This window comes from Sciurus vulgaris, assembly GCF_902686455.1.
Source record: "Sciurus vulgaris genome assembly, chromosome: 4".
Lineage (NCBI taxonomy): Eukaryota > Metazoa > Chordata > Mammalia > Rodentia > Sciuridae > Sciurus > Sciurus vulgaris.
Window position 1 is genome coordinate 106,385,167 of NC_136464.1, and position 72,089 is coordinate 106,457,255.

Sequence of the window (72,089 nt, forward strand, 5' to 3'; positions counted from 1 at the left end):
GAGGTATCTTATACCAGATCTTAAACTCTACTAAAGAGCAATAGTAACAAAAATGGCATGGTATTGGTACCAAAACAGATAGGTAGACCAATGGTACAGGATAGAAGACACAGAGACATACCCACATAAGTACAGTAACCTCATACTAGACAAGGGTGCCAAAAACTTACAGTGGAGAAAAGATAGCCTCTTCAACAAATGGTGCTGGCAAACCTGGAAATTCATATGCAGTAAAATGAAACTAAACCCCTATCTCTCACCCTGCACAAAACTCAACTTAAAATGGATCAAGGATCTAGGAATTAGACCTGAGACCCTTCACCAAATAGAAGAAAAAGTAGGCCTGAATCTCCATCATGTTGGCTTAGGACCAGACTTCCTTAAAAAGACCCTCATAGCGCAAGAAGCAAAAGCAAGAATCAATAAATGGGATAGATTCAAACTAAAAAGTTTTTTCTCAGCACAGGAAACAGTCAACAATGTGAAAAGAGAGCCTACAGAGTGGGAGAAAATCTTTTCCACACACACTTCAGACAGAGCACACATCTCCAAAGTTTATAAAGAACTTTAAAAACTTTACACCCAAAAGACAAAGAACCCAATCAATAAAGGGGCTAAGGGAATGGGAAGACACTTCACATACAGGTGATCAACAAATATATGAAAAAGTGCTCATTATCCCTGGTAATTAGAGAAAGGCAAATTATAACCACCCTAAGGTTTCATCTAACTCCAAATAGAATGACTGTTATCAAGAACACAAGCAATAATAAGTGTTGGCATGGATGTGGGGAAAAAGGCACAGTCACACATTGCTGGTGGAGTTGCAAATTGGTGCAGCCACTCTGGAAAGCAGTATGGAGTTTCCTCAGAAAGCTGGGAATGGAACCACCATTTGACCCAGCTATCCCACTCCTTGGTTTATACCTAAAGGACTTAAAACCAGCATACTACAGAGATACAGCCACATCAATGTTCATAGCTGCTCAATTCACAATAGCTAGATTGTGGAACCAACCTAGATGCCCTTCAATTGATGAATGGATAAAGAAACTGTGGTATATATATACAATGGAATATTACTCAGCCATAAAAAACAATAAAATTATGGCATTTGCTGATAAGTGGATGAAGTTGGAAAACATCATGCTTAGTGAAATAAGCCAAGCCCAAAAAACCAAAGGCTGAATGTTCTCTCTGATAAGTGCATGATAATATATAACGATGTGGGGTAGTGCGGGGAAGAGAAGAATGAAGGAACTTTGGAGGGTGTAGAGGAAAAGGGGGTGGGAAGGGGTGGAGATGGAAAAACAGTAGAATGAAACAGTATTACCCTATATATATGTATGATTACATGAATGGTGTGACTATACATTGTGTACAACCATAGAAATGAAAAGGTGTACCCCATTTGTGTAAAATGAATAAAAAAGTGTCTGTAAAAGTAAAAAATATTAAATAATAATAAAAAAAGACAATATTACCCTGTGAAAAGAAAAGTAAGTAGAAGTAAAGACAGTAGACTTAGACAGACAGTATTACCCTATGGGGGGAAAAAAGAAATAGTAGAATAGTAGTTACTAAGGACTTGGGAGAATGGGGAAAGAGATGCATAAGGAGAAGTTGGTCAATAAATACAAAGTTATGAATAGGAAAAATAAGTTCTGATGTTCTGTCATAGTAGGATGACCAGAGTCAAGAATAACCTATTGTAAATATCAAGACGGTTAGAAACAAGGATCTTGAAAGTTTTTTTCCACAAAGAAATAATAAACATCTTACAGGAAATGATGGATTGGCCAATTACTTTCTCTTCCTTATAGGTATACACATTTTGAAACCTCACACTGTACCAATAAACATATAAAATAATTATGTGTCTTTTATAAATAAAATTTTAAATTTTAATATAGATGTGTATGTGGTAGAAGCTTCTAGAAAATATGTTCCTTATGATAAACCAGAAAAATAAAAAGAACTTTTTTCCCCTTATACTCTGTGTACCTTGTATGAGTTTCATGATGGATGTTTTCCAAGCCATGATGTGAACAATAAAGATATTATTGGTATAGTGTGAATAGAAAATTGAAAATAACCTTAAACTGCCTACCTTTACAATACTATAAGCTGAAATAATTGTACATCTTACTGATTAACCCACTTCTAATGAGACATTTTACTATTTGTAGTCCAGAATAGTCACCAAGGAAAACTTAAAAGAAAACAAACTGCACTGGTAGTGCATATTAATTACATTAAAATAGTATCATACTAAGTTTTACCAATTATTTTTACTAATTTGTACTAATTTTACATAATGCAGATTTACATAATGCAAACTATAAATGTACCCTCTAAAAGTATAGCTTATCATGATCTACTCTTGTATTAGTATTTCTTATATTAAAGAGTTAATTTAGCTTTTAAAGCAATTACACTACAATGTTTCTAATATGAAGCTTCTTTCCCATAAGAAGACAAAAGAAGCTCTGTAATAAGACTAAAAAAAGATGGTGACACTGAAGAGTGGTAATAATTACACATAGAAGAGATGGGCACATTTGCAATCAAAGAGTAAGAGTGTTGATCAGTGCAAAGTTAGGTCAAACTAGCTACCTCTAAAATAGTACAAAATGTTTTTATCTTAAATTTTAAAAAAGAATGTAGCACTAACATCTAAAGCATAGCAATATGTTTACATAAGCTAGTAATTTTAAAAATAATGTGAGAAAAAATACAATATTCATCAGACATGTTTAATATATGGTTGCAAATTGCATTATTTTTTTTATCAAAGATTAAATCCTATGCTTTCTTTTTTAGTCTCTCATCCTGCATTTTAAATATAAACTTAAGAAGCGATAAGCAGTGAAACCTTTTGCTTTGCAGCTTTGAAGTGAAAATTTAGAATATGGCTAGAGACTCTGTGCTACATTACAGTATTTTAATGCTCCATTCTTAGGCAAACAGAATGAATGTGCTATTTGGGGAACTCCAGTCCACTTCTAGGAAGATGATAAAATAATCATTTCAGGGAAAATGTCAGAGCATTTTTCCTTCAGACACTGGTAACAATAAAACACAGTCGTAAATATAAAATGCTTCCATTCTTTCAGCTACAACTTCAGCCCTGAGAGTCATTTTTATATACTTTCTTAAAAGCTCTCTTCAATCTGAGGGTTGATTCACTGAGATTAGTTCATGAAACGGGTAGATATGACACCTTCCAGTCAATTAAAGGTAAAGATGATACTTCTTGTTGTTATTGAAAGACTGTAATATTCAACTCTTGATATTGATAAGTAAAATGACTCCTTCTAAGACAACTCACACATTTTTCAGCTCAGAGTCTTGTAAAAACAAATTAAATCATACATAAATAAAAATGCTCATAAGAGATTCTTATGAATAATTACATGCCAATACATTGGATAACCAGAAGAAATGGATGAATTCCTACAAACATGACACCTTCTATGACTGGATCAAAAAGATATAGAAAACCTGAATAGAACAATAACAGACAAAGAGACTGGGTCAGTAATCAACAACACTCCAATGATGACAAATGCAGAACCAGACAGGTTCACTGGTGAATTCCAAACATCCAAATAAGAAACAAGACTAACAATGAAATTGTTCCAAAAGTGGAAGAGGGGGCACTCCTAAACTCATTATATGAGACCAGCATCATTCTGAGTACAAAGTCAGACAAAGAAAAGGAAAAAAGAAAGCTATAGACCAATAACTTTGATGGAAACAGATGCAGAAACTCTCAATAAAATGCTAGTACACTGAATTTCACAGCATATGGAAAGGTTAATACACTACATTCAAGAGGAATTTGTACCAGTGGATACAAGAATAATTGAACCTATGCGGCACAGCACATTAATAGAATAAAAGACAAAAAACACATCATCATCTTACTAGATGCAGACAAAGTTTGTGACAATATTTAATGCATTTTATGATTAAGGCTTTCAACAGACTAGGTGTAGAAGGAAGTTACCTCAATATAACCAATGCCATACAAGAAAATCCCACAGTTAATATAATCAAAGGGGAAATGGAAAACTTTTTCTTTGATTTTGGAACAGTAAAATGAACATTCACTCTCAGCCCTGTTATTCAACATCATACTGAAAGTACAAGCCAGAAAAATCAAGAAAGAAAAATATATAAAAGTCTTCTAAATCAGGGAAGAGTAAAATTATCTTCTGATGACATGACTTTATAGAAAATCCACGACTATATAGAAAACCCCATAGATTCCACCAAAAATACTCTAAGAAATAATACAAATTCAGTAAAGTTGAAGTATATAAAATTAGCATACAAAAACCAGTGAAAGCTATCTGCAATAGGAATGAAGAAAATGGTGCCACTTACATTAGCCAAGCATTCATAAGATACTCAGGAATTAACTTAAGCAGAAAGGTAAAATTATCTATGTACTGAAAATTGTAAAACATCAGTAAAAGAATTCTTCTCACATAAGTGACTCAAAGAAGTGAAATGATATCATGTGTTCATAAATTTAAGAATTAATATTACTAAAATGTTCATAGTTTCCAAAGTAATTGATATAATTCCTATCAAAATCCCAATAACATTTTATTTTGAAATAGAAAAAAAAATCTTGAAATTCCTAAGGAACTATAAGAGATCCCAGATAACTAAGGTAATCGTGACAAAAGAAAAAGAAAAAAAAGAACAAAGCTGGAAGTATCACATTTCTTGCTTTCAAAATATGAAATGATAGTAACCAAAACAGTATGGTACCAACACAAAGACATATAGGCAAATGGAACAGAATAGAGAGCCCCCACATAAATCCTTTCATGTACCACCAGCTGATCTTTCACAAGGAAAACAAAAACAGTCAATTGGGAGAGAATATTCTCTTCAACAAAAGGTGCTGGTAAAACTGAGGAGCCATGTGCAAAACAATGAAAGTGGACTCCTGTCACACACTGTGCACATAAACCAACTCAAAATTAATTAAAGACAAACATGAAGCAAGAAGCTGCAAAACTCCTAAAATAAAACAGGAAAAACTTTCACATTAGTCATAAAAATATTTTTGTATATGGCCAGAAAAGCACAGGCAACAAAAACACAGATAAGTGAGAAATTGCATCAAACTAAAATGTTTTTAGAGAAACAATTAAGAAATAATAAGCTTTTAGAGAATCGAAAGAAACAGTAAAATGCAAAGACAACCTATGGAATAGGAGAGATGATATTTGCAAATCGTCTAACTGATATGGTTTTAATATTCAAAATATATAAGGAAATGTTGCATTCAATACTAAAATTACAGACAACTTGATAAAAAATTCAAAAGAAGCTAAATAAATACTCGTCAGAAAAGAAATTCAGTTGGTCAATAGGCATATGAAAAATGGCTCAATATCTCTAATTCTTATTAAAATACAAATCAAAACCACAGTGAGATGTAATTTGACACCTGTTAAAATGACTATTATCAAAAAGACAAAAACTCATAAATGTTGACAAAGATGTAGAGAAAAGGGAGTCCTTGTGCGTTTTTGGTAAGAATGTACACTCGTACTCCTGTTACAAAAAGCAGCATAGTGTTTCATTAAAAAAATAAAATAAAACTGGAACTACCATATAATAACTGAAGGAATTGAAAAACAAGTTGCAAAGATATATCTATACTTTTAAATTCATTGTAAGATTATTCACATTAGTCTAGATAAGAACACAAACCAAACATGCTTTAACAGATGAATGGGTGAGGAAAATATATATGTCTTGAAAATATGTATGTAATACACTATTCAGTCTTATAAAAAAGTAATTCTGTCATTTATGAAACATGGATGGAGCTGGAGGACATCAAGCATAGTGACATAAATGATACACAAAGAGAAATTCTCTATGATCTTACTTACATGTGGGATAAAATAGTCAAAATAATGGAAGCAGAGAATAGGATGGTAGTGTCCAGGAGCTGAGAGGAGGTTGCATTAGGACTCTCAAAATCCAATCTTCTCTGAACCTTCTTATATTGTCTCACATGTAAACGTTTGGGGGACCTCTTGTATCTAAACCATAAGCCAGGGTGTCCTTCAATAGATGAATGGATGAAGAAAATATGGTATATATACAAAGTGGAGTATTATTTAACCATAAAAGACAATGAAATTATGGCATTTGCTGGAAAGTAGATGGAACTGGAGACTATCATGCTAAACCAGACTCAGAAAGCCAAAGATCAAATGTTTCTCTGATTAGCAAAAGCTAGTCCAAAATAAGAGAGAAAAAAAAGAAGAGAAAGGAGGGGATTACACAGAGGAAAAAAAAAGTTTCAGTGGACTAGATGAAGAGGACTGATGTGGAGGGAGAAGGGATGGGATAAGGGAAGAGTAGCAAAATGAGTCTGACCTAACGCTCCTTTGTACATATATGAGTATATCACAGTGAATCTTACCAACATGTATACCCAAAAGAAACTAATTATAAAAAAAAGGAAAACAAAAATAAACAGAAGAAAAATCTACAGAGGAAAGGGAACAGGGGTGGTAGGAGAGGAGGGAAAAGGGATATTCTGGGGACAAAATTAGAGCAAATTATATTTCATGCTTTTATGATTAAGTGAAAATGAATCCTAATGCCCTTCAACTAAAAATACCAATAAAAATTTACCCTACTCAAAAAATGATATAAAATATGCAAATAAAAAATTCTATCCAATAAGCAATAAGAAAGAGAAATTTTCAGGACTTTAACTTATCTTGAATTTTGATAATTACAATTGATTTATGGACTGTGTCCTCAGAATATTTTGTCTTCATTTTCCAGGTCACTAAATTTCCTTTCAACATATCCGTTTTTGGTATTTGGAGTGATTAGTTTCACAATTACCTTTTAAGGTGTTTGTCTTTGAGACCTCCTATTAGTTCTTTATCTAAATTTCCTACTTATGATTCATATTTATGATGTTATTACCAACATGAGCATGTTAATACAGAAAAAGTAGAATCAGCAAAATGTCAAACAATATCAAAATGCAATATAGCTTTTTGTACATAAATGTGAACTGTGTCAAAAATATAAAAACATTGAAAAAAAACCAAAAATCTGTACTCCTTACTTCTTATTCTTAACCTTTATGGGAGTAATTGGAGTCATCAGAGAATGAAAGAAGTCATTAATATTTTATTTATTTAGGAAATAAATGATAAGTATTACAAAAAAAGAGAAAGAAAGGAAGGAAGGAAGGAAGAAAAAAAGAAATTTAAAAGTAACAGTTTCATGTAAAAATGAGTAAAATGAGTTGGTTTTTTAATACAGAGTTACTCTAAGAGTAACTCTTCTTGTTTCAAGAAGGCAGATGTTATGGTTTGGATATGAGGTGCCCCCCAAAGGCTCATGTGATAAAATGGAAGAACCAAGGAATGAGTTGGCCTTCTATGGAATAAGACCTCTTAAACCATGAACCCTCAAATAAACTTTTCCTCCTCTACCATTGTTCTTGTCAGACCTTTCTGTGGTAGTAGTGCAATAGCTGACTAAAACAGCAGAATAGAGGAGGTTCCTTTCCTGGCTGCTCTGTGGTATAACACCAAGAAAGCAGATAGGCAGCTTCTCAGCAAGGGGGATAAAAAAAGGAAGGGGGTCCTTTATTGGGAATTAGTGCTGGACATTCAAGAAGATTGGAGACTCAGGAGGTTAAATATAATGAGAAAGAAATCCCAGCACCACCACCACCAAAAAAGTGGTCCTTCTGTGAGGAAGGTGGAGGGATAAGGGAATTTTTAAAAAAAATCCATTTATAAGAGACCTGTGGCATTTCTGGGTATGTAGAGATTAGAGATCAAATACATCCCTGAACTAACCTAAAAATCATGTTGCACAATATCCTTGTGAGCAAAGTATTGCATCTCTGCCTGCAGTGTATGGAAGATGCAGGAAGGATTGATTTTGCCGTTTTGCCAGGAGGCTGGCAGCAGGGGGAGCCAATTCCTGGTACAAACAAGTTGGGCCCAAAATGCAAGACTGGCAAACCAGCACTGCATGACATAGAGAGTGCCTAAGTCACCAGGAGAAAATCAAATGCTGATAGGTCTTTACACATAGGAATACAGGTTGTGAAAATCCACCTGGCTTCCCCCTGATGCTTGAGTCCTGTGTGTGACTCACAGGACCATCTGGGAGAGACACACCTGGCCAAAAACTCCAAAGGGTGGAAGGAATTGTTTTTGGAGATTGAACCCCAAAGACCAAGAAATGCAGTGTTTATTAGTGATGGAGGGGCAAATGGGAGCCTCTGCCACACAAGTGAAATCCAGGGGAGATTCCTAGAGTGCAGTCTTCCAGAATGGACTAGCAACTACAGGCCCTGGAGATGCACAGATTTAAAAATCTTGAGACCAACTGCCATTCAACAAAGACCCTGAAGTGTATCTAGGCCTAACTGCTGCCCTTAGGAGCTGCACCCACTGGATCTCCTCTCACACTCTAGCCCCCATCCTGAGGATGGAGGAGACATCACACTCCATCCCACTACACATAACACTGCTGAGAAGAGAAGCTGAGAATGGTTTAAGTACAATAAGAATAATTCTTTAACTTTGCATTGAGAACTTCTATTTTCTTTTTCTTTCTTTTTCTATTTAATTGTGACATGAATGGTTCATGAATACTTATACAAATACATATTTGTCTCTTTTTTCTCATTTCTAGCATTTTTTGAAGTCAGTTATTTTTCATGGCTCAGTATTTTGAGGGCAAAGATATTTGATTAGTCTATTTAGAATTGTTTTGTATTCTTTTAATAGTTTATTTACTTATTTTTTAATTATATGTATTATTTTTTCTCACTTATTTTTCCCTTGATTTTTTCTCATTTGTTTTGCAAATAGCCAAATATTTTTTCTTTCATTCTTACTTTAATTTTTACTTCTAATTTTTCCCTCATAATTATCGCATCTTATATATTACATGTTCTCTCCCTGCTCACCATTTAAAATTGGACCTCATAAACAAGCAGAGGTTTCTATTCTCATATCAGAAAAATTAGTTTTTAAGTCAAAGTTAATCAAAAGGGATAAAGAAGATCATTTCATATGGCTTAAGGGAATTTCACATCAACAGGACAAAACAATCATAAATGTTGAAGCCCCAAATGATGGATTATTCTTGTTGTTTCCATACAATTGATGTAGTTTTATTTTACAAATAAAAAATGTGGAAAAAAAAAAAAAAAAAAAAAAACACCACAAGCAAAGTTAAAAGAAAACCTGGGAAAAAATATTTACATCTCACATTATGAACAAAAGACTACATACCACTATCCCCCACCCCTGGCAAAAACAAAACAAAACAAAACAAAACAAAACAAAACAAAACAAAACAAACAAACAAAAAAACACAAAAAAGACAACAGAAAGAAGTCCTAGATAATGCTAAAAAGATAATGCACCTGGTAGAAAAGTGAAACACAGACTTACCAGAATAGGAAATACAATGGGCCCTTCAACAAATGAAGAAAGTCTTTGCCTCACTCCTGGTAAGATAAAGGTAGGTTTTGGAAACATAGTCTCTTCCTAAAGATCCCTTGAAAATCTAGGCGGAACTTTTTTCACTTCCTGGTTGAGACCCTGCTAAGGGCTAGCCATCTACTCATGTGTTTATTTTGTCTTTGAGACAGAATCTCACTATGTTGCCAGGCTGGTCTCAAACTCAAGGCTTCAAATGATCCTCCTGCCTCAACCTCCCAAGTAGTTAGGACAACAGGTGGGCATACATCACACCCAAGTAGGTGTTTGTATTTTTATTAACCCAAATCATATTGTCCTGGTCTGTTGCTCATCTTTTCTTCTATCCAAGTCAGTTTTAAGGATCTGGTGACCCTGAAGCACTACCTCCTATCCTTCCCTGCCACTGTTTGTGCAGTGTTTCATCATCCAGGAACGACACTACAGTTGACCAATCTATGAGGTTGTTCAACTGTTCACTAACTTGAAAAGCCATGCACCAGCTCTTGGAGCAGGGGCAGGGGCAGGGTGCGGTGGTGGGAAAGGTTGTCCTATGAGAACATGGGCCTAAAAGTGGTTCCAAAGAAGGTGACTTTCAATATTACTCAGTTTAGGAAGAAACATTTATATCTCATATTGTGAACATAGTATTAAAAACTTTGAACTTCACACCTAATGAAGTAAGAAACATGAAGATTAGTGACATTTGCGGCGCCGCAGTGGGCCAGCCACCGGTGGCTCTCCGGATTATTCCCATACATCATACAAACCCTGCTCAATTTCAAGAAAAAAATAGAACACAACACAATGATATTGAGTGACTTTAATATACTTCTCTCATCATTCAACAGATCCTGCAAACAAAAACTAAATAGTGAAGCTATAGAAATAAAAAATAAAATTAAAAATTTAGACCCAACAGACATATAAAGAATATTCTATCCATCGATGACTGAATTCACTTTCTTTTCATCAGCACATGGATCATTTTCAAAAATAGACCATATCTCAGGACAGAAAGCAACTCTTAGCAATTACAAAAAATAAAGGTAATAATTTGCATTCTATCAGATGACAGTGGGATAAAATTAGAAATCAACAATAATATAAAAAATATAAGCTACTGTAATACCTGGATACTAAAGAATACTGTGTTGAGTGAACAATCAATAGCAGAAGAAAGCTAGGTTTAAAAAAAAAAAAAAAAACTACTAAGAGGTAAATGAGAATACCAATAAAATATATCAAAATCTTTGGGCACTATGACAGCATATTTAAGGGGAAAGTTCATAGTATTGAACTCATTTATTAAAAGTTCAAATGTTTTCCCTGTTAAGTGGATGATGATATATAATGGGGGTGAGGGGTGAAAGAAGAATGGAGGAACTTTAGACTATGTAGAGGGAAAAGAGAGGGAGGGGGATATGAAAAATGGTGGAATGAGACAGACGTCATTATCCTATGTACATGTATGATTCCATGAATTGTATGAATTTACATCATGCACAACCTTAGAAATGAAATGATTTACCCCATATGTGTACAATGAATCAAAATGCAGTCAGTATATTTTAAAAAATGAAAAAAATTAAAAATAAATACATTTTAATGAGCCAAAAATAATAGAAAGTCAACAAATAACCATATATCTCAAAGACTCAGAGAAAGAAGAACAAATCAACACAACAAGCAATACAAGACAGCAAATATTTAAATCAAAGATAAAAATATAACTGAAACAAAGCCAATATAATTGAAACAATTTTTTTTAAATCAACAAAACAAAATGTGGTTCTTTAAAAAATAAAATTGATAAAGCCTTAGCCAAGCTAACCAAGAGGAAGAGGGGAAAAACCAAAGTTTTTATCATGGGTAAAAAAGGAAATATTACAATGGAGTCTACTGAAATACAGATGATAATCAGAAACTATTTTGAAAATTTATACTCGAATAAAATAGAAAACCTTGAAGACATTGACAAATTTCTATAGATATATGACTTACCCAAATTGAATCAGGAGGACATAGAATATTTAAAAAGATCAATTTCAAGCAATAACATGAAGATACCATTAAAAGCCTACCAAGAAAGAAAAGCCCAGGACCAGATGTATTCTCAGTCAAATTTTACCAGAAATACAAAGAAGAATTAAACACCAACCCTCCTCAAATTATTCCATAAAACAGAAAAGGAGGGAACCTTTCCAAACTCATTCTATGAAGCTAATGTCACCCTGATATCAAACCCACACAAAGACACATCAAGGAAATATATTCCTTGATGAACATAGATACAAAAATTATTTGGTGGTGTGCACCTATAATCCCAGCAGCTCAGAAAGCTGAGGCAAGAGGATCACAGATGCAAGACCAGCCTCATCAACATAGTGAGGCTGTAAGCAAACTAGTGAAACCCTGTCTCCAAATAAAAAATAAAAAGGGCCGTTGGTATGTCTCAGAGGTTAAGCACACTAGGCTAATCATCAGTACAAAAAAGAAAAAAAGTCTTCATAAAACACTGGAAAATTGCATACAAAAACATATTAAAAACATACTGCACCATGAGCATTTGGAATTCATCTCATGGATGCAAAGTTGGTTGAACATATGGAAATCAATAAATGCACTTCATCATATAAATAGATTTGATACAAGAATTACATGATTATCTCAATAGATGCAGAAAAATCATTTGACAAAATGTAGCATCCATTCATATTCAAAACATGAGAAAAACTGGGGAGAGTAGGAACATACTTTAACATTGTAAAAGATATATATATATATATTAAATCCAAGGCCAACATAATTCTAAATGGAGAAAAATTAAAGCATTTCCTCTGAGAAATGGAAGAAAGGGATAACTTCTTTCTTCTCTTCTTTTCAACATAATGCTTGAAATTCAGGGCAGAGCAGTTAGACAAAAAGAAATTAAAGGGATACAAATAGGAAAAGAAGAACTCAAAATATCTCTATTTGCAGATGACATGATCCTATATTTGGAATACTTCCTACCCCTCCCTCCAAAAAAATTAAAAATAAAAACCCAGAAATCTAGAACTCATAAATTAATTCAGGAAAGTAGAAAGATATGAAATTAATACCCACAAGGGTGTATTTCTATACACCCTTGATGAATCAGCCGAAACAGAAACTAGAAAAACTATTCCATTCACAATAGCCTCAAAAAAGTACTTTGGAATCAATCCAACAAAAGAGGTAAAAGACCTCTACAATGAAAATCACAGAGCTCTAAAGAAAGTAATTGAAGAAGACCTTAGAAGATGGAAATGTCTCCCATGTTCGTGAATAGACAGAATTAATATTGTCAAAATGGCCATACTATTAAAAGTACTATAGAAGATGTCAGGAAAAGTGTACCCTTTTACATTACTGGTACATCTGAAAATTGGGCACCCACTATGGAAAGCAGTATGGAGATTCCTCAGAAAACTTGGAATGGAGCCACCATTTGACCCCGCTATCCCACTCTTCATTTTATACCCAAAGGACTTAAAATCAGCATACTACAGTGATTCGGCCACATCAATGTTCATAGCTGCTCAATTCACAATAGCCAGATTGTAGAACCAACCTGAGTGCCCTTCAACAGATGAAAGGATAAAGAAAATGTGGTATATATACACATAAAGAGGAATGAAATTATAGCATTTACCAGTCACTGGACAGAACTAGAAGCTTTTATGGTAAGGGAAGCAAGTCAGTCCCCAAAAACCAAAGGTCAAATATTGTCTCTAATATGTGGATGCTAACACACAACAGGGGTGTGGTGGGAAGAATAGAAGTTCAGTGGATTATCCATGGAGGAATGATGTGTAGATAGAGGGAGAGGGATAGGAAAGACAGTAGAATGTATCAGAAATAACATTCCTTTTTTCATATATGAATTCACCACATTGAATCTCAACACACAAGAATGAGATCCTAACCAGAATAAGTTATACTCCATGTATGTATAATATGTCAAAATTCACTCTACTGTCATGTATATCTAAAAAGAACAAATAAAAATTTAAAAAAAGAGCATTTCTCTTAGATATTGAAAATAAATAATGGACAGAATGTATCCATCTTTTACAAAGGAAAGAAAAGTGGGGCTTGTATGTCAATATAGGCAATGTTTGGGTAAATTAATCAGAAAAAGAGTAACATTCCATAATACAAATGATAACACCACCAACATATATCTTTCATGGATTCTTTTTTAATAAGATGAATACTGAAAACAACAGAAGAAATGCAGAAAATAACCAAAATAGTTGAGTCTTCAACTGACTACCTCTTGATCTCCCATTGTGAGAAATGGTGAGTTTCCTATAAAATATTTTCATCTTCAAACATTTTTAACCACAATATAAATACATAAATCTCATGGTTTCTTCTGGAGAACAGCCACATGAGGCTGGCCCTCCCTATCCTGCCCCCATGACTCTATATTTATTATATCATTCATTATTCCACTTTCACTTCATCTAGTGCTCTCTAGGGTGCACTGCAGAGTAGTCATCTCTTTTGGGAATGACTAATGGTAAGCAGTCCTCTCTGCTGTATCCCATGGAATGAAATCTCCCTTGACTCCCTTGATCTTACAATCTTCACAAAGCCTTTTGGTCTTCTATTTGTTCTCCGCTGTTTTCAGAATCTATATGACTCTTCTCTTTAGGTAACTGTGTATTTGAGCTCCTTTAGTTTTTATTTTCTTGATCTTCTCCTAACTTTCAGCCTAGAGAGCTCTCAGGTGTAGTAATGAGTGGGTCAAATCTGGGTCCATACAAAACATCCTTTTGGTCAAAACAAATTCTAAGTCAGCACTCTGAAGAAATAACTCTATTCAGAAATTACAGTGGTGTTAGCTCAACATCTAACTGCTGTTGTCCTTAGATACACTTGAGTTATGGGCAAGTTCACTGGGTTTTTTCCCTAGAAACCTAATACCACACATTATTGGCACCTGCTCTTCCATAATGGATTTCAAAAATCTTTCTCACCTGTGATGATTGTTGCCTCAAAACTCATTAAAAATGCCCTTCCAAATCTTTTTAAGTCTTTTGCAGTTATTCCATTAATTCAAGGATATTTCTTTCTGCCTTTTTATTGTTGCCTCTATATCTGTAAATGCTTAAGAAGTTCCTAGATCAGACTTTCTCTGTAGATATTACTCCAGTGAATTTTTTTTTTTTTTTAAGTCTGGTTCTCATTCGCTCTTATGGATCTTGTAATGGTTTGTAAAGCATAAGACATCTGGCTTTTCACAAATCCCTAAAATATGTTTAAGGTAGGTTTTTTTCTTGACTGTATTTCTGTGATTCTTTTCATCCATGTTTAATTTGGACTGCAATATTTAAAGATTCCTCTTAAGTAAATTCCTCTCTTTTTTCACACACATTCCAGATTTGTTCTTAGCTCTTTCCAAAGCTCACCATCTCTTGAACCATATTTCTTTTGAAACATACTTGAGTTTTTTTTCTGTTGTTGCTTAACATTTTTACTTGGTTCCCATACAAACCTGAATCCTAATACCAAAGAGCTCAGATACAGGCTTTCTTTACTAAATGCATGTTTGCTTCCACAATATATAGCTAATTTCAGTGTTAAAATTTCATTCATATTTTTCTTTACTTTCCTTCTGAATTTTGTGTATAATAAGTGCTTGGTGACCACCTTACTCAGTTATTCATAAAATTTGTCACAAACTGGATTATCAACATATTAGATCACAAATACATTCTGATCATAGAAGATAAAGTTTAGTTAGATACACAAATATTGAAGTCTAGGCATAACTACAGAAATCATCTTAATTTGTCCCTGGTTAATCTTTATTTAAGGAGAATGTATTTTGTTATTATGCTTTTAATTATAAAGTAATATTCATCTTAGTATAGAAAGCTGAAGATGAAAGATTTCCACATTTATTCAACCTTTGTGGAACGTAAACCTAGCTAAAAAAAAGTGTTTTAAAATTTCTCAGTCTTCTAATTCCCAGAAGGTTTATTAGAATCCTAAAAGAAAGTGAAATCCTTTGTTTTTGTTTGTTTGTTTGTTTTCATCATTATCCAAAGATAGTTTTTATTTGTACCTGGTTCAAGTCCAGAAGAATTTCAAAACAACTGAGAAAGGAAGAAGGACCCACCTAATAGTACAGAGGTCTACATCATACCAGATTCCAAAACACAGTAGCCACATGAAACAGGAAATGACCAGGAACTGGGATTCCTCAAGTGTTTATAAATCTTGACCACACTCAGATGTCTGCAGTTATCCTTTGCTTGACTAACACAGGGAAACTACTTTGCACCTTTGCTCTTAAAGTATGGTTCACCCACTAGCAGTAGCTACATGACTTCACCTGTGAGGTTTTTAGGTGCAAAATATGAAGTTCCACACCAGAACTACAAGATCAGTTATAAAATATACTTCAAAAATTGCCAGGTAGGTCATGTACATATTGAATTTGAGAGACATCTCTCTTTCCTAGTCTTATTGTGGTCCACCTTGATATTAGAAGATAATAAATGGGATGGTATCAGACTAAATATTTTCTTCACAGCAAAGGAAACAATCAAGAACATGAAGAGAGAGCCTAGAGAATGGGAGAAAATCTTTGCCACGTGTACCACAGGTACAGATTAATGTCCAAGATATACAAAGAACTCAAGAAACTTAATGCCAAAACAAAGCAAATAACTCAATCAATAAGTGGTCAAAGGAACTGAAAAGATATTTCACAGAAGAAGAAATATGAGTGTTCAACAAATATATGAAAAAAATGTTCAACAGCTCTAGCAATTACAGAAACTCAAATTAAAACTACACTGAGATTCCATCTCACTCCAGTCAGAATGGCAACAATCAAGAATATAAGTAACAATAATTGTTGGTGAGGATGTTGGGAAAGGGGGTACACTCTAACATTGCTGTTGGGGCTGCAAATTGGTGCAACTACTCTGGCATGCAGTATGGAGATTCTTCAGAAAATTTTGAATTGGAACCACCATTTGATCCAGTTATCCCATTTCTTGGCATAGACCCAGGGAACTTAAAATCAGCATCTATAGTGATGGAGCCACATTAATGTTTATAGCAGCTTAATTCACAATAGCTAGCTTTAGAACCAACGTAGGTACCCTTCAACAGATGGAATGCATAAAGAAAATGTGGTATACACACACAAGGGAATTTTACAAAGCTAAAAAGAAGAATAAAATTATGGCATTTGTCAGCAAATGGGTCAAGCTGGAGGCTATTGTGATAAATGAAATAAGCCAATCCCAAAAAACCAAAGGCTGAATATTCTGATTTGCAGATGCTGACTCACAATAGGTGTGGGGTAGGGAGAAGTGAAGGTTCACTGGATTGGGTAGGGGGGTTGGGGGAAAGAGAGGAAGGCTGGAAATGTCAAGGATAATAGAATGAATCAAATGTAACTTTCCTGTATTCATATATGAATACATGACCAATGTAACTCCATACCATGTACCAAAAAAATGGAAAATTATATTTCATGAATGTATAATATGTCAAAATACATTCTGTCATGCATAACTAAAAAAAAAAAAACAAATTAAAAAAGACACTGTGGTACATATACACAATGGAATATTACTTAGCCATAATGAAGAATGAAATTATGGCTTTTGCTGGTAAATGAACGGAACTGGAGACGCTCATGGTAAGTGAAATAAGCCAATTCCAAAACACCAAAGACTCAGTATTCTCTCTGATACACAGATGATAACTCACAATACATGGGGGACGGGGGGGGGGGGGGGGGGGGGGGGGGGCGGTGTACTGGAGCTTTACCTGATTGGACAGGGGGGAGTGGTGGGAAGAGAGGGTGGATGGGAATGGGAAATACAGTAAAATGAATCAGACATAACTTTCCTATGTTCACATGTGAATGCATGACCAGTATAAATCCATATCTTGTACAACTGCAAAAATGGGAAGTTATACTCCATGTTTATATGATATGTCAAAATATATTCTACTGTCACATATAACTAAAAAGAGCAAATAAAATAAAAAATAAAAATAAAAATTGAAAATAATTGTGTAAAAAATAAAGATAACTATGTTAGATATAAAACATACTTTTAAAAATGAATTCATATATATAATTTCATGTATCTCTAGGCACATGGATGTACCTAGGTGATATCCTATTTGCCTGTATGATTCTTATTAATTAAATTATAATGAACAAAACTTTAGGATTTATCAAGCATCAAGAAGCTGTCACAGGGCACACATTTCCAATTGGATTTTTCATTCTCTCATTGTGGTTTAATTTTTGAATTCCTGAATTACTAATGGGGTTGAGCACTTTTTCATATCATGATTTTTTGTAAAATAACATTTATTGCCAATTTGAATGTCTCTCTTATCAAGTACTTTTCCTGATTTTCTATTCAGTTGACTATTTTTAAATTTAATTTCTAAGGATCATTTAGTCTAGACATGACTCTTTCAATTTATGCCTAATATGAATCTCTTGTACCACTTTCCATGTGGGATAGGTAAATTTATGCCAATTTTTACTGAGTCACAGGGTATCTGAGCATTTTATTAAACATTATTCTGAGTATATGTGTGTGAGGTTGTTTCTCAGTGAGATTAACCTTTGAATTGGTAAACTGAGTAAAGCTGATTGCCCTCCCCAATATGGGAAGGGCTCACCCAATCCACTGAAGCCTTAAGTGGAACTAAATGGTTGAGTAAGTGGGAATCCACACTCTTCCTGGCTGATTCCAAGCCAGCCAGGTCATTGGACTTGTTTTCCTGACTTGAACATACCATTAGCTCTTCTGGTTCTCAGGTAGTTTGTGTGCATAATAACTTTGCGAGACATTTCTCAAAATATCTTTGGAATTGAACTCCAAGTAGAGCATCAGCTCTCATAAATCTCCAGCTCACTGTCTGAAGACCTGGGACTTCAGAGACTCCCTCTACCAGGAACCAATTTGTTATTTTATACATATATAAAATTTGGTTCTGTTTCTCTAAAGAACACAAACTAATACTGTATGAAATGTAATCCTCTTTATTTTCTCATGGTATATTTTTAAATTCTTGTGTCTAACAGAAGATATTTTATCTCATACTACACAAAGGTACCATAAACATACTTTGGAGAAAAGATAGCCTCTTCAACAAGTGGTGCTAGGAAAACTGGAAATCCATATGTAACAGAATGAGAATTAACCCCTATCTCTCACCCTGCACAAAACTCAACTCAAAGTGGATCAAAGATCTAGTTAGGCATTAGACCAGAAACCCTACACCTACTAAGAGAAAATGTAGGCCCAATACTCCATCAGTCAGCTTATAAACTCACTTTCTCAAAAAGACTCCTAAGCACAAAAATCAATAAATGGGATGGTATCAAATGAAAAACTTCTTCACAGGAAATGATACACTCAAGAGCATGAAGAGACAGCCTACGGAATGGGAGAAATCTTTGCCACCTGCATCTCAGACCGAGCATTACTCTCCAGGATATATAAAGAACTAAAAAAACTGGCAAAAAAAAAAAAAACCAAAAAAACAAAAAAAAAAAAAACAACAAATAATTCAATCAATATATGGGCTAAGGAACTGAACAGAGATTTTACAGAGGAAGAAACATAATCTATCTATGAATATATGAAAAATATTCAGCACCTCTAGCAATTAGAGAAATGCAAATTAAAACTACACTGCAATTCCATCTCATTCCAGTCAGAATGGCAATGATCAGGAATACAAGTAACAAAAAATGTTGGCGAGGATGTGGGGAAAAAGGCACACTTATACATTGCTGGTGGGATTGCAAATTATGAATCCACTCTGGAAAGCAGTATGGAGATTCCTCAGAAAACTTAGAATGAAGCAACAATTTGACTCAGCTATCCCACTCCTTGGTTATACCCAAAGGACTTAAAATCAGGAAACTTCAGTGGCACAGTCACATCAACCTTTACTGCAGCTCAATTCGTAAGTACTAAGCTATGAAAACAACCTAGGCACCCTTCAACAGATGAATGAATAAAGAAAATGAGGTATATATACACAATGGAATATTAGCCATAATACAGAATGACTTTATGACATTTGACACTTGCTGGTAAATGAATGGATCTGGAGACTATCATACATACTAAGGGAAAGAAGCCAATCCCCAAAACCAAAGGCCAAATGTTCTCTCTGATATGTGGATGTTAACACAAAACATGGGCTGTCGGGTGAAAGAGAAGAATAGGAGTTCAGTAGATTAGACAAAGGGAAATGATGGGAAGGGAGGAAGGACAGGAATAAGAAAGACAGTAGAATGAAACTGATACAACTTTCTTACATACATATGTAAATATATCACAGTGAATCTCTACATCATCCACATCCACAGGACTGGTATCCTAATTGGAATAAGATGTATGCCATGTTTGTATAAATATATCAGAATATACTCTAGTGTCATATATAACTAAAAGAATTTTAAAAAAAGAGAAATCCTTCATTTGGAAAAAAAAAAAAAAATCAGTCCAGTTAAAAATGCTTCAAGCGTTATAGACCAAAGAGGCCAAACTGACCATGTGATCATTCAACCTCAATAGCAGGCCCCATTTTTAATCTATAACAGATTTTGTTGGGGGTTTAGTAAAGAAACTAATGCATTTTTTTTGTATGAATTTCTACTTAACTAAAGACTTAAAGATTTTCTTATTACCTAGCTAGAGTATTAATTTCAATATTTTCCTTCTACTGGAGAACATGATTTATGATTTACATTGAAAATGGAACATTATACTGCTTTTTCTCCGTCATTCTTCCCCATATTATTAGAATTTGTGGCATAACTGGGCAGCAAGACCCAGTTTGCTACATCAAGTATCATACCCTTCTTCAAAACTTGACTACTATCAAAGATAGTATCAGAGCTGGTGCCCTTGGAAACGGTCGACTTTAGGTGGCACGACTCTTGTCTCAAAACCATACACGCCTGCCTATGTGCAGGGTGGACACCGTGGCACCCCCGCCAGCCAGGAGCCAGATCTACCTGCACCTGCTTGAGGTGAACAGGAACCTCTGCTAGGAATGAAGGCCCCCATCTAGGAAAAGCCCTCCGCACACAGCAGGGGACTATGGTGCCCCTGCCACACCGAGAAGCTGAAGTTCAAAAACAGCGCCATCCACCCACGGTCATTGTGCTGCATATGGAGGAGCCAGGCCCCGGTCTGGGGCTCCGGCCACCCACTGGATGCACCTGCTGTCAAGATTAAAGGAGAAAACACCACAGTGCAGGGCCTGGCATACAGTAGGTGCTCAGTAAACATTGCTCCCACCCTCTTCTGCCCCGGGTGTCGAGGAGACAGGCCTGGCTGGTGGGACCCAGTGGGGTTCAGCCCAGTGCTGTGCCCCTCCCCATGCCACCACAGGCCAAGACTTCTTTGTTCACAGAGCTACAAGTCCAGAGGCGACAGTGGGGCCAATCAGAAAGCGGCTTCTCTCACTGAGCTGCACCTGGACCTCAGCGCGGGCAGCGGGTTACCCGACCCAGAAGCCCACTTGCCCGGGGCATCCGGACCTCGCTCCAACTCCGGGAGCGAATGGAGGTGTGCCGACCTCCGCAGAACCCCGGCTGCCCCGCATGCAGCGCTTGGCGACTTGCCTCCTGTAGCATTCCCGCCTGCTCCTGGGAGGCGGGCCGAGCGCGCACAGCGGCTGCTGGGAGCAAAACAGCTGTGGAGCGAAAGACGCGTGGACGCCAGAGGAAGAGGCCAGAGAGCGAAAGCAGCCAGACGTGGCCAGGGCCCAGCGCCGGGAGACCGCAAGCTCTCTGCGGCCACGGCCGGGCCTGGGCTTCCTAGCTCCTCCACCGCGCTCTCCTGGCTCAGAGGAGAGACTTCCGATTCGCAAGTCGCCGGAGCCCTGAGACAGCAGATGATGACCGCAGGCTGCGCGAGCACCACTCATGTCTGCGCTGACAGACATCACCAGCCAATCACAGACAGACAGGACCCATCCACCGCAGGTTCCCCAGCGCTGAGCCTCCACGCGGCCGCGAGACTGGGGTGGAGGGCCCAAAGCAGCTACCGTCACGTGCCACATCGTGACATCTCCAAGCACAGCGGGCCACAGAGAAGACCACGGTCCCCTAAGATTAAAATGGTGCTGAAAATTCCTACCGCACAGTGACACCTGGAGTCAGCTACGCTGGAGGCCGAGGCAGGAGGACCACTCTGCCCTGGATCTTGAAGCCAGCCTGTGCCACCTGGTGAGACCCCATTTAAAAAAAAAAAAATCTAGCACACACAGCTAAACACAGTCCCCGGTAATCATGACACTCGGCCCTGCGGGCTCGTCTCCGCCACGTCCCCTGCTGTTTCAGAGTGCGCTCCTCCCGCTTATAAAACAGCGTTTGCCAGGTGGGGACGTGGCGGGGCGAGGACCCGGTTCCACCCCAGCCTGCAAAACGAAGCCCTCGGTAGAGGGTTTGTCATGTGACTCCGGCCGCTGACCTGCACCAGCGGGTCTGGGCGAGGCCAGACGGTCAGGCCACGGCAGTGCCAGGTCGCGCCTCTGAGGACCCTTCCGTCCTGTAAGCCAGGTGTGACGAAGAATCACCTGTCCCCTTGGTCTAGACCAGGAGAGGATAAGGGGCCATGGGCACAGGGGTCACCAGCACGGGCACAAAGTTCCCACTGTGAGAGGGGACACGGGACAGAGACTTACACTGGTGCCTCCCCTTGAGGACCTGACTAGTGACGCTGAGGGACAGAGGGACACCTCCATGCACCCAGCACCCCCACTGCATGACAGGCCCTGTCACCTCGGAGACCAGCTTGTTCTCCCCGCTCGGCGGCCAGCAAGGCCACAGCAGCTCGGAGTCTCGCCCACGGGAGCGGAGCCAGGCTGGGCATGCCACTCCAAGCCAGGGCTCCTTCGCCAACACCAGCACCGCCTGGGACCACACAGGGACGTGCACCTGCCTGGATGGGTGTGGTCTGGAGAGCAGGCTGATGGGATGGAAGAGCGAGAGGACGCTGCTCCAGCCCCCCAGACCCCGGGCTGCCTCTCCCGGGGCGAGAGGTCCAGCACCTGGAGCCCCCACTGGCTCAACAGTCCGTCCTCACAATCAAGCAGCAGTTATTCTTGAGCATCAACACGTGCCATCTCAAAGCTTCCCAATGGGGGGAAAAAAGAAAGAAAGAGAGAGAGAGAGAGAGAGAGAGAGAGAGAGAGAGAGAGAGAGAGAGAGAGAAAGAAAAATAGGCTTCAACCTATGAAATGTGGGGGATACAAGCATTCAGACCTCAGCAGTAGTGAGATATTATTAGTCAAGTAATACTATGACTGTGTAATAGTATATGATTGATGAAAATGGCTGGACATGGGTCCCGAGGCACAATGCTTTAGGAAAAACTGCACCCTGGTCTCATGAAATAACTTGTACATGTCCTTCGTCCAAGCATATGGATGAACAGAGATAATTTACATAGTATTACATGTATAAGTTCATCATACAGAGTTAATGCTCAACAATACATGTGCTGAATGGTTTGGTAGAAAGAAAGCATTTGCCCATTTAGTTTATATAATTACAACTTTTGCTCATAATATTGACAGAATTGGCCTACTTTTCATTAAGCATAACTACAGTTTTCTTACACTAATCATATTAATGTCATACTTGTTTAGATACCAAAGAAAGTAATTAGGATTTTTTCAATGATAATGTAATATATACATATACATATTTCATTATATGTTATATATATGCATATATATATATATATAAACAGGTATATGTTTCATTTCATTTTATACTTCAATATAAATGAAATAATTGGATAGTGATCCTATCTAACATTCTTTCTCCAAACTTCTGAGTTTATTTTAAAATGGTATTTTGATAAATTTTAGGTGATAATTAGCAATTTTCAAGAAAAATTAGGTTGATATTTTAAATCTCAGAATGTATTGAAGTTCATTTTAAAATGTAACCATTGCATCATTAGTAGAAATTGCATTTTGCTAATTATTTTTTTACCTTCATGTTGGATGAATGATATATGTTAAACTCTTCTTAAAATAATTATTTTTGAAATATTCATATATTTGAAACTGAAGTATAAGGTCCTTAGAAATATATCTTCCAACTTCTGATTGTATAAGTACTATTCTACTTGAACATAATGTTAATTATATTTTTATAATAGTAAAATATTTATAGCATATAGCATAAAATTAGTTATTTTAACCATTTCCATTTTGTAATTTTCAGCAGCATTAATTACATTTGCAATTTTATAGGAGCATAAGAAGAATCTATTTCAAAATCTTTTGTCACCCCAAGCAAAAACTGTACATTAAGAAAAAGTTAAGCGTAGAATTGCTATATAGTTCAGCAATTCCACTTCTAGGAGTACACTCCAAAGATTTGAAAGCAGGGATTCAAATAGATACATGTTAAACTTTTTAAGAAACCCTAAATATTTTTCATGATGTTTATATTACTCTATATTCCTACCAGCAATGTATGAGAATTCCAGTTTCTCAACATCCATTCCAACACATGCTATTTTCTTGTTTTTTTTTTTTTAAACAGTCATTCTAGTAGGTGTGAAGAAGGATCTCATTTTGTTTGTTAATTGTTTTTTCCTGATGACTGACAATAAAAATTTTTCTGTATGCTTGATGCCATTTGCATATCTTCTTTGGAGAAATGTCTGTTTGTATCTGTATTAATAAGAGAAACAAAACTAAAATGAGATATATGAAAATATATAAAGAGAGTTTTTAATGGGGGATTGGCTCACACAACTATGGAGGCTGAGAAGCCCATGATCTGCTTTCTTCAAGTTTCATGCACAGAAAAGATGGTGAAATAAAACTCCATTCTAAAGTCAGGGTCCTGAAAACCAACAGCTCTAATATCTGAAAGCAGGAAAAGAAGGCTGTTCAACCTCAGGTAAAGAGCAAATTTGCCCTTTTTTCTTTTTGCTTTATTTAGACCCTTAGCAAGTTTGATGATGCCCACTTGATTTAACAAAACAAGTCTATGAACTCAAATTCCAGTCTTCCAGAAACACCCTCATAGAAAGACCCAGAAATAATGATTTATCAGATGTTTGGACACACTATAGTAGTCAAGATAACACAAAAAATAAATCATCACAAAGTCTTTTTTTCCATTTTAAATGTAGATTGTCTTTATGTTATTGAGTTGTTAAAGTGCCCTGTATTTTCTGGATATAACTGTATAATTCTTTATGAGATATATGGCTCACAAATATTTTCTTCTAGTCTGTGGATTATCTTTTCACTCTCTTGCTGACGTCCATCTTGTTTCATTTATTTCCTTTACCTTGTATCCAACTAGCGTTTTGACAGACAATACTTTGAATTTTGTTCAGGAACTTAAGAAAACAAAAATAAAATAAAAACACAGGGGAACAATACAGCCAAAGAAACAAAAAACAACACTCTTAGTATTTGAAGACTGACTGCTGATCACTCCTTTAAGGTTTAACCAACTCATTTAAAACTGTCTCAGCCTTTGCTTCTGACTATGCAGAGCCTACAGACTAGACAGTGATGAAAGCTTATGGTTTTCTTGGGAATTAGTTAGGCATGTGTCCCACAATGGATACCAAAGGATGACTCCTATTTTCTGTTTATTCAGATATATTAATTAATTATATTACATAGGTCTATGCTGATTAACAACAGACTTTACTTAAGGCATGCCTTCTAATTATTTATCATGTTTTACATACACTAGGTATTTAATTAATGCTATTTTCTGATATCAAATATTAAGCAACTTTGTTACTAAAAAATTCCATGTAGTTGTAGTAAAAATAATTTACTCTGATTTAATCCTTAAATTTCTATTAATTGTAGTATCCTATAAATGACCTCTGTTCCAAGACTTTATTGTACTAGGTAGTAGAATAGGACTATAACAACAAAAATGTTCAATATCATTTTAGATAATTAGAGAGGGTTGCCTATATTCTGTGGCCATCTCATCTCCAGGAGTTTGTGCCAATAGCAAATGAAGATTCAAATGGATTAATATCTCCCTGACCATATTGAAAAAAAATTTTCAAGTAGTGTACTGTAGAGTCAACAAGGCTCTTCACACATTCAAAACTGGTAGAATGTGTGTTTGCTGTTTTGCATCTTCAGTAGTTAACATTACTGAAGTGCCCTCTAGAGAATGACACTTGGAACCTAACTAGAGATAACAAATGAGTGCATAAATCAATATATCTGGTAGTATCTCGGGAGTCACATATGAGTTACTTCCAGTCCAAGATACTGATCTAGCCTACAAACATTACTCTCTCTTCTTAAAATTTATTATTATGGCAAGAAAGGTAAGGTTCACTACTCCAAATTAGAAAAATGCATCTTCAGTTATAAATTCTGAGGCAATTTTGAAAAAAAAGTTCATTTAAAATCAGACTGAAAGAGGAGCAACCAGTTGAGATTATACAACATAAAACTAAATAAATAAAAGAAGGCCATGAAAATTCAATTGTTGGGGACTCAGGTATTATATATCAATTTCTTGAGAGCTAAAATTTACACTTATTTCTCTCAAATGTATTTAAAATTATTCCAAATAAAATATTTCCAAATATTTTAAAATAATAATTAATTTACTAATTAGTAATTAGTTGAAATTAAGAATTAAAAAACATGAATGAAACAACATGGTTTATGGAAATGAGAATATAAGTTCATATTAATTTTAAATATAAATATTATCTTTGAAAAATATTTGAAATACTCTAAGAGAATAAAAAGATTTAAATAATAATGTGAATCAAGTGTCCAAGATTTCTGAAAAAAATTGGAGGAACTTATGGAATTAGTAGAAAAAAGATGTAAAACAGAATATATATCTTATTTCATAAAGAGAAACCAATAGATAATATTTTGTTCTTGACTGCAAGTTAAACAAAAGTATCATTTATATTTTATAAATTATGGTAAAAGAAGGAAAACAAAACTAGAGTCATATAGCAAGTGTAGAAAAGATTTTAAAAATTTATAAATATGAAAGTATGAAATAAAATGACAAGTGATAGCATTAAGTATTATAATGAAAGTCATTATATTAAACCTTCTTAAAATTCATTTGCTTTATGTCAGTAAAAACTAGATTTGCTCATTTAAAAGTCCATCTAACTATCATGACATCTAAAGTTTCAAAATACAAGGCAAATTCAATTAAAGAAAAATTTTGTAAAAATATCATTATCAAAGTATATTTCAAAGAAATATAAATAGAAAGATAATTATATAAATACCATTAGTCAAGGCTTATCATGTGATTCCTATATGCCATGAAATATATGGTAAGTTATTCTTGGTGCTTTAGATGTGACTGCTTATGGTAGCCTATTAGGTACCATTTTTATCATCATAGCCTTTTTCTGAATGAAGAGTCTGAGACCGAAATAAATTAAGGAACTTGTCTTTCCACATAACCAGAAAGTGGTGGATCTGGAATTTGAATGCATTCATTCAGACTCTACAGTCTTTAACACTGTTACATGTCACTGTCTCCCCTATAACACTCATCAAATGTCATAATTTCATTATGACAATATCAAAATCTGCAGAGACGTTAAGTAAACTACCATCACAGAGAGAAATAGCTATAGTTTATTTTCTAAATCCTCAATAGATTTAAGAGAGAAAACAAAATTCTTTGACTATAAATATGATAAATACTAATGATATATTCATACACAAACACACACATAACCCAACTTGTCCCCTAAAAATCAAACACTCATTTAAATACTCATAGAATATTGTAAAATTGATAAACTTATAATATACTAGGGTCAAAAGTTAATGTAAAAATATATTTGAAATCGGTGTGCCACATTCTGAGTTCTTATTGACACTAAATTAGAAATGACTGGTAAAGTGTTAAACTATTTAATGATTTAATTATTTAATTGTCAAATTAATGATAATTTCCTAAAATAAATTCAAGAGAATTTAACATGGCTAGTTAAGGGAAATGTGACATTACATTTTCAACTGCAACTGATGATAAGGAAAGAATTCTTAAAGAAATACCTTAAAGGATTTTATACTTAAATAAACTATAATAGAAATAGTGGAAGAGCAGTATATTCATTAATGCATAAGAGAAAACAAGGAAATTAACATATTAATATATTAGAAAATTTTAAAATTAATGAATTTAAGAATGACTCTTCGGTAAGGTGAAGAAAAATTCTATCACAATAGGATAAAAAAAAAATAACCTCTGAAGTATCTACTAAAGTAAGGGAAAACAGAGTGAGCAAACCAGTACCCACGCAAGCATGTGCAAACATGCACACCCAATGAGGAAACACTGTACCTTGTTCTTTGGAATCCATGTGATTTGTTCCATGCAGTACCTGTAAGTGGAGTATTTGCGTATAACCTATGCAAGAGCTATCCTCCTATAACTTTACCTCATCTCCAGATTACTTGTAATACCCAATGCAGTCTAAATGCCACATCTATAGTTGTTAAACACTGTTTGGTTTATAGAATGATGATGAGTTAAAAAAACAAAACAAAACAGTACATGTTCAGTATTGACAATTTTTTTTCAAGTATTTTTGTTTTGTGGCTGGTTGAATCCAAGGATGAGGAGGCAGCAAATATAAAAGTCCTATTGTATCAATTATCTATTGACTTAAAATTTTATTCTAATATTTTGCTGCTTGAAGCAGCTATTTTTATTTCAAATTGTTTCTGAGCATTAGGAATCTGGAAGCACTGCATCCAGGTGGTTCTGGATAAGGATCTCTTATGAGGGAGTAGCCAGTGTTGTTTGTGCTGCACATCTGAAAGCTTGGTTGGAGACTGAAGATCTACTTCCAAGCTTCCATGGCTGTTTGCAAACATCTTCAGTGTCTCACCACACTGGTGTCTTTATATAACTGCTCAAGATATGATGTGTGGCTTTTCATTGAGCGGTCTGAAAGAGGGAGAGAGGGGATGAGAGGGATGCAAGGAGATGGAGAGAGGGAGGGACACAGGGTGGAAGACAAACAGAGGAAGAGGAAAGTTAAACTATTTGGTAACAGTCAAAACCAGAATGGCTCCCTGAAGATGTCCATACCAAAATTCCTAGATCCTCTAGATGCATTTATTACATTTCATTGCAGAAAGTATTTATAGATGTTGTTAAGGTTATCAATTAGTGGTTATGAAATAGGGAAATTATTCTGGATTATCATGGAAGGATATACAATCTGACACATAAGCACAGAAACATTCTCTTCCATTGGAGCAAGAGAGGTACAGAAGTCAGAGAAGTTCCAATGTGAGAAAAATTTGGGGTGCTATTTCTGGCTCCCAGATATAAGTGTCCATATCGAAGGCTGAAGAGAATCCACTAGGAGCTAAGGGTGGCCCCCAAATGACAGGAAGGAAATAGAAATTTTCCTCTTTCAGTCACAAGAAATAGTATTTGTTCACAAAATGAATGAGTTTGGAAGAGGTTTCTTCACAAAACCTCCCTCTGAAAACCTGCTAACTGACATCTTGATTTTAGCCTTGAGAAACCCAGAGCAGAGAAACAACTGACTGATCTCATGCAGATTTCTGATCTGTACAAATGTGGTAAAATAAGCATATGTTGTTTTAAACTGCTAAAGTTGTGGGAATTTGTTAGAGTAGCAAAAGAAATCTAACACAATAACATACACAAGTTCTCAACATGATATGCCTTCTTTTTGGCTGTCTTATGTTGGTCATAGAGACCAACCCTGGAATTTGGGAGGCTGTTTGTCTCATGCACAGTCCAGTGTGTCAGGGCAGTCAGGTAGGTTGCAGATGGGCTGAGAAAAGTGCCCAGAAATGCATGAGAGTCATGTGATTTGTTGTGGAAAGTTTACAAGAAATCAGAGAGTACTCCAAGAAGAGTTCAGTGCTGACAGGTTAGGCAGGTACCACCATAGTCCCTCATGGAAATCTGTTAAGCAGTGCCTCCTCTGTCTCATGGTGTTTTGTCCAGTGACAGCTAGCTGGACAAGTGACATATATCCTTTCCACAGTGTCCTAAGTTCCATGATGTCCCCACTAAGAGAAGGGTTTTATATGTTAGGCTATAGAAACAGTGACATTAGCTTTCTTAGTCTACTCCTACAACCAGCATCCCAAGGAGCAGCTATCCCTGTGTACATGCAAGAAAGTAGCTTTCCATAGAAAACACTAGCTTGCTCTAGTGCCCAGTGCACTTTTGAGATAACCAGTGTCCTTTAAAATAATATGTATCTGGATTTTCCAGCTCAGGATCATTCTCATTATTCCCTTGATGTGGCTAGATTTTTGGGAACAGAAAAGGAACATTCAAGAAAATATGTTTTACTGTCCCCACTTGCTTTTGAGATGATACAATCTTATGGTACACATCTTTTACAGTGTCCCTCATAGAACACATCAGGGTATGTTTTAATTAGATTTTCCTTCACTGTGACCAAAAGATCTGACAAAAATAATTAAAGGAAGAAAAGTTTACTTGACTCATGGTTTCCAAGTTCTCAGTTCATAGATGATGAACTCCATAGCTCTAGACCTGGGGTGATAAAGAACATCATAGCAGAAGGGCATGGCTACCAGGAAGCAGAGAGAGAGAGAGAGAGAGAGAGAGAGAGAGAGAGAGAGAGAGAGAGAGAGAGAGAGAGAGAGAGAGCTCTTCCCTTGCCAAGGACAAAGTGTAAACCCAAAGACATAACCCCAGTGACCCATCTCCTTCACTCACATCCTACCTGCCCACAGTTGCCATCCAGTTAATTCATATCAGTGGATTAACCTACGAATTAGGCCATACTTCATAATCTAATCATTTCACCTCTAATCAATACACATTCTTGCACTGTGTCACATGAGCTTCTAGGGACACCTCATATCTGAACCACACATGGTATATATTGTAACTAGATTTCACAACAGTCATATAAAGAGCAACAGAATGTGAGAAGCCCTGCTGTGAGGGCAAGCTGGCAATGCAACATATCTCCAGGTAGCAGGAAGAGATAGTACCAAAGGAGAAACAGAAACAATACCAAGTTTTTCTAAAGCTATAATATAGATTTGCAACTTATGTAGAGCCAAAGACAGATTGTGATAATTATCAGGGACATATACACAACATTTTGTTTTAATCAGAGCACAGATACCACCCTTTACTGCATCTGGCATGTCTAGCATCATCTTTCTCCGAAGTGCCACTTTCTGTGTTTGGCTAGTTTCTTCATTAAGTAAAATTCTGACCCTGAGAGTATTACTGGAGATAGCAGCAGTGTGTTTAGCTAAAGCCTCACCCTGGAACTCAATGTCAATGTTTGCTCCTTAAGAAAAAAGTGAGTAAAGTAACCGGTCAGTTTACATTACATTGTTTAACTTTTTTACTAGGCACCATTTAGTGGTGGGTCATAGACAAAGTGGAAAGTATAAAGGCTGCTATATAAAGTCATTTCCAAGTGCATCAGCCAATCCAGTTATGAGTCAGGTATGGCCACCCATGGGTGCCAAGTGTCTATTACTACCCCCAAAGGGAGGGATATGCTCCAGCACATGTAGTTTGACTTTGCCATCCCAAGAAGTCAGTGTCTATGAGTACAAAGGTTAAAATATATTGGTTGATAGCAGTCTAACTCATACTTACAGAGAACAGAGAGGTATTGCTGGCGTTGTTTCTTTCTATAAAGAGAAAAACTTTTCCTCTCATTTCTACCTGTTTTACACTTATCACCACAAACCATCAAACCAATGTGCCTCTGAAATAGCTTACTCATGATCCTTTGTTTCCACATCAAGTGGAAGGCATGATATTTGTTATCATTAAAAAAGTAATTTTTAATTTATATATTTTCTCTAATTAGTTATACATAATAGTAGAATAAACTTTGACACATCATCTGTAAATGGAGTATAACTTCTCATTCTTCTGGTTCTACGTGATGTAAAATTACACCTGTCGTGTAATCACATGTGCCCATAGGATAATAATGTCTGATTCATTCCAGTAGCCTTCCTATCCCTATAACCTGTCTTCGTTCTTCACTCCCCTCTGTCTAATCCAAAGTACCTCTATTCTTCCCTAGCCCACCTGCTCCTTATTGTGAATTAGCATCTCTATATCAGATAAAATATTCAGCCTTTGGATCTTTGGGGTTGGCTTATTTAGCTTGGCATGACATTATCCAACTCCATCCATTTCCTAGCAAATACCATAATTTCATTTTCTTTACAGCTGAGTAATATTCCATTACATATATATAATAATTTCTTTTTCCATTCATCTGTTGAAGGGCACCTAGTTTGATTACATAGTTTAACTATTGTGAATTTGAGCTGCTATAAACATTGATGTGATTGGACCACTATTGTATGCTCATTTTAAATTCTTTGGATATAAACCTAGGAGTGGGATAACTGGGTCAATTGGCGGCTCCATTCCAAGTTTTCTGAGGAATCTCCATATTGCTTTCCATACTGGTTGCACCATTTTGCATTCCTACCAGTAATATATGAGTTTACATTTCCCCCACATCCTTGCCCTACATTTATTGTTGCTGCATTCTTGATAATTGCCATTCTTTCTGGAATGAGATGGAATCTCAGTGTAGTTTTGATTTGCATTTCTCTAATTGCTAGAGAAGTTGAACATTTTTTCATATATTTGTTGATCAATTGTATTTCTTCCTCTGTGAAGTGTCCATTCAGTTTCTTAGCCCATTTATTGGTTGAGCTATTTGTTTTTTTGGTGTTTTTGAGTTCTTTATATGTCCTGGAGATTAATGCTTTGAGGTATATGTGATAAATTTTTCTCCCATTCCTGTGGGCTCTATCTTCATGTTCTTGATTGTTACCTTTGCTGAGAAGCAGATTTTTAGTTTAATTCCATCCCATTTATTGATTCTTGATTTTACTTCTTGTGTTTTAGGGGTCTTGTTAAGGAAGTCAGATCTTAGGGCCAATATGGTGAAGAGTTGGGCGTACTTTTTCCTCTGTTAGGTGCAAGGTCTCTATTCTAGTGCCTAAGTCTTTGATCTACTTAGAGTTGAGTTTTGAGCCGGGTGAGAGATAGGAATTTAATTTTGCTATATATGGATTTCCAGTTTTCCCAGCACCATTTGTTGAAGAGGTTATCTTTGCTCCAATGTTGTTTATGGTGCCTTTTTCTAGCATGAGATAACTGTACTTAAGTGGGTTCATCTCTGTATCTTCTTTTCTTTACCATTGGTCTACATGTCTTTTTTGGTTCCAATACCTGTCATTTTAGTTACTATGGCTCTGTAGTATAATATAAGTTCTGGTATTGTGATGCCTCCTCTTTACACTAAAATTTCCTGCTTCCTGCTAAGGAGTGCTTTGGTTATTCTGGGTCTCTTATTTTTCCAAATGTAGTTCATGATTGCTTTTTCTAATTCTATGAAGAATGTCATTGGGATTTTAATAGGAATTTTATGAAATCCCTGTAATGCTTTTGGTAGTATGGCCATTTTGACATTGTTAATTCTGCCTATCCAAGAGCATGGGAAATCTTTTCATCTTCTAAGGTCTTTTTAAATTTCTTTCTTTAGTGTCCTGTAGTTTTCATTATAGAAGTCTTTCACCTCTTTTGTTAGATTGATTCCCAAATTTTTCTTTTGAGGCTATTGTGGATGTGGTAGTTTTCTAATTTCTCTTTCAGTGGACTCGTCACTGATATATAGGGATGCATTTGATTTGAGGATATTGATTTTCTATTCTGCTGCTTTTCTAGAAGTTTTCTAGTGGTATTTGTTTGGATTATCTAAATATAGAATCATGTTGTCGGCAGAGATAGTTTGAATTCTTTAATTTCTTCTCATTTCTCTAACTAGAGTTTCAAGGACTATGTTGAATAGATGTGATGAATTACATTTATTGATTTCCATATGTTGAACCTAACTTGCATGCCTGAGATGAACTCCCCTTGATCATGGTGCACTATCTTTTTAATATGTTTTTATATGAAATTTGTCAGAATTTTATTGAGAATTTTTACATCTATGTTCATCAGGATATTGGTCTGAAGTTTTCTTTAGTTTTGGTCTTAGGGTGATACTAGCTTCATAGAATGAGTTTGTAAGGAGTCCCTCCTTTTCTATTTCATGGAATAAACTGAGGAGTATTGGTGTTAATTATTCTTTGAAGGTCTTGTAGAACTTGACAGCAAATCTGTCTGGCCCTGGGCTTTTCTTAATTGGTAGGCTTTTGATGGTGTCTTCTATTTCATTGGTTGAAATTGGTCTGTTTGTAGTGTGTATGTCTTCCCAATTCAGTTTTGTTAGGTTGAATGTCTCTAGAAATATGTTGATGTCTTCAGAATTTTCTATTTTATTGGAATATAAATTTTTTCAAAATAGTGCCTGATTATTTTCAGTAGTGTCTGTCATTACATTTTTTCATCATGAATATTATTCATTTGAGAGTTCTCTCCCTTTCTCTTCATTAGCATGGCTAAGGGTTTATCAATTTTATTTATTTTTTTCAAAGAACCAACTTTTTTTCAATTATTTCTTTTGTTTTAATTTCAATTTCATTGGTTTCAGCCCTGATTTTAATTATTTCCTGTCTTCTGCTTTTTTTTGTTTCTTTTATATTCTTTTTCTAGGGCGTTGAGATGTAATGTTAAGTCATTTATTTGTTGACTTCTATCAATTTTATTGAGACGTTTTACATCTATGTTCATCAGGATAGGATTAATTTTTATTTTTGATGATTGTCATTCTGACTGAAGTGTGATATAAAATTTTAGTGTAGTTGTGACTTGCATTGCCTCATTGCTAAGGATGTTGAACTTTTCTTCCATCTATTTGTGGGCCATTGTATTTCCACTTTTCAGAAATATCTGTTTAGATTACTAGCCATTTATTGTTTGGGTGTGTTCTGTTTTTAAGTTTTATGGTTCCTTTTAGATTCTGGATGTTAATCCCCTGTGAAAAGAGATAAAAGACAAAGATTTTCTCCTACTCTGTAGATTTACACTTTATGCTCTTGTTTCTATAGTTGTAAAAAATATTTTAAATGTAATGCCATCCCATTTTTTCATTCTTGGTTTTATTTCTTGAGTTTTAGCAGACTTATTAAGGAAGTCAGTGCTTGAATCAATCTTTTGGAGCATTGACATGTTTTCTTCTACCAGTGTTATGGTTTGGATATTTGGTGTCCCTCAAAATCTCATGTTTGAGACAATGCAAGAATGTTCAGAGCTGAAATGATTAGGTTATGAGAGATATAACTTAATCAGTGGGTTAGTTCACTTGAATGGGTTAACTGGGTAGCATACTACTTAGAAAGTTTCCGTGCGGCAGAGGAAATTCTCACTGGAAGTCTACCTGTAGGATTTATATGTTTTCTCTTCGTGACTGGAGTTCTCTGCTTTCCTCTGCCATATCCTTTTATCATGGTGTTCTAACTCATTTTGGACCCTTAACAATGGAGTCAGCCAATTGTAGACTGAACCTCTGAAACATGAGTCAAAATAAATTTTTCCTCTTCTATGTTGTTCTTGTCAGACCTTTTAGTCACAGCAACAAAAAGCTGAGTGTAACAGTTTCAGTGTTTCTGATCTAATTCCTGGTTCTTTGATCCACTTGGAGTTGTTTTTTGTGCACAGTGAGAGATAGGAGTCTAGTTTTGTTCTTCTGTATATGGATATCCATTTTTCACACCACCATTTATTAAAAAGGCTATCTTTACTCCAACATATATATTTGGCACCTTTGTCAGAAGCAGATAAGTTTATCTATGTGGATTTGTATCAGTGTCTCTTATTCTATTCTACTAGTCTTCATGTCTGTTTTGTGCCAATACCATACTGTTTATTACTATAGCTCTGTAGTATAATTTGAGATCAGCTATCCTGATATCTCTAACATTTCTTTTATTGCGTAGGATTACTTTGGGTATTCTGAGTAGTTTATTCTCCCATATGAATTTTAGTACATTATTTTCTGGTTCTTTGAAAAATGTCATTGGTATTTCAATGGGAATTGCTTTGAAGCTGTATATTGGTTTTGGCAATATATCCATTTTTGGCACTAACATTTCTGCATATCCATGAACATGAGAGGTCTTTCGATATTCTAAGGTCTTTATTTTTTTCTTCAGCATTCTATAAATTTCATTAAAAACTTATTTCACCTCCTTAATTAAATTTATTCCAAATTATTTTATATTATTTTTTAGTTATTCTGAATGGAAATATTTTCTCTATTTCTCAGAAAATTCATTATTGGATTATAGGAAAGTATTGATATTTGTATGTTGATCTTATTTCTTGATAGTTGTCTTAATATGTTTATCAGTTCTAGTGGTCTTCTTGTGGAGGTTTTTGGGCAGTCTAAACATAGAATCATAACTTCTGCAGAGATAGTTTGAATTCTTTTCATATTTGTATTCCTTTAATTTCTTCTTCTTGTGTGTTTTCTCTGATTAGAATTTAAAGAACTGTATCTTATAGAAGTGTTGAGAGAATACATTGTTATATTCTTGATTTGAGAAGAAATGCTTTTAGTTTTTCTCCAGTCACTATGATGTTGACTTAGATGGCAAGGATATGGGTGAGGAGGTATACTTATACATTGTTTTTGGGAATACAAATTAGTTCAACCACTTTGGAAGGCAGTATAGAGATTCCTCAAAAGACTAGGAATGAAACCACCCTATGATCTAGCTATCCCACTCCTTGGTATTTATCCAAATGATCTAAAATCACCATGCTCTAGTGATACATGCATGCCAATGTTTATAGCAGTGCAGTTTACAATAGACTGGTTTTAAAACCAAGGTCCCTCAACAGATTATTGGATAAATAGATTGTGGTACATATTTCCAATGGCATTTTGCTCAGACATAAAGAAGAATGAAATCATGTCCTTTGTGGATAAATGCTTGGAACTGGAGAACATAAAATAAAATTAAGTCAAACCTGGAAAGTCAGGCGTCAAATGTTTTCTCTCTTATGTTGAAAGTAGAGAGAGATGGGAAAAAATTAGTAAAAAAAGGGGGGTGTATTAGTCAGAATTCTCTAGAGGTACAGAACCAATAGGAGGTATGATTATAAAAAGGGGAGTTATGAGATTGATTTACACAGCCAGAAGCTGGATAGTCCACAATGGTCATCTGCAGGCTAAAGAGCTGCAGGAACCAGAATCTGTGTACTCCAAGGTGCAAAAGCCTCAGAACAAAAGGAATCAACAGTGATGCCCCATCCCATATGAAAGCAGAGTCCTCTTTGGAAAAGTAAGAGTGAGATAGTTTAATATTCTCAGGTAGTCTCAGCAGCAATCAAAATCCCATTCAAGAGAATCAAGCTTGAATCTGCTGCAGCTTACTGTTTCTTCTAATTTTTATTCCATCCAAGCCTCCAACCTATTGGATGGTGCTGTCCATGCTTTGGGAGGTATCCACTTCAATTTGCTATCCTACATGCCACTCATTTCTTGACACATCCTCATCTAACACACCAGAAACTTCTTAATCTTTGGCATATCTTAAGCCAATCAAGTTGACAATTCAAATTCACCATTACAGGGGGGTTTCATAAAAATAGAAATAAAACCTAGAGTAGATAAAAATTAAGAGGAAGGGAGAAAGAGAGACCATGGGGTATAGGGAAAATACTAGGGAATGAAATCTACCAAGAGGTGATATGTCCAAATATATGATATATGTACAAATATATCATAAATAATCATATATATATAAATTTTAACTGTATATATAATTTCAATAGTAATAATAGTGATATCAGTAGAGTAGAACAAGCAGATCAGGGGAGAGGAGGGAGTAGGAAAAGGAGTGTTACAGGGGGATGAGTCTGATTAAATTATGTGGATATAGGAATATGGAATAATGAATCTTACTGCTGTATGAGTATAATGCACAAATAAAAATAAATGAGAAGATAAATTTATACTTAATTTCATAAGGGAATTGTACAGCTATTTCTATGAATGGTGAATTGTCCCAGTTTAACATCTGTTTCCATTGTACCAACTTGGCTGCTAAAGATGGCACAGAACAGTGAAGGATGACATAGGCTGCTCATTGTATAGTCAGCAATCCATTGTATTCTGCACCTCCACAATGGTATTTGACCATTCTGCAAATGGATGAGCTTGAAGGATAAATTGTGATCAGTGTTAAAACTGGCAAATCTTGATTATTCAATAAAACATAAATAATAAGATCATTCTGAGTGAGAATAGGACCATTCTGTGGCCCATCCCGAGGTTTATAATACCATATTTCTTACCCCAGTGGTTACTTGATTTTGGTGTTACAAATCTTATTGAAGTGACAGATTGTCTCTCGATGATTAAAAGACAGGACTTAGTAATATTTTTTTTCAATTTCTGTGTCATGTTCTAGTGTCTTTGCCCATGGGCCTAGGAAACCACAGCATCAAGGCCCTATTTGCATTTTTCTATGGCAAGGAGACCATATGGGTCCCCTCTGGCAGGTCTGAGGCAGCAGTAGAGGCAGCAGTGGCAGCAAGTGTGTTACCATTTGTGGAGTGAAGGTGTCCTTCTTAATTAAAATCATCATTTGAATCCAGATGGATTTATCAGGTACTTATATCAATATCATGCAGGTTCTGGTGGCAGTTCTATATTCAGAGACTAATGTCTTTCCTGGAAGCCACCTCAGATGTAAGAAAAACTGTGATGGTATTGGAGAATATCTTGCTAAGTGAAATAAGCCAAGCCCAAAAAACCAAAGGCCAAATGTTTTCCCTGATAAATGGAGAATGATAATAATGGGGAAGGGGGGTGGGGAGTGAGAGAATAGTGGGGGACTCTAGAATATGTAGAAGGAAATGAGAGGGAGGGAGTATGAAAAGTGGTGGAATGAGACAGACATTATTACCCTATGTACATGTATGATTACACGAATGGTATGAATCTACATTGTGTACAACCATAGAAACGAAGTGATGCACCCCATTTGTGTACAATGAATCAAATTGTAGTCTGTAAAAAATTTAAAACTAAATAAAATTTTTTTTTAAACTGTGATGTGTTACATTGGAGTTCTATTTCAACCTGCTTGCTATTTTCCTGTGTACCCTCTTCTGATACCCCTGTCAGATCTCACACTGTATTTACCTATAAGTCAATGACATTTCCTGGTATCTGACCAGACCTTGCATATGATTTTTCACCAACCTTAGTCAAATTCATAGAACGATAATCACAACTTTGGTTATCTGGCCTTTCTTATTGATTCCCACCCTTCATCTATGTTTTATTTCTGCCTTTGAGCTTTTATGACTGGCTTTTAAGTTAACAATGTACTTTTTATATGCTTTTCCTTGTAAAATTGTAGGTATTTTTACTTTGAAAATTCAAATGTGATATTTGTATTATTTATAGTTGGATAGATCCTGAAGATTTACTTTAATTTGGTAAGTCATCTTTATTGCCATGGTTAGTTACTAATATTTTCTTTGGAATTCTTCAGAATGATTTCCTTCTTTTTTTTTTTTTTTTTTTCTGAATCAGCTTCTGCATCTGTATCCCCTGTTAGTTCATGGATAGACTCTAAACAGAGAATCAAAGTAGACTTCTTATGCCCCATAATTTGCCCTCATTAAAAACCAATTTCTGTAGCTATGATTCATGTACTTATTTCAATTTCTCACATTCTTTGCATTTCTATGGGCAATCTATTAGGTCAGATCCTTAGAATTCCTCACATACTTATTTCAGGGACTTTTATCTCACAACCTTCAACATTTCTTCTTTCTCTTCCATCTAATCTCTTCTTTCCACTTAGTGGTAACCAAAGATATAGGAGGTGATCAAGTGATATTTGGTAAACTGAACCAAACTTCCATTCTATTTAAAATCTTCACTTTATATTTATGATATGATATTTTAAGCTGTACTCTCCAGTATTTTGGTATATATTTTGTTTTGTGATAGTATGAGGATCATACTGATTTGAAATTCACTTACAGTTATAATATCCAAACCCATGCTTATCTATGTGGGTCAAAATTTTTGACTTCTAAAAGCGCAGCAGAAAGGGTCCCTTTTCACTTACACTCATGTAGCTTTGTATGGTTTTGATTTGTTTGTTTTGTTATTTTTGTCCTCTTGAGATAATTGGAAAAAAAAGAAAAGAAAAATTTCTAATCATCTAAGAAATAAATCTCAGATTGGTCTCAAAGGGGAAAAGAGCAGATGTGTATAAGATGTGAACAAAAGAAAGTAAGAAAGAAAACCAGCAGGATAAATCAAGTTCATTTTAAAAAATACAAGTCCATATAATTGAGCAATAAGTCATTACACACAGGTGACTTACATAGCCTACAGAGATTCATTCAAGATAACTTATGACTTTTAAGTTGTTTAACATTGTTCATTAATGAGTAGATGGGGAAAATATACTAAAGCACAATGGGATATTTGGGAATTCCTAGAATATAGAAAAAGGTTTTCTTTTTACCTCTCTTCTAACAGTCATTGAAAGTGGTTTGCAATTGGGAAACCATCTACATGAGGACATTAGGCCAATCACATAATCACATCAGCAAGTGACAGAACAATACACGTATTTTGAAAATGTGATACATATATTTGTATATGCATGCACATGTGCACGTGTATAGACATATATTCCTTCCTACATTCATTTATACACACACATCTATATTATAGGAAATTCAGCAAGTTCTCTAGAGTCTGTTTGATATCTTCCTAGGTTGTTTTTCAAGTTCTTGAAACAATGATATACTGAAGTAACAGTGCCAGTAAAATCTGTAAAATGACTAAGTCAACCTATTTGCCATCTGCTATAAGCATTTTTGTTACAAATATGGTAAAGAAAGTATCATAAGAATAAAATGAATTAATGATGCTTTTGTTGATGAATATAGGTAAGATTAATGTGGAAATTCATGACACACTGCACCCAAAATTTAGAATAGCATAGTTCATGCAGGTAGTTCATGCAGTAGTATTTGTAGTGATATTTTTTATATTTTGAAAAACCATAGAACAATAGCAAAGAAAAAATAGTTTCAGTAATACAGTTGTGTGGAATGATAACTACAGTACCAGATGAAATAAAGTTATGAATAAAATTACTACAAATATTATACTTGAAGTAACATTAATTATAAATGTCAAATAGAAATACATTAATATATTAATACATTAATATAAAAGCATTAAATCATTCTACTTTAAAGATTTAGGGCTGTTATATGTATATGATATTAAGAAATAAGAGTAATATAATAAATACTATTAATATGATGTTGATATTAGTCTAACAAATTAAATTATATTAAACATAATATATAATTAAATGGTGCTTTCAAATTAATTTTTCATATTAATTAGCACATATTTTTTTTTATTTTTAGAAATATATAAGCAAAAACCACCAATAAATTTTATTTATTTATTTTTTATTGTAAACAAATGGGATACATGTTGTTTCTGTGTTTGTACATGGCGTAAAGCCATACCATTTGTGTAATCATAAATTTACATAGAGTAATGTTGTTTGATTCATTCTGTTATTTTTTCCCTTCCCCCCACCCCTCCCACCCCTCTTTACCCTCTATACAGTACTTCCTTCCTCCATACTTGCCCCCCTCCCTAACCCTAACTCTAACCCTAACACTTCCCTCCCCTCATTATGTGTCATCCTCCACTTATTAGCGATATCATTCATCTTTTGGCTTTTTGAGATTGGCTTACCTCACTTAGCATGATATTCTCCAATTTCATCCATTTGCCTGCAAATGCCATAATTTTATCATTCTTTATGGCTGAGTAATATTCCATTGTATATATATACCACAGTTTCTTTATCCACTCATCAATTGAAGGGCATCGACGTTGGTTCCACAGTCTGTCTATTGTGAATTGAGCAGCTATGAACATTGATGTGGCTGTATCTCTGTAGTATGCTGATTTTAAGTCCTTTGGGTATAGGCCAAGGAGTGGGATAGCTGGGTCAAATGGAGGGTCCATTCCAAGTTTTCTAAGGAATCTCCACACTGCTTTCCAGAGTGGCTGCACTAATTTGCAGCCCCACCAGCAATGTATGAGTGTACCTTTCTCCCCACATCCTCGCCAACACCTGTTGTTGCTCATATTCTTGATAATCGCCATTCTAATTGGGGTGAGATGGAATCTTAGGGTGGTTTTGATTTGCATTTCTCTTATTACTAGAGATGTTGAACATTTTTCCATATGTTTGTTGATTGCTTGTACATCTTCTTCTGTGAAGTGTCTATTCATTTCCTTAGCCCATTTGTCGACTGGATTATTTGAATTCTTGGAGTAGAGTTTTTAGAGTTCTTTATAGATTCTGGAGATTAGTGCTCTATCTGAAGTATGATTGGCAAAGATATTCTCCCACTCTGTAGGCTCTTTCTTCGCATTGCTGATAGTTTCCTTTGCTGAGAGAAAGCTTTTTAGTTTGAATCTATCCCAGTGGTTGATTCTAGCTTTTATTTCTTGTGCTATGGGAGTCCTATTAAGGAAGTCTGATCCTAGACCAACAAGGTGAAGATTTGGACCTACTTTTTCTTCTATAATCTGCAGGGTCTCTGGTCTGATTCCAAGGTCCTTAATCCATTTTGAGTTTAGTTTCGTGCATGGTGAGAGATAGGGGTTTAGTTTCATTCTGTTGCATATGGATTTCCAATTCTCCCAGCACCATTTGTTGAAGAGGCTATCTTTTCTCCATTGCATATTTTTGAAACCTTTGTCTAGTATGAGAAAATTGTATTTATTTGGGTTTGTGTCCGTGTCCTCTATTCTGTACCATTGATCTACCTTTCTATTTTGATACCAATACCATGCCGTTTTTGTTACTATTGTTTTGTAGTAGAGTTGAAGATCTGGTATTGCAATACCCCCTGTTTCACTCTTCCTGCTAAGGATTGCTTTAGTTATTCTGGGTTTCTTATTCTTCCAGATGAATTTCATAATTGCTTGCACTATTTCTGTAAGGTACGTCATTGGGATTTTAATTGGAATTGCATTGAATTTGTATAGCACGTTAGGTAGTATGGCCATTTTGACAATATTAATTCTTCCTATCCAAGAACATGGAAGATCTTTCCATCTTCTAAGGTGTTCTTTAATTTCTTTCTTTAGTGTTGTATAGTTCTCATTGTAGAGGTCTTTCACCTCTTTTGTGAGATTGATTCCCAAGTATTTTATTTTTTTCGAGGCTATTGTGAATGGGGTAGTTTTCCTAATTTCTCTTTCTGAAGATTCATCACTTCTGTATAAAAATGCGTTGGATTTATGGGCATTGATCTTGTAACCTGCTTCTTTACTGAATTCACTTATGAGTTCTAAGAGTTTTCTGGTGGAATTTCCAGGTTCCTCTAAATATATAATCATGTCATCAGCGAACAGGGATAGTTTGAGTTCTTCTTTTCCAATTCGTATCCCTTTAATTTCTTTGGTTTGTCTAATTGCTCTGGCCAGAACTCAAGAACGATGTTGAATAGAAGTGGTGAAAGAGGGCATCCCTGCCTTGTTCCAGTTTTTAGGGGGAATGCTTTCAGTTTTTCACCATTTAGAATGATATTAGCCATGGGCTTAGCATAAATGGCCTTTACAATGTTAAGGAATGTTCCCACTATCCCTATGTTTTCTAGTGTTTTGAGCATGAAGGGGTGCTGTATTTTATCAAATGCTTTTTCTGCATCTATTGAAATAATCATGTGATTCGTGACTTAAGTCTATTAATATGGTGAATTATGTTTATTGATTTCCTGATGTTGAACCAACCTTGCATCCCTGCGATGAAACCCACTTGATCATGGTGCACTATCTTTTTAATATGTTTTTGTATGCGATTTGCTAAAATTTTGTTGAGAATTTTTGCGTCGGTGTTCATTAAGGATATTGGTCTGAAATTTTCTTTCCTTCATGAGTCTGTCTGGTTTAGGTATCAGTGTGATATTGGCTTCATAGAATGAGTTTGGGAGGGTTCCCTCCTCTTCTATTTTATGGAATACTTTGAGAAGTATTGGAATGAGCTCTTCTTTAAAGGTTTTGTAGAACTCGGCTGAGAACCCATCTGGTCCTGGACTTTTCTTTGTTGGTAGGTTTTTGATGACTTCTTCTATTTCAGTACTTGAAATTGGTCTATTTAAATTGTTTATGTCCTCCTCGTTCAGTTTAGGCAATTCATATGTCTCTAGAAACCTGTTGATGTCTTCGAAATTTTCTATTTTGTTGGAGTATAGATTTTCAAAATAGCTTCTAATTATGTTTTGTATTTCACTCGTGTCTGTTGTGATATTTCCTTGTTCATTTCGAATTTTAGTGATTTGGGTTTTCTCTCGTCTTCTCTTTGTTAGTGTGGCTAAAGGTTTATCAATTTTGTTTATTTTTTCGAAGAACCAACTATTTATTTTGTCAATTTTTTGTATTGTTTCTTTTGTTTCAATTTAATTGATTTCAGCTCTGAGTTTAACTATTTCCTATCTTCTACTACTTTTGGTGCTGTTCTGTTCTTCTTTTTCTAGGGCTTTGAGCTGTAGTGTTAGGTCGTTTATTTGTTGAGTTTTACTTCTTTTATTAAATGCGCTCCATGAAATAAATTTCCCTCTAAGTACTGCTTTCATAGTGTCCCAGAGATTTTGATATGATGTTTCTTTGTTCTCATTTACCTCTAAGAATTTTTTAATTTCCTTCCTAATATCTTCTGTTATCCATTCATCATATAATAGCATATTGTTTAATCTCCAGGTGTTGGAATAGTTTCTGTGTTTTACTCTTTCATTTATTTCTAACTTCTATCCATTATGATCTGATAGAATACATGCTAGTGTCTCTATCTTCTTGTATTTGCTAACATTAGCTTTGTGGCATAATATATGGTCTATTTTAGAGAAGGATCCTTGTGCTGCTGAGAAGAAAGTGTATTCGCTCTTGGTTGGATGGTATATTCTATAAATGTCCATTAAGTCTAAATTATTGATTGTGTTATTGAGATCTATGGTTTCTTTGTTCAATTTTTGTCTGGAAGATCTGTCCAGTGGTGAGAGAGGCGTGTTAAAATCACCTAGGATTATTGTGTTATGGTCTATTTGGTTTCTGAAATTGAGAAGGATTTGTTTGACATACATGGATGAGCCACTGTTTATGCATAGACGTTTATGATTGTTATATCTTGCTGATTTATGCTTCCCTTAAGCAGTATGAAATGTCCTTCTTTATCCCTTCTGACTAACTTTGGCTTGAAGTCCACATTATCGGAAATGAGGATGGATACTCCAGCTTTTTTGCTGAGTCCATGCGCATGGTATGTTTTTCCCCATCCTTTCACCTTTAGTCTATGGGTATCTTTTTCTATGAGGTGAGTCTCTTGCAGGCAAAATATTGTTGGATCTTTCTTTTTAATCCAGTCTGCCAGTCTATGTCTTTTGATTAATGAATTCAGGCCATTAACATTCAGGGTTATTATAGAGAAATGATTTGGTTTCCCGGTCATTTGGTTCATTTTTTAAATTTTGTTTATTTATTTGTTTGACACAACTTGTTTCCTCCTTTATTTGACAATTCCTTTAGGATAATTCCTCCCTTTGCTGATTTGCTTCTTTGTTTTTCATCTCTTCCTCATGGAATATTTTGCTGAGAATGTTCTGTAATGCTGGCTTTCTTTTTGTAAATTCTTTTAGCTTTTGTTTATCATGGAAGGATTTGATTTCATCGTCAAATTTGAAGGTAAGTTTTGCTGGGTATAAGATTCTTGGTTGGCATCCATTTTCTTTCAGACCTTGAAAAATGTTGTTCCAGGCCCTTCTAGCTTTTAGAGTCTGGATTGAAAAATCTGCTGATATCCGTATTGGTTTCCCCCTGAATGTAATTTGGTTCTTTTCTCTCACAGCCTTTAAAATTCTGTCTTTATTTTGTATGTTAGGTATTTTCATTATAATGTGCCTTGGTGTGGGTCTGTTGTAATTTTGTGTATTTGGAGTCCTATAAGCCTCTTGAACTTGATTTTCCATTTCATTCTTCAGATTTGGGAAATTTTCTGATATTATTTCATTGAATAAATTGTTCATTCCTTTGGCTTGTTTCTCTAGACCTTCCTCAATCCCAATAATTCTTAAATTTGGCCTTTTCATGATATCCCATAGTTCTTGTAGATTCTGTTCATGGTTTCTTACCATCTTCTCTGTTTGTTCAACTTTGTTTTCAAGGTTAAATATTTTGTCTTCAATGTCTGAGGTTCTGTCTTCCAGGTGTTCTATCCTACTGGATATGCTTTCTATGGAGTTCTTAATTTGGTTTATGGTTTCCTTCATTTCAAGGATTTCTGTTTGTTTTTTTTTTTTTTTTCAATATCTCTAACTCTTTATTGAAATGATCTTTTGCTTCCTGTATTTGCTCTTTTAACTGTCGATTGGTGCGATCATTCAATGCTTGCATTTGCTCTTTCATCTCATCGTTTGCTTCTCTGATCATTTTAATTATGTACATTCTGAACTCTTTTTCTTTCATTTCTTCTGCCATGCTGTCATTGGGTTTTATTGATGTAACATCTAGATTTGTTTGCAGCATTTTCTTTCCTTGTTTTCTCATATTGTTCAGGTATCAGTGGACCTCTGAGATATTGCAGATTTCCTCTATTGACTTACAATGTCCCTGAAGATTTCTATATATATCCCCCCTTAGCCTTCAGTAGGCTGAAGTCTTGGAGGACGTTGATAATGCGGTGCTCCACAAGGAAGCTGCCTCTCTAGGAGTGGTGGCCTTCAGGTGGGGTATAATCCCTGCTAGTGGGCAGAGGTGCCCCCACTTGTTGACCAATGGTCATCCAAAGGGGACCTAGGCTGCGGGCTGAGGCAAGGCCTGTTTGGGCCTGAGTCTCTGGTTTTACCATCCTTGTGGGGAAACCTCACCCGGCAGGGAAGACTCACCTGGTGGGGAGGTCTCGCTGGTCAGTTCCCTCCTAGAGGTTCCCCTCAATTTACAGCTACTGCCTGGGCTGGGCTGCCTTCCTCTGCAAAGTTCCCAGGGGCCTGGCCCTACCTCCTGGGTCTGGGAGCCTCACCCTTCGCAGATGAATCTCCTTAGGCTGCCCCTCCTCAGAGAATCTGCCCGCAGGCCTGGAACCTTCGCTCCGCCCTAAGCCTGTCTCTGTGCGGCTCTTCCACCCAGAAGCCTCCTAGATCCTGGGACCCTGTTCTGCACCTAATCGCCAGGCTATGCGGCCCCTCCTCTGAGCAGCCACCTGGGGCCCCGAACAATCACTCTGAGTCCCAGAGACCCTCCACACGCCTCTTCCTCCAGACAGCCGCCCAGTATTTTGGTGCGGTCACTAGGAGTCCAAGAAACTCACTGAGTGCCTCCTCCTCCCACCAACCACCCGTTACCCTGGGCAATCAATCACTCCGAGTCGAAGTGACCCTCCCCATTCCTCCTCCTTCTCCAGATAACCCCCCGGGTGTTCAGGAGCCATTGCTCTGAGTGGCTCTGAATCCACGTGACCTGCTGCACGGGTCCTCTGGGCAACCGCCCGGAGCTCTGGTGCGGCCACTCGAGACCAAGCGACCCACCACGCTTCTCCTCCAGGCAGCCCCCCTGTGTTCAGGAGCTGTCACTTTAAGTCCAAACAACTCACCACTCACCTTCTCCTCTTAGCAGCCGCCTGGAGCGCTAATGCAGTCACTGCGAGTCCACACGACCTGCCCTGCTCCTCCTCCTCCTCCTTCTACTCCTCCGGGCAGGCCCAGGTGTTCAGAAGTGGTCCGAGTCCAAACAGCTCGCCACGCAGCCCCTCCTCTGACAACCGCCTGTAGCTCTGGTGTAGTCACCCCGAATCCAAGCGGCCGCGCTCCTCTTCCTCCTCCTCGTCCTCAGGGCAGGCCCCGGGGTTCAGAAGCGTCGTTCTGAGTCCAAACAGCTCGCCGCGGAGCTTCTCCTCTGGCAACCGCCTGTAGCTCTGGTGCAGTCACTCTGAATCCAAGTGGCCACGTTCCTCCTCCTCCTCCTCAGGGCAGGCCCCGGTGTTCTGAGTCCACACCTCCCCTGGGCTCTCCTCGCCACTCCTCCCCTGGGCAGCCGCCGGAGCCCCAGTGGTTGCTCAGAGTCCCAGCGCTGTGCCGAGCGGCCTCCTTTACGGCCAGTTGTCTGCATTCACTGCTCCAGCGGGGGGAGGGGTGTCTCGCCGGCAGCTCTACTTCACAAAGTTCCCTGTGTTCCGGGACCACCGTCCCATCCGGGATGCCTTCCCAATGGGTGAGAGTCACCCGGCTGCTTTGAGTTGGTCCCAAGTGTCTCAATATCTCCTCTTTTGAATCCTGAGTCCCCTTCACGTAGAAAGGCTAGAAAGCTCCTCCACTTTTCCTTCACTTTCACACTCCCAATAAATTTTAAAAATATTAAGTGATATGATTGTAGAAATTCATACTTATAAAACTGAAAACCTTTTTCTTGTCAGTTTTCTCTGGTGTTTCTTTGCTTAACAGCTTAAGATGGAATGACTTAAGGTTCATTCCTTGATGGTCTTCTCTCTGCCTTTTCTCTCCTCTTGTAGCTTAACTAGTTACATGGCATTAATATCATTTGTGGACACAAAAGTCATATATCAAAGTCCTTAATCAATTAATCTTTTATGTGTTCCAGGTTGCTATATTTGACTTCATGCTGGAGAATTGGAGGAACCAATAGATGCTCAGTACAAGAAGCTGGAGTCTTAAAATAAGAGGCACCAATGATCCAGCCCCAGTCTTAAGAGTTGGAATCCATAAAGTTCCTAGAGAATAGCCACAGGGTTCAGGCTGGAAGAGTGAAGAAGCTGGAATCCAGTGCATGAGTGACGGCCATAGTAATAGATTTACCCACTCAGGAAGAATCCTGCTGGCTCCACTGAAGCTTCCTCCTCTTCCTTTTTGCTCCTTCTGGGCCCCAGCATCTTGGACACTGCTGCCCACATTCAGGTCAGGTCTCCCCTCTCAGTTTGCTGTTCCACACACTGTTGTCTTTGGGTACACCCTCATAGACACATCAGAAGTCTCCTAGGCCTAGACTTCTCCCAAACCATTCTAGGTGACAATAATGATTAAACACCACATTTGAGTCTTCACCACACCTGGTATTTTTGTCCTCAGACATTCTTTCACCTTCGTCCATGTTTCAGTCCTGCTTACTACTCAATGATGCCAACTTGATTTTCCTTTAAAAACTGCAATTTCTATAAGTCCAGGGATTTAAAATGATGTCTGGCTGTGGTGGTGAGGTAGTAAATTTATTAAATGAACAAAGGTTTCTCAAAAGAAAAGAAAGCCTTTTGAAAAGTATCTAAAAATATAATGTTTCTTATTTTCTTGATAGAAACATTAGGGTAAATATTTGTTTCAAGTAAGCCTAAAAGTGTTTTAAATTAAAAATATAGCCATAAATTTAAGTGAGATATATTGATGTATGTAGTCATATAATTACACATAGTCTTAAGAATATGCAAATATGTATGCTTGAAATTATAAAGTAACACAAAACATCAAAAGCATAGAGTTACATAGAGTGTTCAATAGATACAAACATATAGGTATATATTTAACAAAAACTATGTAGTTACCCAAAATATCATATAGCAAGTTTATCTGGTATTTTGGAATGTAAATACTTTAGGATTTTCTTCTTTAGTTGCATTAATTGCCACATTCTGTGCACTCCTAAGTAAAGTAGTAACACAAAATGTTTTCTTCTGAACTGAGAATTTACTGCTCACAAAGTTGGTTTCTTCCCCCAATGGATGCATTTAATCATATCATTTCCCACACCCTAAAAATAGTAACAATAACAGTGTAATAGTAATGAAAATAACTGCTCATTCTTACTAATATGTCAAAAACAAAAATAGAATTTGGGTTTTACATGAGCCTGCTGCAAGGAATTACACTCTGTATTAACCAGGGTTCTTTAGAAGAACACTGGAGTACCTTTCTCGCTGCCTTCTGAGCCGGTGGCTGTGTGGGAGGTGTGTGATGCTCCCTGGCAGCTGAGTGCCACAGACCCTGCATGAAATCTCAGCTGTAGAAAATCCCTGCCCTGCAGGCCCAGAAGGCTGTGGTGACATAGTGGAGACTTCCCCTTGCCTCCATTCCCTCATTTAGCAAATTCATTTCACTTTCCTCAGTTAAAACTCCAGAGCCCCTGTTGGGTGGTGGTGCAAGCCTCTAATTCCAGTGGACTAGGCTCAAGAGGCTGAACCAGGAGGATGGCAAATTTAATGTCAGCCTGGGCAATTTAGTGAGGTCCTAAGCAATTTAGTGAGACCCTGTCTCAAAATTAAAGTAGATGCATAAATGAAAAGGGCTGAGGATGTGGGTCAGTGGTTAAATGTCCCTGGGTTCAATCCCCAGGACCAAAACCAAACAACCACACACACACACACACACACACACACACACACACACACACCCAATAAAATGGGCAGCTGTGGTGTCCCATCTGTCCCTTGCTTTAAAGGTACTTGTTTGGGGGCTTTCCCAGCATCAGACATTGCAGGCTTGTGCTGAGTTATTTCTAGGAACTTACAACTTGAATTATTTCTAACTGACATTATTCAACTCCCTGCTTTACTCCTACCATCCCTTCCCCTGCTTTTAGACTCTTCAAAGAATTGCTGGAGGCCTGAAACCCCTGGAAATAATAAGACTTGGAGACAGAATGGAAAAAAAAATGCTGTTTTTGCTTTGGAGCTTGACTATCTTTTCCCTTTTTGTATTTAATTTCCAAGTAGATAAGAGATACAACTTGAATAATTAGTGAAGAATTGGATAATCCCTACTCTGTAACTCCTGCTACAGATCTGCAGGTGAAAACTACAGAATTGAGTATGAAAGTGTTTTTTTATCTGTTCCTTAATTGCATTTTTGAATGTGTTTATTATTTGATTCTTAAATGAGACATTCATTTACAATTCATATGCCACTTGAGTAATTTTTAATTTGTTTAAGTGTATGTAGCAATTAGATTTAAAGCATATGAAGAAAAATAATTAAAACATGAATTTTAAATTGTTTTCTGAATATAGTATGTAACTTCTTTGAATATAACATTATATGCAAAGTCTAAATTTAAGTTTTCTTTTCTCCACAAAGGCAGACCTGACTTAGACAAAAGAAATTTAATACGAGGGATGAATAGTGCACAAGACTGTAAGCAACTTTATTCCTCCAGGAAATGGAAATAAAAATGGTCCTCAGCTTTCTTAGGGATATTATAAATGCTGAGAATAGCTGTTGTTTGGTATTTAGTTAGATACAATATAAATCCCAGGTAGTTCTGGAATGTAAAACTCCTCATACTCGCTTTCATAAAAAACTCACTCTACACACAGCTCCTTGTCATAAAAGTTTGGGGGCACTACTATTAAGATTTGGTATGTAAAAGAGTGTAGTGAATCTGTGGGTTCAGAGGTAAGGAGTGAAATGAAATTCAGGAATAGTAGGTTATGAGATGCATAACCCTGCTCTCTGGGGCACAAGCTTTTTCACTTAGAAAAATCAGACATTAAAGCAGATGATTTTTTTTTATCAGAAAACTCAAAGATTCTTCTCCCCACACCTTTTTGTTGTTTTTGGTGCACTGTAGTTGTTCATGATGGTGACATTTGTTGTGGCATGTTTTTGCATGCACACAGTGCAACAGCAGAATGTGGCCAATATCATTCCCCTCTACTTCCTCTTCCCCTCCTCTCTCACCCCTCTGTGGTCCCTTTCCTCTGCTCCACTGGTCTTTCTTTAATTTTCAAGGGAACTCAACCACATCTTTCTTTTCCTTTTTTCTCTCTGGCTTCCATGTATAGAAAACATGCAGCTCTACATTCTGAGTTTGGTTGCTTCAAATTGACATGATGGTTTCAAGTTCTGTCCTTTTCCTATGAATTACATGATTTCATTTTTTTTTAATGGCTGCATAAAACTCTTTTGTGTGTACATACCACAATTTCCTTAACTGTTATCTGTTGATGGACACCCAGGCTGGTTCCATAGTTTGACAGTTGTGTATTTGCATGTGCCACTGTCATCTGATAACTTTAATTCTTTGGGATAGACACCAAGGAGTGGTAAAGCTCAGCCAGATTATGCTAAGGACTGTGATTTATATGACTCAGTAAGTGGGGAACAAGTACTTTCCTGGGATATGTCTTTTCTCTCACTGAGAAAATTTCCATTTTGATTTTCTAGAGAATTTCTAAACTTCTGAAACTATATAAATGAAAATAGATTGACATTAACAAGCTGTTAAAATGAACTGCATCTAGGTAAATTACTATTGGTTATCCTCACCTAATTTAGAATGAATTGGTTTGAAATGTTTGCAAAAAGAACATGAAAGCTTTGATTTTTGGAAAGGTTGTAGATTCAAGCAATTTTATGGACTCAAATGAGTTTTGAGGAGTTAAAAGTGTCATATATAGTTAAAGTCTTACTTAAATAAGATGTAGGGTAGAAACATGATCAAAGAGATGAGAGTACATAACGTTTGCTTACTTGAAATTTGGTTAGGGCTTACTTAGTCAATGAAGTTCACTATGGAGGACTACATTTATTTTAAGATGAATACTAACTTTGTAGAAGTAACAAGCATTCCTTAGTGTAGGCTGATTGTTTTAAGGACCAAAAAAAGTGACTATGTGAGAAATGTTGGTTACCAGTGAGGCAATGGAAACAATAACATGGTAACATGCAGGTGTTTGTCTATGGAAAATCAATGCCAGTGGATTTAAGACACAGCAGTTCTAGCAGGAAAAATTAAAAAAAAATTTTTTTAAGTGTTTTTAGTGTAAATTTAAGCCATAGGATATACACACTAAAAAGACAAATCAAATGCTAAACTTGGAATTTAGAAACTAGGAATGTCAAGAGATTCTCTTTGGTATACAAAAAAAGAGACTGGATTGGTCATACTCAAACCAATTATATATATATTCATAAATAAATATATATATGTGTGTGTGTGTGTGTGTGTGTGTGTGTGTGTGTGTATTATGGACATGATAATATGAGAAAGTAACAAAGAAAGCATTCTGATAAAGTTTAATACCAAATAAAATACTTCAGGATTAAACACTGTACTCTACAGTTATAGTTTTCTACATGTTTTGATGTAACTTAAATTCTGGCATGTATTTCTTTCCATTTTTTTAAAGTAGAAATAGTGGTATTTGTTAATGTTTTTAAAACTATGAAAACCCTTACCCAGGGAAGGTACCAAAAAAATAAGCATTTTTGTATTCTGAAATTGGTGTCCTAGTGCTGGGAAGGGATGTTAGGAGTACAGCAGGGACCTCAATAACAAGACCATTAGGATAGTACTCTTATGATCATGATCATACTTTAAGGGGAAGAAAGTATGATAATAGGACTGGGAAGTAAAAGAAAAGATCAACATACTTTGAAAACAGTCATAAAGAAACTGAGAAAAATCATATCATTTCTTGAGATTTGGAGCTAATAGATAAATTCTCAAACTAGTATTTGGGTGATTTGTTTGATTAATATTCCAGAAAGTAACCTCCAAGTTGATATCTTCTGCTGCATCCTGTTCCCAGACTTGGGTCACCAAATTCATATTGCTGAGATACTAATTATATCTGGTAGAAACAGAAGGAAAGGACATTGCAAGATATTTTGGTTAAATTCTCATTTGAAGAAAAGATAATATTTTCTCACTGCATACGCTCTACAACTAATTGAGCTGGTAGTAAAAGGATAAAATTGGCTCTCACATTCTGTAATAGACCTTTTTAAGCTAAGGTTGCAATGACTGTGTGTCTTTACATTTTATTGTCTCTTCAAAGTTATATCTATGTTTAGCTACTAATTTAAGAAGACTACTCATTTAAAACAACGTTTACAGTTTAAAGAGAAAAAAATAACAGAGATGGGGTATCAAATGGGACATCTTTTGAGAGTATAAATAAATGTAAGAACAATGTAGACTTAATAGTCTTGCTCTCTTAATAGTTTTGCTCTCTAAACTTTAAGGTTTTACAAGTAACTCTGATAAGACATACTATTCATCTGTGTATTTTCCTGATATTATTAATGTGTACTACAAAGATAAACTACTTCATAGATTTCTCTTACATTGACTTTAAGTAGTATCTATTAGTACCTTCAAAGATCTGCCACACCAGGATATTAGTAGTCATTTAGTGAAAGTGAGACAGTTCTCTAATACTCCTAATGCAATATTCAGTTTCAGATTCTCCTACGCAAAAGTTGCTATTATCAGTTAATCATTAAATGTAGCCCTTCTGTTCTGTTTTAGTTATAAATGCCTTAGGAATAAAAATATTTAAAATTCTTTTTTTGTTTCAAAATACAGTGAGTTCTGAAACACATCATAGATTTAAATGATTTTGTCTCTAGTTTTAGACCCTTATTTGGCATTTGGCCCTTCTTTTAGTCTTCCCTAACATCACTGTAGAGTCAGCCCATTTTATTAGTGTTAAAAAAAAGTTGTGGAAGGCCATTGTTTTAGAATGAGCTCCTGGACTTGGCCCCAGTAGATAAGACAAAATTAAAATGGAGTCAATCATGTTAAATGCTGAATCATCAGACTGAAGCATCAAGAAAGCAGAAAATCCCAAACAGACAAATTGTTCCCAGAAAGAAGTAATTCCAATTTGTTTGAGCCAGTGTAATAAGGAAATCTCCTATGGTTTAAACTTCATAAAATGGCAATCTGAAACAACTTGTTCAACAATCAAATAGGATCTTTTTTTTTTTTTCATTCCTTCCTTTTATTTACCTTACAAACCCACTATTCTGCCATTACCTGTTGAGACGTTTTGTTCTATTGGGTAGAATTGCAACTATCCTGATTGATGAAATGTACATAAAAGCCAACTAGAAATTTAACCAAATTTATTTAGTACTGTCTTTTGACTGAATAAGTTTTGGTGTATTTTTATTGGAATGAAGTGTTTGAAAATCAAGATTTGCCTGATAAGTATACTCATGGATACTAAGATTTCATTTTTTCTGGGCACTAGCTGTCAAAGAACTAGGAAATATGTGTATGAGCAAAAACCCATATGTCTAATCATTTTGTATCTATCCATATTTAGATAACCACAGTTCATACTTTTATGTGTGAACTTTTAAGGCATTGGGTACACAGGTTAAACATTATTTCTGTGAGGATATTTTCTGATGATGTTAGCATGTGAATCAGTGGATTCAGGAAAGTAGACTTCTTTTCCTAGTGTTGTTGGACATTATCCAAACCACAGAGGGCCTGAAAAGAGTAAACAAATAGGGTAAAATTATTCTCCTCCTCCCCTTCTTCCACTTCTTCTTCCTTCTTTCTTCTTCCTTCTTTCTCCTCCTTCCTCCTTCCTTCTTCCTTTTCCTGTTTTACTGCTTAAACTGGGATACTTCAAATCATCGTCTCTTGCTTTAGAAATGTACATTGGATCCCCAGTGGTACATATTTAAATAATAAGAATGAGTTGTGCTAGAGTATTTCATGGGTTACAAACTTCCAGAAAATTCAGATGATCATGGTACTTCTTAGACCCTATAATTACATGAGCAAATTCTCTTGTAAATTTATACAGATGATAGATAGATACATAATACAGTTATTGATATAGATATATAGATACATATGTATGTCTCTGTGTGTACACACATATTTATGTGTTAGCAAGTGTTCTGTCACTATGACCATATATTTGGGTAAAATAACTTAGAGGAATGCTTTATGTATTTTGGTTCTCAGTTTCAGAGGTTTCAAATCATGGTCATTTGGACCCATTATTTGGGCCTATGGCAAGGTATAAATCATGGTACAGCAAAGAAGCTCCCTCATGGCAATCAGGGAGAGAGAGATGATGGAGATAGAGATAGAGATAGAGATAGAGATTATTGAGAAAAGTAGAATGTGGGGAGGAATACTGAGATTGAGAGGAGAGGAGCTGTGCAGAAGAAATAGGCTTCAAAATCTCACCATCCAGATCTTTGCCTACCAAGTAGGCCCCAACTCAAAGTTTCCAACTCCCTTTCCAAAAGCCCTTAAATTATGCATACTTCAGTAGATTAATCCACCTATAAAGTTAGAGCCCTCATGACACATTCACCTTCCAAATGCCCCTCCTTTTCTGAACACTGCTGCCTTGAGAAACAAGCCTTGAACACATGAGATTTGGGGGAATATTTAAGAATTAAAGAATAACAAAACAACACACACACGCACACACACACACACACACACGCACACATGCACACACACTGATCCTTGAGAGTCGCAGTCTGTTTCTTCTTTATTTCATAGGTCAGGAGCACCTCTTCTACCCTGCCATTGGGGACACTTATATCATGTATCACTTTCAAATCTCAGGAAGTGTGGCGGGTGAGAACCGGGGCCCAGGGTTATGCCACATGCATCCAAAGATGGCAACTGGCAGAGAGCCAAAGGTCGTGTTGAATGCACCTTGAGAAAAGCAGGAAGTGTTTACCATTGGCTGTATGATAATTAGTTCAGTCACTTAGTGCGTGGACAGATATATCTTACATGTATGCTTGAGCTCGTGATCACTTGACCTTTAATAGGATTGGATGGACATATCTGGTTACAATTGCATATGCATGAGACTGCTTATATATTGAGGGTGTTATCTGAATAAAGCGGAAGCTGCTTCATGAACTTCTGAAGAGTACGTGTCATTTTGTCCCACTGGTCGGTGGCAAGCAGCAAGCAGTGGCCCATTCGGGGAGTGGTGAGTGCTCAGGTAAGTAAAAGACAGTTTTGCTAGCATAATTAATGAGAAGGTTTCCCTATTTGGGGAAACAGTTGCCTTAAGATTGTAACAGAAGATTCCCCTAGTGAGGGAATGTTAACGGAAGATTCCCCTAGAGAGGGAATGTAATGAAAGGCTGTCCCAAGAGACAGCAATGTCCTGTAGTAAATGAATATGTGTAAGTTGTTATTTGTATTACCTTTTCTTGTTTGGTTTCTGTTTGTTGTTGTTGTGGCAATATGGACATTAGTTCGTTTCTGTCTGACTTCCAAAAAAACAAAATTTCAAGAACAGTTAAGAGAAGGGGAAAGGATATTAGAAACTATAAAAGAAGAACAATCAAGTTGAGCTTCTGAAAGAGAAAGTAGATGTTCAGACCTCTGTGCCTCATCCAGAGCAGTATTAACTCCAGAGATGGGAGTACAACAATACCAACTTCGGTTGTCAGCCCATTACCTAAAGAAAGAGTGGGACTAGTTCTGGGGAGGAGATCTTCTGCTTTAAAAGGATTAAATATTGTCCCTGGAGATGTAGACCCTGATTTTACAGGAGGAATAAAAATCCTTGCTTCTTCACCAAGAGGTGTAGCAATAATAGCTCAGGGTGATTGCATAGCACAATTGTTGGTCTTACCCAGCTGCCATGATCAATATCCATCAAATAATATTATTAGGGGAAATAAAGGGTTAGGTTCCACTGGCCAAAATATGGTCATGTTAACATTGGATTTAAAAGATAGACCTATGACAAAGTTAGTGATAGAAGGCAAAAGTTTTGAGGGCTTATGAGATACTGGGGCTGACAAAAGTATTATCAAAATTACAGAATGGCCCAAAGCCTGGCCACTTCAACAGGCAGATCAGACTTTAAGGGGATTGGGAATGGCTTCCAATCCTAACAAAAGTGCAGCCATATTAAAATGAAAGGTGGCTAACCAGGAGATATGTTCTGATACTGCCCAACATAATGCAGTTGCAGGCAATCCTCAATGGAATCTAAACATGCTGAAAGGCCAAGGACCATATGAAGGTCAAGGTAATCAGATTAATTTCCACCCTGATGTGTATCAACAAATTAACCCTCAACTTTTAATCTATCCTTATATGGATGATATTTTGCTAGCTCATAAGGAAAAACCTGTCTTAGAGCAATGTTATAATTCCTTACTAAAGTCACTGGAAAGATGGGGCTTACATATTGCCATTAATAAAGTGCAAATGACAGACACAAAAAACTTCCTGGGATCTATCATAAATGCAACTATGGTTAAACCTATAAAAATTGCCGTTCAGGTGGACAAACTAAGAACTTTAAATGATTTTCAAAAACTTTTGGGTGATATTAATTGGATTAGACCTTATCCTCTTCTCCAATTTTGGAATCAACATCCTATAATTTTCCCTAAAGTCACCCGAAAAGAACCTATTATAGGAGCTACCCTTATATTTACTGATGGATCAAAAAATGGTATGGGTGCTATTACTATAGATAATGTTACAGAAACATCGCTGTTTAATACTATATCTGCACTACAAACAGAACTATTAGTAGCTATAGTAGTATTCAAAACCTACCATGAGCCTTTTAACTTGTTCTCTGATAGAAAATATGTTGTTAATGCTATTCAAAATTTAGAATTAACTGGTCTGATTTCCCTCACCTCCACTATTACTAAATATTTACAATGCTTACAAAAACTTATCTGGGACAGAAAAGATCCTTTTTTCATTGGGCACGTTCAGGCTCATACTGGCCTTCCAGGTCCTCTAAGTTTACACAATGATTTAACAGACACGGCCACCAGAGACCCACATATCTTTGATGCACTTGAAAATGCAAAAACTTTTCATTCCAAATTTCACATAAATACTTCCACTCTACGTGCACGCTATAAAATTACTAAGGCAACAGCTCAGGACATAGTCAAGTCTTGTGCTAAATGTGCTACATTTATTCCTAACCCCTCATTAGGAGTAAATCCAAAAGGGCTTCAGCCCAATCATATTTGGCAAATGGATGTAACTCATTATTCAGAATTTGGAAAACTACAATTCTTTCATGTGTCTATTGATACCTTTTCAGGATTTATTATGGCCTCTGCTCATACTGGAGAAAAAACCAAAGATGTAATAACACACTGTTTACACTCTTTCTCCATCCTGGGGGTTCCCAAACAAATTAAAACAGATAATGGTCCTGGATATATGTCCCTGGCCTTTAAACAATTTTGTTCCACCTTTGGTATTCAACATGTCACAGGAATTCCCTATAATCCTACTGGACAAAGCATTGTTGAGTGTGCCTATTTAATGCTTAAAAACATGCTTTTTAAACAAAAAGGGGGAATAGGGGCCTCATACAGATCCCCAAAAGACAAATTATCTGTTGCCTTGTTCATCTTAAATTTTTAAAATCTTGATTCTGAGGGCTGATTGGCTGCTGACCATCATTCAGAGCCTGATAAAAAACATCTATCTCAAGTGCTCTGGAAGGACATTCTATCAGGACAATGGAAAGGCCCGGATCTGGTATTAATCTGGACCAGAGGGTCTGTTTGTGTTTTCCCACAGGATGCACAATCGCCAATTTGGGTGTCGGAGAGATTGGTCAAGGTCTCAAAAGAGACCCAAAAACAGGAATAAGATGAGGAGGCTTCTCCCGCTGATGGTGTTGGAGATTTCTCACCAAGTTAATGGAGGAGACCCGTGTGAACTATGGGGGATAGTAAAGATGTGGCCCTATCCTGTACCCCTTACCAACTCTTCTATTCTATATCCTCCTGGATATACAATTGGCCACATTTCTCCAGTCTTCTGTTCAATGGGGAAAAGAATGGTTTGGGTTTTTGTCCATGGGAGGTTTATTGTGTGTTGTATCTGTTCTGTGCATATAGTGTTTATACAAAATGTGTATACATCGGCGCAGAGAAACAGCCATTATTTGCCAAGCTCTCGTCGCAACTGATGCTGGCTCATCCCTCCAAGTCTGGTTAAATATGCTGGACCGGTAGTCAAAGATGGGTAAGATTCATGGGGAGCTCATACCGACCTAAGACAGGAAATGAGGGCTAGAGCCTCATTGTCCAATGATGAGTAAGGATGTTGCTCTGCCGTGGACAACCTAAGACAGGCACAGTCTCTTTTATAAACAGAAAGGGGGAAATGTGGTGGGCGAGACCCAGGGCCCAGGATTACACCACATGCATCCAAAGATGGCAACTGGCAGAGAGCCAAAGGGCGTGTTGAATGCACCTTGAGAAAAACAGGAAGTGTTTACCATTGGCTGTATGATAATTAGTTCAGTTGCTTAGCGCGTGGACAGATATATCTTACATGTATGCTTGAGCTCGTGATCGCTTGACCTTTAATAGGATTGGATGGACATATCTGGTTACAATTGCATATGCATGAGACTGCTTATATATTGAGGGTGTTATCCGAATAAAGCGGAAGCTGCTTCATGACCTTCTGAAGAGTCCGTGTCATTTTGTCCTGCTGGTCAGCGGCAAGCGGCAAGGAAGGAACTATATTCTAGAATTGTGAATGAGCAGGACTTTGTTTTATCCCTATGACTGCTCTGTGTTTATGCTCAATTTGCATCCTATTAATATTTTGGTCTTTCTTGGAACACTTGTATGACTTTAAAGAGTCCATGTTGAAGGACAAAATGGAAAGTTGTATTCATAACAACTTCTTGATTGGAGGTTCATGTATGTTTCATATTCAAATATATCACTCCATCCATTAGTAATTTTTATCTTGTTTATAGTAGCCTGTTTTTCAGCATTCTCTTTAGATAGCAGCTTTGGTTTTTATTACAGGGTGAAAACAGTTATTGAATGGTGCTTTGCTTAATAAAGGAAGTTCAAATTCCTAACTGACCCAACTGATATAAACAGAGTTTTGCCAATTAATAGGAATAAATTTGCCAAGGAACACTCCTGTTTATTATATTTGATATTTTAGTATCTACAATTTTGCTTTTCTTTGTACCCCTTAAAAAGTGTGATTGTTTTGTATATTGTTTTGCCAACTTAACTGTATCATTCAGTAACTCTCAGCTACTAGCAGTTTTACTGGGGCTCCTATGAGATTCTGGTTTTAAGATATTTTTGTCATCTACTTATCTGTGATGGAAAAAGAAATGAATATTTTTATAAACTAGCATATCCAAAATATTGTGTTTCTGTGCATGCACACATTCCTGTCATCACAAACACAAATTTCTACAAAATCAGTCCAATTGATAAAATTGGTGAAGAATGTTCACTGCAGACTATGACACCTAAAGCCAGGTCCTCCTCTATCATTTGTTAGGCTTAGGTCTCACAATCATCGAGGCCCACAGACTATATGTTCAAATGTTTTTAACTTGCAGCCAGGCACAGTGCCACATGCCAGAGACTTAGGAGGCTGAGGCAGGAGGATCAGGAGTTCAAAGCTAGCCTCAGCACTTTATTGAGGCCCTAATTAACTCAATAAGACCCTGTCTCAAGACAAAATAAAAAGGGCTCGGGATGTGCCTCAGTGGCTAAACACCCTTGGTTCTATCCCTAGTGCTAAATAAATAAATAAATAAATAAATAAATAAAACAATACTTTTAAATTGAAAATTAAATTCAACAAATGCTTGTAAGACATAAATTTTAAGAAACTACATTCTGTTTTCCTGATTTTCAAATAAGTTTCCCTGACAGTCAGAGAGCCACACTCCAGATTTACATTCATTTAACTTTTGAGGGTTTCAATTTTTACCCGGTATTTAGGGTACAGAAGGTAAGAAAGAAAATGGCATGCAGCTTATACATTCTTCTTTTCCAACAATAAGTATTTTCTACTGATACTTTAATGAACATTTTGGGCCCTTTTACATAAGCAAATGGTCACATCCCTTGGCTATCTCTTGACTACCAAAGTGCTGATGGCCACCCTCACAGTTCCCTAACTGGCAAAAGCTTAGCAATTTGTAGTTCTTCTCATGTAAAGAATTCAAAATAGCAACATCATTCAAGTAGACATGTCTATTGAGCCTGCCTTGCATGGAATCTGATCAGTCCTGTTAAAGCTCCAAACATCAATCTTTCATAAGTGTTAAGCTGGAGATACCTTTTCTTTTGTACCTGGAACCACAGGTGTGGAAATAGAACAGAGGAGAACAAGAAGAGCAAAGTAGATTCCCTTCTGAGATTGCTTATATCCTGCTGGTGTGATGTGCTGACAGATCTGACTCCATGAGAATTTTATAGGCCAGACTCTAAGGGAAATGACTAAACAGACTCCATTTTGCTCTGAGACTCCATGTTATGTAGGAAATAAGCTTCTCCCATGGGAATACCCCACTTCTGTGCCCATAATCAGTTACTTGGTGTGACATGTTTAATAATATACAATGGCAACTCCTATGTAGTAAAGAATTGCTCTCTTTTTATTCCTATTCCTCCTAAACAATGTACCATGTGAACAGCGATTGTGTGGATGGGATGTAGCAACCATTCTTTAGTTTGTACCTAGGTAAGGGTCATTTTGACCCACTTCCCCTCTGTCAATGATCTCATGATGTTAATGTGTAATTTTGAATCATAGCAACAGACACTTATGATTAATGTGATTTTTGGTATAAGAACCCCTATAACCCTGTGGTCAGGGCTGTTCTCCCAATTGCCATTTTTTGGGGCATTGTGTGAGACAGTCAGCAGCTGGCTTAATAAAGACTCTCAAATTTGGACTTTTCAGTGGTGATCGGTCTGTTCTTAAGTTGTGCCCTTATGGGTTACTTAGGAATATCAGTGCTACCATTCTCAACAGCAGAGATATCCAATTTCTCACCAACATTTCATGCAAACCCTCAGTCTTACTGATACAAAGTACAAAACTAGTGCAAACTGCAACACTGTTCTTTACAACACTAGTCACAAAACAGCACATTGATCAGCATGTTTTATGACTACCAGAGGTCAAAGTCATGCAGGTTCATTGCTTATTTCAGCAAAACTGCTGAAGCCAATTCCAGACATGGTGAAAGCAACCACAGCACTTTGCATTTTTATTTCTCTATGCAAGTGGCACATCACATGTATTTCTCTAATTACTGCACTATTTGATAAGATTCATCACATTGTCTCTAACAATTCACTGGTTAGTCTCCACATCTTTCCCCTTTTCAGTCAATTTTAAAATTAGATAGGTAAGTTGTATCATCTCAAAATGTAAAGTAAGCACACAAAAAAAGTAAAACAAATACATTTGGGGTTTAAGGGAAGAAAGATTGAAATTATGGCTTAATTTTGGGAGACTGGACTTTTTTCAATATTAAAAAAGTTTTTTCACATTTGTCTAAATCTTTCTTAATTCATTCATTAATAAGTATACACTTCTGCACAAAAGGGCAAAAAAAGTCTTCCATTGGTTTATTCTTAGGTGCTTCATGTTTCTGTTGCAATTAGTATTATTTTGGAACACAGTTTAAAAAACAATATTACTAAAATATACAAATATGACTGATGAATATTTACATTACAAGTCAATTCTATAAACTTGCCAAACTTTCTTAGGAATTCTAGTATTGTATCCTGGGATTTCTACATAAGCATTGACATTATATAAATAGCATGAGTTTTGTTTTGTTTTGTTTTCTTTTCTTTTCTTTTCTTTTTCTCCTTTTGAAAATGATCATTTTCTGTACTTGTTCCTTCAAATAACCATATAACTTGAAATACTTGCCAGAAGTTCCATCATAATATTGAAATGAAAATATAAATTAATGATGGTGGATATACTTGAATTGTATTTATTCTGAAAGGAAAATCTTTAATTGTTTCATAATTATTTTATTTTGTTTACTATAATTCTATATTCTTAGACAAATAATTGTCTAGAAAACTCATTTGTATTATTAGATATTTTTTCTGCATTTTTTCCTTCAGTGCTTGTGATATATTATTTAATTGAGTATTTTTCAATGGAATGTTACCAATATACTTTCAGCAAAACAGAAATAACAAAAACTAGGTTTTTTTTTAAAAGACCTTAAGAGTAGAATTGACATATTGGTAACCTGCACATATGTGAAATGAAGAACTTCACACAATGCCACATTATACCTGAGAAAGCATTATCACAGTCAAGATGATGAATATATTTCTCACTCAAAGAAGACTTTACTTGGACAATTTTGAAGTCTTTTTATCTGCTTCTTACTCACCATTTTGTTACATCTCCTGGGAATAACTGTCTCACTAGATTAGTTTACCATAACCCTACTGATAAAAAATCAGCATGTGATAATTTCCTGTTTTCAAAACTAAGTACATCTACTCTGGCAGGACACTCTATGACTAGAGACACCAACTAAAGAGGACGACACTGTGGGAACAGACTAGGGGCAGGTTTGGGTGGGCCAGGGCTCCATCTACAGCATGACATCAGGACATTTACTCCACATGGTGGTCCATTGTTTCACTGTGTCTAAAGATTAATCTCACTTCAGAGGCAGTATTGATTATACTTTAGAGGATGTAGATAAATACATTCTCTAGGGAATAGTCACCATTTCAGAGGGTCTGGCAACAGATCCTTCTGGAAAAGACCTGAGGGAACTTAAATATTGCTTTTGTATCTTCACTGTACACTGACAAATGGGTAATATGAGCAAAAATTATAATTCAATTTTGGGCATATTTGATTTTACTATGCATCCATTTATTTAAATTTTAAAATGGTGCTCCGTATTCATTTAACCCCAAAGGGATTAAAAAATACTTTTCTTTGATAGATCTGAAAACAAGTGAAATGAAAATAAAGGAAGCATGATATGATGAAATATTATAAACAATGAGAAAGTAAAATGAATTTAAGAAGAAGAAACATGAGTAATAATGCAGTAATGTAGTGATAATTGATTACATTAAATTTAATTGAAACATTAACCCCAAATGGAGAGATAATGAGATAAGTCATTACTACCAAAATTCTAAAATTATCAAAATTGAAATGCCTTGGAATTTCTAATGAGAAAGTATAGATAAAGTTTGCAGTTGATTTATTGTATATAACAAAAGTTATATCAACAGTACATTGTATCCCAAAAATACATACAATTGCTATTTATCAACTTAATTTTTTTTTTTTAGAGAAGAAAGAAGAATCCCAGGTTTCCTTTCCTATCTCAAAAGGAGGCACAGTTCACAACCACATTCTAGCAAAGGACCTTGCATTTATTATCAGGAAAGAATTAGTACAAAATAAATAAATAAATAAAATTTAAACATTGAACACATCAAATATTTTAAATGTATGGAAATATTCCCTAAGAGGAACTGAGCATGCTCCAATCTTTAGTTGACTCTCTGGGGAGAATTCCTTCCTTGGGTAAAAGATTATAACATACATAGGCTGATGCCATGAATTTCCCTGTACCCCTGCACAGTTACTCATTTAGATGTTTCAGAATACTCATACATTGCTGGTGGGGCTGCAAATTAGTGCAGCCACTCTGGAAAGCAGTGTAGAGATTCCTTAGAAAACTTGGAATGGAACCACCATTTGACCCAGCTATTCCACTCCTTGGCCTATACCCAAAGGACTTAAAATCTGCATACTACAGTGATGCAGCCACATCAATGTTCATGGATGCTCAATTCACAATAGCTAGATTGTGGAACCAACCTAGATGTCCTTTAATTTATGAATGGATAAGGAAACTGTAGTATATATACATACAATGGAATATTTATTACTCAGCCATAAAAAAGAATAAAATTATGACATTTGCAGGCAAATGGATGAAATTGGAGAATATCATGCTAAGTGAGATAAGCCAACAAAAAACCAAAGGACGATTGATCTCCCAGATAAGCAGATGATGACCCATAATGGGAGGTGGAAAGGGACAAGAATGGAGGAAGGAGGAACTGTATAGAGGGAAAAGAGGGGTGGGGGGAAGGGAAAAACAACAGAATGAATGAAACACCATTACCCTATGTAAATGTATGATTACACAAATGGTATGCCTTTACTTCATGTACAAGCAGAGAAACAAGATGTATCCCATTTGTTTACAATAAAAATAAATTTTAAAAAATCCCTAAATTAGCAGAAGGGATAAAGAAGGACATTTCATACTGCTAAAGGGAAGCAAACAGCAAGATATAACAATTTTAATATTTATACCCCCCAAAATGGAGCATCTATGTATATCAGAAAAACCCTTCTCAATTTTAAGAATTAAATGGACAAAAACACATTAATAGTGGGGGACTTTAACACACCAACTTCACCAGTGGATAGATCCTCCAAACAAAAACTGAACAAAGAAACTATAGAACCAAATAATACAATCAATGATATAGAGTTAATGGATATTTACATGGTATTTCATCCATCATCAAATGAATGTACTTTCTTCTCAGCAGCTCATGGATCCTTCTCCAAAGTAGACCATATGCAATGCCACAAAGAAGCCATTAGTAAATACATAAAAATAGAGATCCTACTGTGTATCCTATGAGACCATAATGGAATGCAATTAGAAATGAACAATAAAGTAACAAACAAAAACCACTCATACACCTGGAGACTAAATAATATACTATTGAATGGTGCAATGATTACAGAAGACAGCAGGGAAGAAATGAAAAAAAAAAAACTCATAGAGGTAAATGAGAACAAGGACACAACATATCAAAATCTCTGGAACACTATGAAAGCAGTACTAAGAGAAAAGTTCATTGCACTGAGCCCATACATTAAAAAAAAAAATGAAAAGTCAACAACTAAATAACCTTACTTTACATCTCAAAGCCCTAGGAAAAGAAGAACATATCAACACCAAAAAGAGTAGAAGACAGGAAATAATTAAAATCAGAGCTGAAATCAATGAAGTTGAAACAAGAGAAACAATTCAAAAAACTGGCAAAACAAAAAGTTGGTTCCTTGCAAAAGTAAACAAAGTTTATAAATCCCAGCCACACTAATGAAGAGAAGGAGAAAGAAAACTCAAATTACTAGAATTTATGATGAAAAAGGAAAGACACCATTGAAATACATAATATAAATAGAAGCTACTTTGAAAATCTATACTCCAACAAAATAGAAAATATCAAAGACATTGACAAATTTTTAGAGACATATGTTCCTCCCAAACTGAATCAGGAAGACATACACAATCAAAACAGATCAATTTCAAACACTGAAATAGAAGAAGCTATCAAAAGCATACCAACCAAGAAAAATCCAGGACCAGATGGATTCTCAACCAAATTCTACAAGACCTTTAAAGAAGAACTGATACCAATACTCCTCAAAGTATTCCAGGAAATAGAAAAGGAGGAAACCCTCCCAAATTCATTCTATTAGGCTAGTATCACTCTGATACCAAAACCAGACAAAGACACATCAAGAAAAGAAAACTTTAGACCAATATCCCTATATGCAAAAATTCTTAACAAAATATTGGCAAATTGCATACAAAAATATATCAAAAAGATAGTGCACCATGATCAAGTGGGTTTTATCCCAGGGATACAAGTTTGGTTCAACATCCAGAAACCAATAAATGTAATTCATCACATTAATACCCTTAAAGTTATGAATTACATGATTATTTCAATAGATACTGAGAAAGGGTTTGATAAAATATAACACCCCTTCATGCTTAAAACACTAGAAAAAATAGGAATAATGGGAACATACCTCAACATTGTAAAGGCTATCTATGCTAAGCCCATGGCCAATATCATTTTTAATAGAGAAAACTAAAAGCATTCCCCCTAAAAACTGGAACAAGACAGGGATGCCCTCTTTCACCACTTCTATTCAACATCGCCCTTGGAACACTTGCCAGAGCAATTAGACAGACCAAAGAAATTGAAGGGATACAAATAGGAAAAGAAGAACTAAATCTGTCACTATTTGCTGATGACATGATTCTATATTTAGAAGATCCCAAAAACTCCACTAGAAAACTTCTAGAATTAATAAATGAATTCAGCAAAGTAGCAAGATATAAAATCAATACATGTAAATCTTATGCATTTCTATTCATAAGTGATGAATCCTGTGAAAGAGAAATTAGAAAAACCACTACATTCACAGTAGCCTAAAAAAAAAAAAAAAAAAAAATACTTGGGAATTAATCTAACAAAAGAGGTGAAAGACCTCTACCATGAAAACTACAGAACATTAAAGAATGAAATTGAAGAAAACCTTCAAAGATGGAAAGATCTCCCATGTTCTTGGATAGGCATAATTAACATTGTCAAAATGTCCATTCTACCACAGGTGCTATACAAATTCAATGCAATTCCAATTAAAATCCCAATGACATTAATCTTAGAAATAGAGAAAGCAATCATGAACTTCACCTGGAAGAACAAGAGATCTTGAATAGCCAAAACAATCCTGAGTAGAAAAAGTGAAACAGGAGGTATCACAATACCAGTCATTAAACTATACTACAGAGCAATAGTAACAAAAACAGCATGGTATTGGCACCAAAATAGACAGGCAGACCAATGTTACAGAACAGAAGACAAAAAGACAAAACCACATAAATACAGTTACCTCATACTAGACAAAGGAGCCGAAAATATACAATGGAGGAAAGATAGCCTGTTTAAAAAATAGAGCTGGCAAAACTGGAAATCCATATGCAGTAAAATGAAATAAACCTCTATCTCTCATCCTGCACAAAACTCAACTCAAAATGGATCAAGGACATAGGAATTAGACCAGAGACCCTGCACCTAATAGAAGACAAGGTAGGCCCGAATCTTCATCATGTTGACTTAGGATCAGACTTCTTCAACAAGACTCCCAAAGCACAAAAAATCAAAACAAGAATCAATAAATGGGATGGACTCAAACTAAAAAGCTTTTTCTCAGCAAAGGATACAATCAAGAATGTGAAGAGTGAGCCTACAGAGTGGGAGAAAATCTTTTCACACATGCACATCAGATAGAGCACTTATCTCCAAAATTTTTAAAGAACTTACAAAGCTTTACATCAAAAATATTAAAAAAACCCAGTCAACAAATGGGCCAAAGAACTGGAGAGACACTTTACAGAAGAAGACATACAGGCAATTAATAAATATATGAAAATGTGTTCAACATCTCTAGTAATTACAGAAATGCAAATTAAAACAACTCTAAGATTTCATCTTACTCCAATTAGAATGGCTATTATCAAGAACACATACAATAATAGATGTTGGCGTGGATGTGGGGAAAAAGGCATGCTTTTACATTGCTGGTGGAGTTGCAAATTGGTGCAGCCACTCTGGAGAGCAGTGTGGAGAATCCTTAGAAAACTTGGAATGGACCCACATTTTGACTCAATTATCCCACTCCTTGATTTATACCCAAAGGACTTAAAATCAGCATACTACAGTAACATAGTCACATCAATGTTTATAGCAGCTCAGTTCACAATAGCTAGATTGTGGAACCAACCTAGATGCCCTTCAACAGATGAATGGATAGAGAAACTGTGGTATATATGCACAATGAATATTATTCAGCCATAAAGAAGTATAATACTATGGCATTTGCAAGTATATGGATGAAATTGGAGAGTATCATGCTAAGTGAAATAAGACAATCCCAAAAAACCAAAGGCCAAATGTTTTCCCTGATAAGTGGAAAATGATATATAATGGGGGTGGGGGGTGGGGAGGGAGAGAAGAATGGAAAACTTTAGATTACGTCAAAGGAAATGAGAGGGAGGGGGTTATGAAAAATGGTGGAATGAGACAGACATCATAACCCTGTGTACATGTATGATTACATGAATAGTATGAATCTACATCGTGTACAACCATAGAAATGAAATGATGTATCCCAATGATGTACAATGAATCAAAATGCAGTCTGTAAAAAATGAAAAGGTAAAAAAGAATACAAATACTAATAAATGCTGGCAATGTTGTGGAGGAAAGGTACACTTAACATGGTTGGTGGGAGTACCAATTAGCACAGTCACTCTGGAAAGCAGTGTGGAGATTCCTCAAAAAAAGTAAGGATGCAACCATCATATGACCCAGCAATCTCACATTTTGATATTTATCTAAATGAACTAAAATCAGCATACCATAGCAATATAGTCATGTCAATGTTCATAACAGCACTATTCACTATAGCCAAGCTATGGAACCTGCCCAGATGCCTGTCAATAGATAAATGGATAAAGACAATTTGGTATATGTACATGGTAGAACTTTACCCAACCACAAAGGAGAATGGAAATAAGCCATTTTATAGTATGTGGATGAAAATGGAGAATATCATGCTAAGTGAAATAAACCAGACTCAGAAAATCAAGAGTCAAGTGTTTTTTCTCATATGTAAATAAGGGTGGGATGGGGAATTGGATATCATAAAGATGTGGGGAAGATCAGTGGTTTAAAAGAAGGAGGTTGAGAGGGAGAGAGGAGTGAGAGGAAGGGGAGGAAATGTGGAATAAATTAAACAAAATCATGCTTTGTACACATAGAAATATAACACAGGGAATTTCACATTTAAGAGTATGTAGAAAGTACCAACAAGAAATAAATAAACCAGCCCAGCTTGGCAGGCACATGCCTGCAATTCCAGTGGATCAAGAGGCTGAAACAGGAGAATTGAGGCTTCAAAGCCAATCTCAGCAAACGTGAGGCACTAAAACTCAGTGAGACCCTGTCTCTAAGTAAAACACAAAATAGGGCTGGGGATGTGACTCAGTGGTTGAGTGCCCCTGATTTCAATCTCAGGTACCAAAAACAAACAAACCAGCAAAAGGATGACAGAGTAGAGAAAGGGGAATAAGGAGAAGGAAGAGAGAGAAATGTGAGAAACAGGAACTGAAATGGAGTAAATCAAATTTCATGCATGTATGATATTGTCAAAATCAACTGAATTACTATGTATCATCATAAGGTTCTAATACAAAAAACCTGTTATTCTTCTGACAAGTTTGTCTGTATAAGTGATTTGGACATTCTCACTTGCAGCTTACAATATACTTCCCTATTTTGCAATTTGGCAATTTTATTTAATAATGCTTTGAGATTTTCTTCTCTGGTTCTCTTCGCTGGAGTTCTAAATGCTTTCTGTATTTGATGTACATTTTCCCCAAAGTTAGGGGAAATTCCCTGCTATTATCCCACACCCAAGTTCCTTTCTATATACATATGATTCATTTACTAAATTAATAGACATGGCCCCATAGGCCATGTATATTCTGATAATTCAGGTTTTTTCTTTTTTTTTATTGTGATAATTCATCAATATTGCCTTCCAACTCTGATATTCTTTTGACCATTTGATCTAGTCTATTGGTGTAACTTCAACTCAATTTTTGGGGTGACTGAGCTTTTATTTCCAAGATTTATGTTTGATTCTTTTTCAAAAACTCTTTCAATTTTTTTAAAATATCCTACCTTATCTTCCTTAATATATTGTCATTTATTTATCTACTTTGAATTAATTGACCATCTAACCTCATTTTTGGAAATTTCACTCTAGCTTTTCATCTACTGCATTATCTTTGTAATCAGTTACTACAGAGTTATGAACTTTTTGAGGATTTATATAGCCTTTCCCCCCATATGTCTGCTGCATGTATGTTGAGATTTGTTCTTCTGTGGGGATGTAAATTTCTTCCACTTTTATGTAAGAAACCTCTCACATGATGTGTCCTAATATAATTGTTGTGTACTATAGCATTCAATTCATTCCAGTTGGAGTTTGTAATGTAGTTTCCCTATAGCTTCCCTAGCTGTGAATTGTGAGTTTTCATACAGTGTGTATTCTGTCAGAGCCTTCAAAATGAATGTTCTTTGTAGATTTTTTGCCAAAGAGGATTCACTTTAGTGGTACAAGTGTTGTGGAGATTGGAGTGTCTGGGATGCATCCTCTGTGGTCATTCCTCCAATCCTGTTGATAATGTGCTCTCTGAAAGGGTAGGGGGTGCCCCAGGCCCAGGGTACTCTTGGGTTCAATTTCCACAAAGACCATTTTTCTAAGAGATGAATATCCAGAAATGGAGATTTTTGTGCCCTTCTCTCTACCTACAAAGGGCCATGTCAGCTGGAGGCTTTTATCTCCCCTGTCCAACAACTTGAAATATCTGCCAAGGTTTCAGGGGAACTAGAACTTGGCTAAGATATGATTTAAGCACTAGATCTCAAAACTTGCTGTGTGGTATTGTTTAGACTTAGAAATGATGACCAAAACAACAATCTCTATGCAGAAGGTCAGTCAAGGTTGAAGACCCAATAGATCTGTGACAAGTTACTAGGTGACCTCAGGCAGCAAGACAATGAGATCAAGCTGAATTTAAGGTACAGTAGAGGCAGATCGCCCAGTAATTGGTGAGATGGGTGGAGATAAAAAAATATAAAGGAAGGTGTAAGACTTGTGCATAATCCACCCTTCTTTGTCATTGCTGTAGGTGTAACGCTTGGTACTTGATTTATGGCAACCCTGCCTACATTTTACATCTAGAAGATATTGAAAATTTTCTAGACACATATGACCTGCCAAAATTGAATCAAGGGGACATAGAAAATCTAAACAGACCAATAACTAGGAATGTGATAGAGCAGTAATAAAAAGCTTTCCAACAAAGTAAGGCTTAGTAACAAATGGACTCACAATTGAGTTCTATCAGGTTAAGAAAAACTAATGCTGGGAGAACCAGGCCCAGCCCAGTGCCACTGGGAGACTTCCATTCCAGGGAGGCAGACCCAGAGACCCAGACTCAGACCAGTGGGGCCCC

The 72,089-nt window shown here is 36.1% G+C and overlaps 1 protein-coding gene across 1 annotated transcript; it reads left to right on the forward strand.

Moving 5' to 3' along the window:
* Positions 1 to 15,872: 15,872 nt before the first annotated feature.
* Positions 15,873 to 48,910, forward strand: LOC306658966 (uncharacterized protein; the record flags this gene model as incomplete). The annotated part of the gene is made up of 3 exons (XM_079136237.1): positions 15,873 to 15,965; positions 20,625 to 21,786; positions 48,203 to 48,910. 2 exons carry the CDS (start codon positions 15,873 to 15,875, stop codon positions 21,705 to 21,707), a joined length of 1,176 nt encoding a protein of 391 aa, XP_078992363.1. The 3' UTR covers positions 21,708 to 21,786; positions 48,203 to 48,910.
* Positions 48,911 to 72,089: the final 23,179 nt, after the last annotated feature.